Here is a 72,089-nt window from a genome sequence, read left to right on the forward strand (position 1 = left end):
CTCGGCCTCCCACAGTGCTGGCATTATAGGCTTGAGCCACTGGCCCATCCGAAGTGGTGGGTTTTACCTCTTCATTGGGGCTGGCCTTGAGATGCTGAGGAAAAGGATCCACAATCATCTAAGCTATCAGGCAGTAGTATAGGCTATCTTGGAAAGTAGTCATTGGAAATACTCTCTGGCCAGGCTTGGTGGCTCATGCCTGTAGTCCCACCACTTGGGGAGGCCAACGCAGAATGATAGGTTAAAGCCAGGAGTTCAAGACAAGCCTGGGCAACAAAGTGAGATCCTGTCACTACAAAAAATAAAATAAAATAAAAAGGCCAGGTATGGTGGCACCTGCCTGCCAAGTTATTCTGGACACTGAGGCAGGTGGATTGATTGAGTCCAGGAGTTCGGGCTGCAGTGAGCTACGATCATGCCACTATACTGATAGAGTGCAGTGACAGAGTGAGACATCGTCTCTAAAACAATAAATAAATAAAATAAAAATAAAGTAAAACAAAATAATTAAAATTAAAATATTCTTAAAGTTTAAATATTACATTTATTTTTAAATAAACATTTACTTCAAAAATTTTTTAATAGAAGAGAGTAAGACTAAAAAAAAAACACTATAGAAAAACAGGCTTTGGAATAGGAATCTAAAGCTCTGAGACTAACTCTGTTTTGTCAACTCATTCTGAAATATTGGAAAGCTACTTGCATTTCCATGACATCTTTTTTCTTTCTTTTTTTTTCTTTCTGAGACAGAGTCTTGCTGTCACCCAGCCTGGAACGCAGTGGTGTGATTATAGATCACTGTAGCCCCGAACTCCTGGCCTCAAGTGATCCTCTCCTTAGCTGCCAGGGTGGCTGGAACTACCAGTGAGAGCCACCATGCCCAGCTATTTTTAATTTTTTTTTTTTTATAGAGATGAAATCTTGCTATGTTACACAACTTGGTCTCAAACTCCTGGCCTCAAGAGATCCTCCTGCTTTGGCCTCCTAAAATGCTGGGATTACAAGTGTGAGCCACCTGACCTGGTCGCTACAATATCTTATCTGTAAAATTAACAAAAGGAGGCATCTACAAATCTCTGACTTTCTTAGCTCTACCTATCTGCCTAACATGGTTATTTAAAGAAAGAGTGACACATTCTAGCTCAAAAATATTTTCCCAAAACAAAGCAGTGATGGATATAATATTTTAAAAGAGGGAGGAAAAGAAAACTTTATAAATATAGTTGGCTTGAATAAAGCAAATATTTTCTCAAACAAGAAATGGATCATAATGTTTGACTTGAGCCTCAAACAGTGCTTGCTGGGCTCAGGGTGCAGCAGGAGGAAGCGGTGGTCAGGCAATTGTTCCCTATGGAACAAAAGAAGTAAAAGTGCTCACCTTTCACAGGCATCTGGAATCAAACTCACTGTGTGTGGTCAAGAACTCAGCACAGCCCTTTTGATTTTAAAGAAGGCTGAAAATTTCTTCTACCAACTATCACTTGCTGTCTAGGGTTTTCGTTTAGGGGAAACAGTAGGCCTAAAGATGTGGAGGAAACAGGCATAGCCTCCAATCTGGAGCTGAAGCAAACTGTTTGTTGAATAAGAGGCTGGATCTGCAAACCCTTAATGTCATTGTGCACTCTGAGTGGCCTTTAAAAACCTGGTTCTAGACTGGGGGCCCAGTGGGCTGAGTAGTGTAAAACTTACAAGGGCAAAACTTACAAGCAAGTGTAAAACTTACAAGGGCAGGGAAGGGTAGGCAAAAATGAGAATTAATGGAGAGAAACAAATATAAAAGTCTTTACAAATTAAAATTAATCTGTCTGCATGACTAGGTATGAAATATACATACATAAATAAATTAAATTAATCTGCAACTATAAATTCCAAAGCACACGCAAAATATTGAATGCTAAGAAGGACAAATCAAAATAAACTTTTAGAAGAAAAATTTATTTCAGAGAAGTTCAGATCCTGTAGAATAGTCTGACAAAAACTTTAAATATGCTATTGATTTCAAAAGAAATGTAAAAATGTATTGCTTTCCTTAAAAAGAAAGATAATTTATAAAACAAAAAAACTTAAAAAGAATACAAAAAATGAAGATGAGAAAAAATAAGTATAAAATCTTGAAAATAAAAAGTATGATCATTAAAATGAAAAATAATATATGGGATAAATGTAAGACTGGATATGATCAGAAAGAAAATGAGTCAATTAGAATATGGTACCATAATATATGTAATATATATTAAATATAGTATTTTAAATATATACTATATTACATATTAAATATATATATATTTCTTTTTTTTTGGGACGGAGTCAGAGTCTCGCTCTGTCACCCAGAATGGAGTGCAGTGGCACTATCTCAGCTCACTGCAACGTCTGCCTCCCAGGTTCAAGTGATTCTCCTGCCTCAGCCTCCTGAGTAGCTGGGATTACAGGTGCTGGCTAATTTTCGTATTTTTAGTAGAGACGGGGTTTCACCATGTTGGTCAACTTGGTCTCGAACTCCTGACCTCGTGATCCACCTGCCTCGGCCTCCCAAATTGCTGGGATTACAGGCGTGAGCCACCATGTCCAGCCACCATAATATATTAAAGATACAAAGATGTGAAGACCAGTTAAGAAACATCACAGATTAAACTGAAATGCTCTGATATTGATTTAATAAGAGCACCAGAAGAACAGACTGGAAGGAATGGCAGAAAAGTCCATATTTGGAGAGGTAATTGTTGACAACATTTCAGAATTAAAATTAGGCTTCACATATGAGCAGAATTGAAAAATAATAATTATTATTTGGATTCATTACAATTGTATCTCAGATCATCAACTATAAACAAATCATCTAAAAAACAGTCAGATGAAAAAATATGTGTTGCCTACAAAGGAATGACATTTAAACTAATAGCAACAATTTTTGGCCAGAATTGCTTGGTATCAACTTATGCCAGAAATTAGTAAAATTGTGTCTTAAATAATAGAACACAAAAATCTGTCAAAATAGAATTTTATTCTCAGCCACATTCTCCTTTAAAAATAAAGAAAAATTGATATTTGCAAACTTACAAAAATATATAAAGAAGCTCATCTGAAAATTGCCTTTGCAAAATTATTGCAGTAAGAGAAATCTGACATAATTGACTCCATCTTGCTTCTGACCTCCAATCTGTCCTTACCCTTTCCTGGATATATACCAAGCTAACTTTAGGAGGAATTTAGATTATAGTTTAACCTTAAAGCAAAGATGATAATAGCCCTTCCTCAAACTAAATGACCTTTGTAAACCTGATGAAAAGCCACAAGGTTAGGATTATGAGAAGGGCCTGAATTCTGATAACATCGGCATAGTTTCTATAATCCCTTATTCCTCAGGGGTCATGTGGCCAAAGGTTGCAAGATTTGTGACTTTCCTGATTGCTCCTATAGATAACATCACTATGTAAAACCTAAGAATTTTTTTAAAGATATCTTTCAGATTGACCCCACCTGGACTCATGACCCATGGCTCAACTGATCCTGTGGCCCACCTAGAGGCTGACTCAGTGCATGAGGACCATTTCCCACACCCCTGTGATTTCATCCCCAACCCATCAGCAGCACCCATTCCCTAGCCCCTGCCCAACAAATTGTTTATGACAACCTTAACCTCCAAGACTTCAGGGAGACTGACTTGAGTGATAACTCCAGTTTTCTTGCATGGGCTGGCCTCATACCAATTAAAGTCTTTCTCTACTACAGTGCTGAGGTCTCAGTGAACTGATTTTGTCAGTAGCAGACAGGAAGAACCTGTCAGGTGATTACATATCCGTAGGCTGCCACTCAAAGGATGTTAAAAAATGTATTTCTGAAAAAATAAAAGTAAACACAGATAAAAAGTATTAAACATGAGATTATGGTATATTATCATTGATAAAATATGCCTCAAGCTTATTAGGTACTAACTTCTAAAACTAACTTTAAAGCATTGTTTGTTTGATTAAAAGAAAGTAAAACTGGAATTATACACAACAATAATATATGATGGGGAGGTAGGTACAAGTTGCTTAATGGGAATTGTTAAGGCACACTAAATGTCTTATTATAGTTGGAAGAATAGAAAAATATTGAATATAGATCTGTATGTATTTTAAAATCCAAAAGTAAGGAGGCAGGTGGATCACAAGGTCAGGAGATTGAGACCATCCTGGCTAACACAGTGAAACCCCATCTCTACTAAAAATACAGAAATTTAGCCAGGCGTGGTGGTGGGCACCTGTAGTCTCAGCTACTTGGGAGGCTGAGGCAGGAGAATGGCATGAATCTGGGAGATGGAGCTTTCAGTGAGCCAAGATTGCGCCACTACACTCCAGCCTGGGCAACAGAGCAAGACTCCACCTCAAAAAAAAAAAAAAAAAAGATATATATATATATATATGCCAATTTCATCTATTTTGACTAATTATGCTCTAAGTTAAAGTTCATCCAGCTTTTCCTGTTAGATGTGAAATTATCTTATTTCCCTGACTGTCAGTCTTTCATTCATCATCATTAATTCAATAATTCAAGAAACACTGATTTTGGACCTAATTCACACTTGGAGGCCTGAGATGCCAAGAAAAATAAAATGTAATTTCAATCCCCAAAAGATTTATAAACTAAAATACAGTAAGTAGAAAGAAGAAATAAATAAACTCAAAAAGTAAGAAAATATGAGAAAAATATAATCAAGAAAGAGGGAAGAAGGAAAATAAAAAGAAACCACAGGTTGCATGTTATGGACCCAAATGTAACTCCCATATTCTTTTCACATCTGCATCAATGCAACATAATTTATAATTCATTAAGAGCTATGTAAATAAATTTAAATATAAAAATAATTCTATTAGCAAACACATACCTAAAAATACTGTGACAAACAGGGAAAGAACAAATTCTAAGCATCATTTTTAAACTAAAGATACTATCATGTCTTAGATATTATTTTACATACTTGAATTGTTTTAGTTTAATATAGTTAATTATTGATCGTTTTGTGGTCAATTCACTGGCTGGCCTTTTAGTATTTAAATATGTGGCAGGCATCTGATTTATTGAAAGGCTTATAATCCACCCCAAAATGAAACTATTTGTTCACAATTTAAAATGATTTATTGGTAAAATGCTGCCAAGGACTTTTAAAATCAAATCCTGCAAAGAGCAGCTTGAAGTAGGTGAACACAAATAATTTACATTACTCCAAAAGACATTTTTCATTTAATACCTAGGGTAAACTAATTGAAAATCTAAAATTATGCCGCTTTCCTGTAGAGTACAAAAAGGGATTATAACATGAAAAAAAAAACTTTAAATCTGAATATGCCATACCTTTCTGACTCACACTTCCATTGTCATCCCTTCCTATCAGGTAATATTTAAGTCTGTGTTAATGGATTAGGGTCCATTGATCTCAGTTGGAAAATATGAGTCACTCTTGCTGATCACTGTGTGCTACTGCCAAAATTGCCTTCCTTGCTAGCAACGTATGATTCTATTGAAGTCTGTCCCAAATAATCATCTGTATAAACAATGATACGTGGTTTTAAACTTGAAGTATATTTTCTAACCAGCTGAACTATTTTATTTAACTTTTACTTAAGAGTAGTGCTACATGCTGTGACTTCTTTTTCATGAAAAAGATACAATTTTGTTTTAAAATGGAATATAGTGATGGTTTATTTGGTCAGATTCTGGCTGTTCATCACAGGAACAGCAATTTATGCTCGAGATTCACCACTAGATTCAAAAAATCTATATTAATAGGGTCCTTTTGACATGTTTTAGATGAGACGTTAAGTCTAAATAGTAATAATTCACTCCCTCACTTAATAATACTGAATTGAACAAGTAGGAGAAGAGAATATGCCACCCGAAAATATGACTTGTAGTAGACCAGAATATGTCCATCCCAAAATGTGTCTCTTTGGATTAAGGATTATTTCGAACTGTCTATTTTGAGAAACTACAAACACGGGAGAAGCTCTGAAAACAGTAAAAATTACCCTTTTATAAGGGAAATGTACATCTATAAAGAAAATCTCTGTTTGTGTGGGTGTCTTCCTCTGTGTAGCAGGAAGAGAAGAAACAGTAGCTCACTGGAGATTCTCATCAATGGAGAGCACTGACCTATTACTGTTGAACAAAACTCATTCTCATTCACTGTGCTTTACCTGGGCATCTCCTCTTAACCGACTCTCCTCAGCACCCTTCTTTATTTGTTTCAGCAAATAATGGTATTTAAGCCTGAACTCAAAGCCACCTCTTGAAGATTTACCTGTTTTTCTTTGGGTAACTCCCATTTATGTGTTGGAGTGAGAGAATCCTCTCTCTCCTTTGTTGAGATTTGATATTTGAGGATGACTATAATGCCTCACACCTATAATCCCAGCACTTTGGGAGACTGAGGCAGAAGGATTGCTAGAGACCAGGAGTTTGAGAGCAGACTGTGTAACATAGTGAGACCTCATCTCTACAAAAACAAAACAAAACAAAAAAGAAATAAAAAATTAGCCAGGTGTGGTGGTGCACGCCTGTAGTCCCAGCTACTTGGGAGACTGTGGTGGGAAGATTGCTTGAGCTCAGAGGGTCAGGGATGATGATTGTGCCACTGTACTCTAGCTTGGGACAACAGAGTAAGACCCTGTCTTAAAAAAAAAAGAGAGAGAGAGAGAGATTCGGTAACAAAAGAGAGAATCTAAGAAATGAACAACTGGCTAATTAACAGGAGAAGAGGCATATACATTTATTACATGCAGGGAGCATTAAAGGAAAGTGAGTAACGAACAGCCCAATGAGATGTAGAGGCTTATACAGTCTCCTTCACAAGGAAGAGGGAAGTGGGGGATATAGGCATATTTAGAGGAAGAACAGATAATTTTAGAGGAGAAGAATGGGGTAGAACAGAAAATGGCCTGGGACATAGTTCTCCTGAGGCTCTAGGTATGCTGTCAACTCTAGTCTTCTTTTCTTGGAGTTTAATCTTCCCTGTTTGGTGAGATTACAGGGAGGAGGCTCAACACGATTAAATTCTTTCTGTGGGAGCTTCCCTTAGTCAGAGAAGTGAACTTCAGAGAACGCCCCTCCCTGTGCTTCAGGAAAGACAGAGAGGCAAGATTGGCAAGGGGAGGAGAAGGGTCAGAGAGATCTTGGTTCTGCGGCTGCTTCTTTAGTTCAAAACACTCAGCATGTCAAAGCACCACACTTTGGTGTATCATTTTCTGAGCCCCCAACATATACATGAACCATATATATGTTAATAAACTAATTTTTGTTCTTCTCTTGTTAATCTGTAATAGCCATCTGTCCCAACTGAAAACTATAAAGGGTAGAGAGAAAATGATTTTTTTCTCCTCTATGTAAACAAAAAATAAAATCCTAAGCCTCCACTGACTGAACAGACCTCCTTGTGGCCAAAGGAACCCCAGAAAAACCTTAAAACTCAGTTCCCGGTAATGCTAGGACAGGAGGTCAGACACACCTCATTTTACCCACTCCCTTTTGGGGTTTAGGCACAATAACTGGTCAGCATTAATGCTGAAATGCAGACCATAAGACTGACAGAACAGACTCCGTGGCAATAAGAAACCAAATTATAAACAGGACCTAAGGCCATGCTGGGCAAGTGTTATGTCACGCACCCCTGCACTTAAGAATAAACTATGTTTTAACTGCCACAGGGTTTTTCTTTTTCTCTAGCAACTAAACAAGCACAGGCCTTAAATAAGCAATATTAAAACAATTACAACTCATCCAGCTCATAAATGCTGACTAACTGAATGCCTGTTCCACAAGCAATAATTACAAATTTGACTGGACAAGAGACTAATTTCAGTAACTTTCTCCCAATAAAAAGACCACTGACCATGGACTGGCTCTGTCTGGTTTACAGAGACTCTGCACTCATGTGCCTTCGGTCCTGACACATGCCTATTGAACAAACATGCATATTATAAAATTGCAGAGTCACACATTTAGCAAAATAGTGCATTTTTGACAAGTTGTAAGGCATACTGATTTGATTTATTTTATGACCTATACATCTGCTTAGAGAAGAACTGATGACTTCACACAATCTAAAGAACATGTTAAGCAATTCTTAAACAAGAGTCTTATGATTCCAATGTCAGAAATTCTATCTATAAAAACAATGGGTATGCAAACATTCAGCATCTATAGCAACATGACTTTTGGATACAAAGAAGTGGGCCAAAATGTAGCCTGTTTAATGCTTAATTATAACTATGTTTCTTCCCAGAGCCCAGCAGGTAATTTTTGTTAACCCTGTGAGGACCGTTACAATTACAATTCAGAAAGGTGAGGCATGAGAAGTCCACCCAGGAATGACTGAGATCAACAATTCCTCAAGGTCACTGTGAATTGGAGGCAAGGAGCCACTGGCAACTCTGCCACAACTACTTCTTAACTTCTATGAAATGATGAGTGGAATCCAGGTCCCACCTCTGCTGCACCTGCTTCTGGATACCCACAAGGCTGGAGACTGGACATTGCTGCAGAAAGACCCATGTCTCCATTACCTTGCTTGAGAGCAGAAAATTGTCTAAAGCAGCAGAAAGATGAACTCCATCTCATTTTAAAATTTCACAAGGTGTATTCATAGGCAGAGCATAATTCACATACAAAAGTCTACATGTAAATAAGCCTGTTAACTTTCTACCACTGCAAGTCAGGGCGGCAACTAGAGGGTGCAGGAATAGATGTGGATTGCTATCTGCCCGTAGTCAGCAAGCTCCCTTCACAAGAGGTTACATTGTAGTGGATAATCCAAACACATATATACATGTAAAATTACAAATACTAGTTAACTACTGTAAAGGTAAACAGAGTTCCTTGACAGAGAATGCTAGCTAGGGCAGACCTAATTTACTTGGGAAGAAGGGATGCTTTTAAAAATGCTCTTTGAGCTTTGGTCATTGTGACTGAGATCTGAAAGTGCGTGAGGATTTGTCAGGGTGAGAGTGGGGAGTTACAGGCAGAGAGAACAGCAAGTTCAAAGGCTCTGAGACATGTGAATGGGTGAGGCATTCAAGAAAATAAGTGAAGTCCAGTGCACCTGGAGGAGAACAAACGTACAGGTGAGTTGAAGAGAAGGCAAAGGCCAGGTCCTGCAGGCCATGTAGGCTCTTTTAGGAATTTGTCATGTCTAAGTTCAATGAGAATTCTTCTAAAGACGTTTAAACAGGGTAGTGACATGATCCAATTCACATTTTAAAAACGATCTTTCTCATTGCTGTGTAAAGAATAAATTGAAGGGAGTAAGAGTCAAAGTGGAAAGACCAGTTAGGAGCTATCGCTAAGAATTGGGCAAGAGACAATAATTTAAGGCCCTTGTGAGATATCTCACTGGAAATATCACATATGCAGTAGGAGTTAAAAGTTTAAAGCTTAGTTGAGGTCTGGAGAGAAGAATAAATTTGATACAAATGGGCAAATAGATAGTATCGAAAGCTATGAAAATGAATGACAGCAGGAGATCAGGTAGGAAGATAAAAGAAAAGAGGACCTGGAACTAAGTACTGAGGAATTCCTGCATTCTGAAATTGTCAGGGTCATGGTTTTCGAGAGCCAAATTTTTTCAAAACTAAATAGGCTTTTACCTGTTTATTCCAAGAAGTTCTATGTGCCAATAATGATATGCTCAAAAGTAACCATGTTTTCTGAAAGAATAAAAGAAAAAATCACAAGCAATTTTTTTGAGTTAATTTATATTTCTCTGTGTTTTGACTAACCTATATAACTTTTATTTTTCCCTCTGGGCTTCTATGAAGACCTCCAGATTGGATATTTGCCCATTCATTTTAACTAAATTATTTTTCCAGATAATTTTTACCAAAGTCAAGGTGCATTTGTGTTCTCTAAATCTGTGAGGCCTTTAATTTACAGATTCTCTCAAAATGAGATTCCTTCACTTTTATTTGATATTCAGCCAACTCTTCCTTGAGCTCATTTCTTTCTTGTAACACTTGATAAACACAGCCCCAGAACCATCAACATTCACTGTTAATGTTCTGTTTTCCTACCTCTTTCCCTAGAGCTACAACTTCATTATGTATATAAGTCTCTTCTAAGGTAACCACAAATGACACTCTTTCTTCCACTGACATAATGTCAGAGAGATACCACTTCTACAGTCATTTCATTGGCTAGAGTAAGTCATAGCTTGCCTAACTTCAGGGAAGCTGAGAAAGCTTCCTTTCTCAGCTTCCTTTCTATAAGCTCCTGTTGAGGAGCTTATAGAAGGTTTGCAGAGTCATCCATACTTCTCACATCTTTCATTTATTCAAACTAAGAAAATAAAATGCAATGGGCATAATTAGATCCCCCTCAATATTAATTTCAGTTTCTTATGTTCTGATTATTATTAGTTATGATTGTATGCTACCACCCTCCTTTAACCTTTTGGAGAACAAAGATAACAAATACATGTCAACTAGAATCCCAGGTCTACTCTCTGAACTTCTTTTTATAATAGACCTTGCAGTGGAAAAGGATTTAAATTAATAATTAGTTAATCACAATTAACTTATTATAAAATCAATGACCATTTCAAAGGAAAGAAAGAAAAAGGAGGCATATACATTCCCTTAATAGACAAAATTTATTCCCTTAAAAGGAAAGAAAAAACAGTTACATATCTTCTCCATCGTCCTCTTTGGCTGATTGCTGTTCAAAATGGTCATCATCTTTTCCCTCACTTCTATGGGCACTGGTTCCCCCTTCTTTAGATTCTTGGTTTGGCTCATTCTCGCTTTGGCCAATGGGATATTAGCAAACCAGACTCAAGCCAAGGCTTAAGAAACACCTGTGAGATTGGGTTTGAATTCTCATGTCAAATATTTATTAGTTCATGCACTGATATTTTGTTATATTTAGTTATGCATTACTTTTTGAATCATATTGATCTGTATACTCCAAAACCCTATCCAAATAAATGAAGTGTGACTTTTCCGTTACTGATCAAAACAGGGCATGAAATGTGACTTTTGGTGAATTAATTCCCTCTAAATATAATGTTCCTCATTAGTTAAGGTCTCAAATAAGAGATATAAGCATCAGGAAAACATGAACCCAACTTTTGAGCTTATTCAAAGATGAATCACTTATATCAATGTACGCAACTTTTTTTTCACTTTCATAAAAAATAATTCTCTACCACCTAACAAGTGTAAGCTTAAATTTTGCTTTCTGTGTGGCTTAAAACCCTAGATAGAAGGAGAGCTTAATGCAAAATAAACTTCTAAACACAAATTGAATTTCATTCTTAGTTCCTAATTGTTACAAACTCTAGTTAGCTAATCATTTGCCTCATAACTTGGCTCTTTTAAAAATCTTGCTAACTCTGACCTCACAGGTACTTTTCAAAGGCTACAGTCCATTTTACACTGTTCTTTAAAGAGGTAAAAAGCTTTCTCAGTTCATCCTAGCTACTCTGAGCACTGTAAGACCTCTTTTCCCAGGGGACAAACTTCCAAATTTCTACCAATCTAGGTCAAGCCAGGCCCATTATTCTTTGTCCGCCGACTGGGCATTTATTTTTCTCTACAGAGAAGGGTCAGATGTTCTCTGACTGCGGCATATTTGTGGTTCATTTTCATTGTTAAACTAAATCTGTTGAAACAACGTAGAACAAATAATGGTCTCTTCTCACCGTAGAATGGAATCTAAGAAAATGTTGGCAGCAGTCACTGTAGGTGTTCCCCCCAGATTGCCTGGACACTTGCCTCTCCTGATGGCTTCTTACTGCAAATACTTGCAATTCTCTCCCTGGGGCTTTCTCTGGTGTCAGGAGCATGTGCAGCTGGTATGGGTCAGGCAGCATTGGGGAAGGGGTAAGAGCCTCTGGGAGGAGTTGTCAGCAAGGATGTTTAGGAGGTGACAGATGAATAGCACAGCTCTCTCCCACTTTGGATGGGACAACTCTGAGACAAGTTCTATTCTGTCTTTTCACCAGGGACTCACAGTCGAAACTTGTTCATTAATGCACCTGGTATTACCTCCTTCTCTTACCTATGTTATATCGCTACGACCTCACAAATGCTTTCTGCAATCACTTTCCAAAAAAATTACTTATACTCAAATCCTTGTTGCAAGGTCCGAATCTGGAGGAACCCGGTACCAGATAGTGCATACGTTTTTAAAAAAGAAAAAAGTAAAAGGAAGAAAGGACGGGAGGGAGGGAAGGAAGGTGAGAGAGAATGAATTAACTTGAGTAAATTAATTACTTCGGAAAAAATTTCAGGTCGGTAAAATCAATAACTTAATTCTTACACACACATACACACACACACATTATATAAAACATCATTAAAATAGATGTTGCTTCCAAAAATATCACATCTGAAAATAAATACTGTAATCTTTTGGCCTTTGCATCTCTGAAGGATGAAGCACAGTAAAAACACACACACATGCAGGCTTTGGAATCCTGGATTCATGACCCTGCCTCCTTTAATAGTTGTGTGGCCTGGGATGTGTAGGCAGCCTCCTCACCTGTTAAGTGAAGATGGTAGTGACAAGCTCATCAGGGTTGTTTTGAGGATTAACTGAGATAATTTATGTAAAGAAAAACAAGTGCTGAGAGTTGGCTATGGCTACACTGATGTGATATGATAGTCATTGGTTCCCTTCCTGTTAGTTTAATTTCTTATACTCTATTTGTGTCCTGCTTTGGACTCCTTTTTGGATGTTGATGAGTCTAACACAAAAACTGTATCAACGACTAGACTATCAGGACTTCAGAGATGACATTTGACTGTAGGTATTTTCAGAAATATTAGGATTGCATCTTTATTTCTTAGAAATTTTTCTTAATAGGCTGGGCGCGGTGGCTCAAGCCTGTAATCCCAGCACTTTGGGAGGCCGAGACGGGTGGATCACGAGGTCAGGAGATTGAGACCATCCTGGCGAACATGGTGAAACCCCATCTCTACTAAAAAAAAAAAAATACAAAAAAACTAGCCGGGCGAGGTGGCGGGCGCCTGTAATCCCAGCTACTCGGGAGGCTAAGGCAGGAGAATGGCGTGAACCTAGGAGGCAGAGCTTGCAGTGAGCTGAGATCAGGCCACTGCACTCCAGCCCGGGCCACAGAGCCAGACTCCGTCTCAAAAAAAAAAAAAAAAAAGAAAGAAAGAAATTTTTCTTAATATTTGGGAGTCACAGAAATTTATCACATTAGTAGAATTTTTAATTTGCTTAATGGCTAAATTATATTTAGTAATGAAGAAAAATATTATAAAATATTATATAAAGACACTGTACTTCTATATCCTTAGAGTGTGTGACATTATTGTCAAAATTAATAATTTTAAAGGTGCAGATCAAAAACTTAATTTGAAAGAGTACATGATCAATATGAATCTATTTAACAGCATGATTTACTGGGAGAGTGTTTTAGCCACAAGTATTTTGGTTGTAAAGGGAAATCTTACATCTGTTTCAAAGTTTTATATATATTTAAAAGTCCAAAATGCTACATCAGCTTCTTTAGAACTAACCATACTAAAATTGTATACTTTTTAAAATTAACAATGAAATAAAAATGGATTGACTGCTTCTTAGGATTGGTAGGTGTGTGTTAAACACTATAGAGCACTACATAAAATATTTTTTACTGTTACACTTTGTAGATTACTCTATAGGTGACTGTGAGTGGGTCATGAGGGACAGAAAGATTTTATTGCCCCTGTTTTCCAGATAAGGAAATTCAAGCTTAGAGACAGTAAGTAAGTAACTTGCTGAAGATCTCAAAGCTAAACAATGGCAGATCCAGGAATTTGAGGCTTACAATCTTAAATCTTTTCATCGTTAGCATGACATTTTGTTACTTTTTCAACTCAGCATAAGTCATCTCCTCTGAAGTACACTTACAAAGAAGACATTCGCTTCAAAGCCAAACATTTCCTTACGGAGTGTTTTTATTGAAATGAAGTTAGAAATCGAAATATGGAGAGCTGAGTTTCAGTATCTGATGAAAACAGCCAGTTTTGTTTCGTGGTTATTAAAAATGCTTGCTTTAAGACCAAAATGGTGAAAAGGTCAAAGGACTTGGGAGCTGAGTGGTGCTGTTTGCTTGCTGGCAGCTTTAGCTCCACCATCCCTGATTTTGCACTCACAGCATCTGGAATCTGATTAGCTTTTGCCCACAATAAGATTTATCTCACTAGTTTTGTCTGTGAAAACTGTGCAGTGTGAAAATGCATGGAACTTTTGAAATTACCATAAATGACTCAAAAATTTTAGATGTTTTCTACTTGGTCACAGAGGCCTCCTCTCATATCTCCAGAAACCTTAATGCTGATCTTTTTAAAAAAATGTATTGTACATTGATTTCAATTCATGATCTAAGTTTCAGCACAGAAATCACGTTGAACCATTTGCAGATTCATTCCTAATGCTTTACCTAAAAGTAAAGTGTACAAAACAGTATCACTGAGAAAGAGAACAAGAAACAGACTCTTTTCAGGGGCTCCAGATTAGGGCTGCATCTTGTGCAAACTGAGGGCACAGTGAAGACTTTCTTATCCAGAGATCTGTCTGGCACTCGTCAGGTGGTGTTACTTGATCACAGCGGGATAAAAATGCACTCCCAGGGCAAATCTGTAAACACCAGCTTAATCTGCATGGGAAGAGTAACTGTCATCTCCTCTGACAGAAAGAGCCTCCAGGACACATTCCAGCAGTGACAGTCACCTCAGTGTCTTAAAAAATCTTGCCAGATTTATTACGGAACGATTAGAAATGTTGGAAAGTTGTATTGGGAGAAAATAAATGAGTATTTTCTGTGAATTTTGCTTCTTTAAAGGTAATATAGATCCTCATTTTACAATGTGATTAAAATAAAATTTGTATTGCTTCAGGAGCTGCAGCGTCTTCGACATTGTTAAGCAATGGCATCATTTTTTGTACCATTGCCTCTTCAAGCAATCTATGTAGTCAGCACCATCCTTTCTAACAGAATAGGTTAAAGATGCTCATCCCAATATTTAACTTAAGTTCTTATTGTGTGTTAGCATAAAAATCACAAAATTATTGGGGGTAATATTTAAAGAAAGATAAATATGAGCAGACTTGTAGATACCTAAGGGGAAAAACTCAAAGATAATGGTAAAAATTAAACAGTAATAAATGTAATGATATATAATTAACACACAAAGTACAATTTTTTCCAAGTCTTGAAAGGTTTGCATGTGAATTTTTATAATACTGTATTTTATGAGGGACAGATAAACAGTCATTCCCCACTCCATCCCTCTGACACACACATGAACAGGGAAATCTAGAGAATCCTGGCTGCCGAAGGTCTTTTCTGTGTGAAATAAGAATTCTTGCCATTTAGAAGTAGTGGCAGTGGTGGAGTAGTCAAGAACACCTCCGAGAAGCTGATGAATGTCATAAACTTTATTTTCAGAAGAAAAATAATACACAGAAAATTTGATATTCCATTCCAAAGGATTCATCAACTCCCTAAAATCCTACTAAACTGGGCTAAGAACCTTAATGCAACACATTCAAGTGAATGATTGGTTCTGACTATGGCCAAAGTACTATAGAGGGATGGGCTATTCCCACAGTAATACTGAACTGTCATCACAGCTGGAAACTGTGGCCTTTAAATTTCCTCTTAATGTCCTGCCCAAGTTCACCTGAGAATTCCTTAACTTTCTGCTTTACTTTCCTTTAATTCAACCTCCTGGCTAATTCCTGTGTAAACATATGTTTGACTATACATACATGGAGAGAAACATATTGAAAACATTAAGTGTTAAAAAATGGTTTACATTAGTTACTTCCATATATGTTCATTTGAATAAGGTGAAGCATCAAGAAAACTAGTTACCAGGAGCCTTATTTATCCAAGATGAATACCTAGAGAAATTCTTTGGTATTAGTGTCAGCGTTTGCAAGAAAAAATTATCCTATTAAAATAGCCTTCATGAATAATTCAGAGAGTTCAATTTAATGGAGGAAGGGGGAGACAGAAACAGGTTATCAAATTTGTTGGAAACCCATGTTGCTGCGTGGCATTTTTTATGAGCAGTTATAATGTAGGTTATTCTTTGTTCTGTATCTACATGAAAAAGTAGATCTCAACATTTAAACACCATTGCCTTTAATTTTTTGCTTTGTAGCCATTAATGCATTTTTTCAAATATTTTTTCTCAAAAAATATGTGTTGAACTGTGGAGTCCCATTTTTTTGTTTGTTTTTATAGTTGATAAGAAATGTTTGCCAATGTTGAAATAGTAGCAGACTTAAAAGGAAACAACTGGGATTATGAACTTTCTGTGTGGTAAAGATGATCATGAAGGCGAGTGTTGTGTACACTGGTTATTTATCTTCTGCATTAGTCAGGATTCAGTAAAAACAAACTCAGAAGCCACTTTAGAAATGCCAATTATGAACGATTTAGAATAGAGAATTAGAGTTTACACAACCTCAAGAAAGACTGGAAGAGCAAATTTTCAGGATTGGAGAGAGACAGATTAAGGACAAAGAAGAATAGCAATGGGATTCAGTAGTTCACCAAGCTCAGAGAGTTTATCTTCTTGATCAAGTTTAGTGATTACTGTCCCACATGCAGAGAAGCCTGATGAAAGCAAGATGTTTCAGATTCGAAACTCAATAGCCAATGGTTTTTTAGTTTCCCTATTAATCAGCAAGTGCTTTTTCCTACAATGTAGATAGCATAGTATTTTTTTCTTTGAAAAAAAAAAAGAAACAATATTATATTCCCTGATATGGTTTCACTACCTACTATGTACTATATTAACCATCTACATGTATTTTATAGAGATAAAACCATAAATGTTAATAATAATGGACCAAATAGCCGCTAAGTTATATAATACTAATAATTGCAATTACCTCCTCTTTTCCCTGATTATCATCATCATCATTAGGAAAAATACACTAAAACTTCAGTTTTGGAGGAAATTGTGCTCACCTGAAGTAGCAGGTAGGGCTTTGTGTGAGAAACGGTGTTTCGTCCAGTCTTGATAGGAGTTTCTCAGAGGATAGGCATAAGAGAAGTGAAGGTGGCAGGGTTTTTTGTTCGTTTGTTTTTGTTTCTGTTTTTGAGACAGGGTCTCACTCTGTCATCCAGGCTGCAGTGCAATGGTGTGATGTTGGCTCACTGCAGCCTCAAACTCTCAGGCTCAAACGATCCTCCCACTTCACCCTCCTGAGTAGCTAAGACCACAGGCACTTGCCACCATACCTGGCTAATTTTTGTATTTTTTGTAGAGATGGGATTTTGTCATGTTGCCCAGTTTGGTTTCAAACTTCTGACCTTAAGCAATTTGCCAGCCTCAGCCTCCCAACGTGCTGGTAATAGCAAAAGGATGCAGACAAATTCCTAGGTAGACAGGGATAGGTTCCTGTTGAAACCTGACCTTCAAGCCAGACAGACTGAAGTCTGAAAACAGAGCTGCCAGTTCCAGGTGCAGCCCACGACCAGAGTGAGAACTTCATCGATACCTTTTAGCCAACCTAATGGTGCTTTTTCCAGACCCACCCATGGACCAATCATCATGCACTCCCCCATTCTGGGCCCATGTTAACCCCAGACTCATCCTCACAGATGGCTACATGCTTTTGGGTCCCCTGTCCTCACACGGAGGGCTACCCACTTCGGGTCCACTCTCATGTCAAGAGCTTTTGTGTGGCTCAATAAAATTCTTCACTGCCTTGCTCACTCTGGTGTCTGCGTGCCTTATTCCTCTTGGTTGTGGGACAAGAACCTGGAACCTGCTGAAACGTGGGTACAGAAAGAACTGTAACATGTGCTCCTACTCACAGCGCTATGGCGGGGGGGAAACACTGGGTGCCACATGCCCCCATTTGTTGAGCTGTGGGCAGCTGGAATGAATGAGCTATAACACACTCCTGTACACCAAGCTTCAGTTGGCAGGGAGAGCTATAACATGCCCCCATCCACTGAGCTACAGGCCAGGGGGAGAGCTATAACACACCTCCATCCCTGAGTTGTATGCAGTGAGTAGAGCTGTAACACGTTCCATATGTTGAGCTGTGAGCACAAAGAAGTGAAGCAGTCTGGTGCCATTCCCTCCTGACTGACTCACCAAACTACAAAAGCCACAACATTTCTTAAGGGCTCAGACCTCAGGATTCTCCAAGCAAGAGCTATAACACCTCTTGGGGCTTCATGGCTGCTGGCATCTCTGACTTTTTGGGTGTCACCATGTTCCTCTCACCTAGACTCTGGTGCCCAAGACAAAAACCATGCACGGCACACCCAGTTTAGCCACAGGTGGGGGAGAGTCCCTGTTCAGGCATAGTTTCTGGGCTGGAGAGTGAGCCTAGTACAGCCTACTGGGCCAAGTGGGCAGAGTGAGTCTGGCAGGCCTGAGGGAGGCCCCAACCAGAGGTCACAGCAGCTGCAGACATTTCTGGCTGGTAAAGTGGCACTAAAGGAATCCTGTAACATTTCTGGGGGCTTGACTGGGATCATCAGAATGGTGAGTAAGTGTGGACCTACTACTCAGATAGCACGGCTGCAAAGGACAGGCTTGCTGGGGAGGACTTTGTCAACTCCTCCATCACCCTCGGGTGTTGGGAATGTTAACTTTGTACCAATCTAGTTTCCTTTTATGGAGGTCTAGCTGTTGTGTGGGACTGGAAGGTTCTTGGGCAAATGAGGGTATCTGTCTGAGGCTACATCTTGTTGTTGATCAAAGGCCCCTGGACTGACTCTAGTCCCCCACAGTCCACTAGGGTGTTGGCACTAGGACCTCCAGTTTTTCCTATGGTACTTTCTTTCTTTCTTTCACAGCTGTCATGGCTTCTATCTCTTCTTTGTATACAATGTTAAGGGTGCTGTTGTAAACCACAAGGTAATATAACTGGATAGAATGAGCACTTGGCTCAGTCATCAGGAGGGTAATTTGGAACAATGTGGTTTCTGTCTAAGAAGCAAGTAGGATGTAATGATTAAGAAAACGTTCTTTCCCCTGTTGAAGGAACCTATTAGCATAGGGCAAGAGGCATTTCCCCTAGGCACCTTCTCTCCCCTGCATTTAAGTTTGCTTTTTTCCCACCATGGCAGGAGTCAACACAGTCCTGAGAATACAGGGAGATTTTCCATGCAAAGGAGTAATTTTTTCCCTATGGGAGGCATCTTATTAGGACAGGTCTCCCGTTCCCAGGACTCCCTTTCTTTTTTTGTTTGAAGAGGATTTGGTTCCACAGCTTCACCTTAGCATTATTCTAATGTATTTTCCAAGCTTCATTTTGGAACCCTAAAAAGAAAACTATGTCTGAGGGACCCAGAGTCAGTCAATAGTAGAAGGCTAGGGTACAACACAGGTAAACATGACTATCCCTGATGACTAGGCCTTCCTGCTTCATGGGTGAAGAACTTGTTTGCATTCGTGGCATAGAAGAGGTCTGTGGAACACAAAGGTTGCTGACAGCAGAAGGCTAGGATACAGCATAGCTAAGTGCGACTTACCCTACTAACTAGGCCTTCCCAATTCATGGGTGGAGGCTGCACACACATCCATGAGTGGCTTCCTACTGGCTGCCAGGACTTGAGGAAGGAAAGAGGATAAGAAAAAAATGACACCTTTTTTTCTCCCCCTCAGATACTCCAGGTTTTTGCTGAAAGAGAGACAGGAACTAAGGGATGCTTTTTCCCCTCTCTTTCAGATGGGTAACAAACTATCTTCAGCCTGCACTCCTCAAGTGAATCTTGAATTGCTGGGACTCCTTTGACCCTCACACTCTGCAGAAAAAAAAAAAAAATGCCTTAAATTTCTTTGCATGAGGATTTGGCCAGATTGTGATTTGCAGTAAGTACAAGCCTGGCCCCTAGAGGGAAGCATTAGTTTCAATACTATCCTGTAGTTGGACCTTTTCTTTAAATGCCAGGGCAAATGGTCTGGGGTCCCATATGTGCAGGCTTTCCTTGCCTTGCCGGGTAATCCAAATCTTTGCTGACACCGCAGGATTGATTCAGGCCTCCTAGTGGCCATCTCAGGAGAGGCTGAAAAAGGCAATTCCAAGGGAATAGGAAAGCGAACCCCCCAGGTGCCTTCACCAGGTGAGTCAGCTCCCTCTGGTCCTACTCCTCCTAGTGCACCCCATTCTCCCTATCAAAGTTCTCTCTCAAGCTTGTCCTATCCTAGAAGTCTTTGTTTTAGGCAACTCCCAGTCTCACTCCTATCCCTACAAGAGATGCCTGGTGAATATGGATCCATTAAGGTCCAGGTCCCCTTTTCTCTACCAGACTTAAGGCAAATTAAGGAGAAGTTTTTTCAAAGATGACCCAGGCATGAATATTGACTCTTTCTAGAATTGTCTGCAAGGACATCATGTTACTTTTGAATCAAACTGCAACAGCCCTTTTAATACTCAAATATTGGAGGTACAGAAACTCAAAAGGGAATGGAGACTCATCCAGGATCTGTACCTCATTAATGAGGCTGTGGTTCCAATTCATCCAGTGTTTCTGAATCCCTATGTCCTGCTAAATCAAATACCTGAGGGAACTAAATGGTTAGCAGTCCTGGACTTAAAGAATGTCTTTTTTCTGCATACCACTACACCCCAACTCCCAATATTTGTTTGCATTTGAAGATCCCTCCAACCAAACCACTTAGCTAACCTGGACAGTGTTAACCTCAGGGATTCCAAGATAGTCCCAACCTGTTTGGGCAGACGCTGTCAAAAGATCTGAGTTCCTTTATCCTCAGGTTAAAGTTTTACACTATGTAGATGACATTCTCCTTTGTGATCCAACTGAGTCTCTCAGGAGGGCAGTCAGAATCTTCTTAATTTTCTGGCTAACAGAGGATATAAGGTCTCAAAATCTAAGGCTCAGCTCTGTCAGGCTTCAGTCAAGTATCTAGGTCCAGTCTTGTTAGAGAGGACCACGACACTAGGCGAAGAAAAAATTAAGCCCAGCTCCTCCTTTCCCATCCCCCAAACCCTCAAGCAACTGAAGGGATTCTTAAGCATTACAGGATTCTGCAGATTATGGATACCTTGGTACAGTGAGATGGCTCATCCCTTATATCACCTAATAAAGGAAATTCAGGCAGATAAGACTCACTCCCTAATTTGGGAACCAGAGGCTAAAAGGCCATTTGACCAATTGAAACAAGCCTTGCTTGAGGCACCAGCCTTTAGTCTTCCCACAGGGAAGATGTTCAATCTTTATGTAGCATAAAGGAAGAAAATGACCCTGGGAGTTCTAACCCAGGTCCAAGGTCCAGCCCAGAAGCCTGTCGGCTACCTGAGCAAGGAGCTTGATTTGGTAGCTAAAGAATGGCTGGCCCGCCTCTAGGCAGTTGCAGCAGTAGCCCTGGTGGTATCAGAGGCTACTAAGTTAACCATGGGTAATAACTTAACTGTTTATGCCCCACCTAATGTGGCAGGACTGTTGTCTTCTAAGGGGAGTCTCTGACTATTGTAAAACCATATCCTGGAATATCAAGCTCTGCTATTAGAGGAATCTGCAGTCCAGTTAAGAACCTATCCCTCCCTAAACCCAGCCACCTTCCTCCCAGAGGAAGCTGTGGAATTTGAACATGACTGCAACTACATAGTAGTGCAAACCTATGTGGTCAGAGAGGACTTCAAACTAACCCCCTTAGAGAACCCAGCCTGGACTCTCTTTATGGATGGAAGTTCTTCTGTAGAACAAGAGTTTCATAAAGCAGGGTATGCAATAATCACCCTGAATGACATTATTGAGAGCATGCCTCTCTTCTCAGGCACAAGTGCTCTAGCTGAGCTAATTGCCATCACAAGGGTGCGTGAATTAAGCAAAGGGAAAGCAGTCAACATTCATACTGATTCTAAGTATGTTTTCCTGTCCTCCATGCCCATCCTACTGTCTAGAAACAGACTTTCTCACAGTTAATGAGCTGCCCATTAAATGTCATCAGGAAATTAATAGACTATTATCCTCAGTTTTCGTTCCATGGGAAGTGACAGTAATACCTTTTAAACGCCATCCAAAGGGGACAGATGAAATAGCCAAGGGATATTATTTGGCAGACCAAGCAGCTAAATCAGCAGTGAGAAGGCTGCAGATTTCTGATCCACTTGAGGACCTCTAATCTGGGAGGGCTTCATAAGAGAAATAAAACCTCAATATTTTTCTGTGGAAATAGAATGGGCCACCTCTCAGGGATATACCTTTCAGCCCTCAAGATGGCTACAATTGGAGGATGGCGAGTTTCATCTACCAGCTTCCAGTCCATGGAAAGTTCTTAAAATCTTTCACCAAGGCTTCCATCTAGGTAAGGATAAAACCTATCAAATGTCCCAAAAGTTGTTCTCAGGTAAAAATTTGCTAAAAGAGTGAAACAGGTCATTAATGCTTGTGAGACTTGACTTAAAAAGAATCCCCTCAATTAATGACTTCTCCCCACTAGAACTCAAAGAATGGGAAGCTACCTGGGGTAAGAGTGGCAGATATATTTCACCTATATGTCAAAGACAAGGGGCATCCAGTATCTTCTGGTATTACTCTGGTTTACCTTCACTAACTGGGTAGAAGTATTTCCATGTTGAACAGAGAAAGCCTCTGAGGTGATAAAAGTATTAATTAATAAGGTCATTCCTCGTTTTTGAACTTGCTAAGTACCTCCAGAGTGATATGATAATAGCCTTTCATTCAAGGCAGCTGTCACCCAGGGAGTCTCAAAGATACTAAGCATATAATACCATCTTCATTCTGTTTGGAGACCACAATCCTCGGGAAAGGTAGAAAAGACAAATGATATTATCAAAAGACAATGAAGAAAACTGTCTCAAGAGACTCATCTCTCCTGGATTATACTTCTTCTTATGGCCCTACTATGTGTTAGAAATACCCCTTCAAAGCTGGGTTTAAGTCCCTTCAAAATGATGTATGGATGGTATTTTCTCATCAATGATTACTTGCTAGACCAAGAAACCTCTGATGTGATTAAACATGTAATTTCTTTGGCTCATTTCCAACAGGAACTGGAATAACTGTGTGGCCCAACCCCATGAACTAGGGCTACCTCTATTCAAATCAGGGCACTTAGTATTTGTAAATGGTCTTCCTTCCCTTTTTCCCTCTCTAGGCCTGAACTGAAAGGAACCTTACACTGTACTTCTTTCTACTCCTTCAGCATTAAAGGTCACTAGAATTGATTCTTGATCTCATTAGAGTTACATAAAGGCCTGAGAAACTGATGGAATTAACTCTGTTGACCCAAAAGAGACCCCAAAGCACCAGTGTGAAGAAGTAGGAGACCTCAAGCTAAAAATAACAAAAGATAAGTGTCAATAATTAATCTTCCATGGATATTCTCTTTGTAGTCTTGCCTATGCTTGCTGCTCTTGCCTTCTTCTGTTCCTCACCATAAGGTGTGTTTGCCATGGACTCCTTGATCCTGAACACTCACGGGATTATCTACTCCCTAAATAATTATCTTTTTTCTAAAGTTTAACTGCTCTTCCCCATACAAGACTTAATTTCTTCCACCAAGGTGAAACAGCTCTGGCCACAACATTGTTTTCAGAATGATTAGTGTATGTTACTTTTTATTTCTGTTATCTTTGACACCAGGTTTTTTCATTTTACTTCCTTTCTGTATAAAAGTCATATTTGGTCCATGTATACTTAACTTCCTTGTAAGATTTGTTTCTTCTTGTCTAGAGACCATCAAACTCCAAATAGTCATGCAAATGGAGACTTGGAAAATGACTCCCTTTTACTGGGGACCCTTAGATAGGCCTCTGAGAGAAATCCGACTGCCATTTTCCCAAAACAAAATCTCTTGTCAGCATGAAGCAGTTAGAGCAGTCACCCTCCCTATCCTAACAACAGGCAGCTGTACCTCTTCAGAGGGGGGATTGATAGTGAAAGAAGACAAATTCCTAGGCAGACAGGGACAGGCCCCAGGTGAAACCTGACCTTCAAGCCAAAGACAGCCTGAAGTCTGAAAATAGAGCTGTCAGTTCTGGGTGGAGTCTACAACCAGAGTGAGAACTTTCTTGATGCCTTAAGTCAATCAAATGGTGCTTCCTCCAGGCCCACCCATGGATCAATTAGAACACAGCCCCCATTCTGGATCCATAAAAACCCCAGACTCAGCCTCACAGACAGCTACCTACTTTTGGGCCCCTTCTCACACAGAGGGCTACCCATTTTGGGTCCCCTCTAGTTTAGAGAGCTTTTCTGTCACTCAATAAAATTCTTTTCTGCCTTGCTCACTCTCCAGTATCCACATATCTCATGGAATAATATTGTTTATAATAAGAAAAGAGAAAGGAAGAAAAGTCTCTTATTTCATCGTTGAAACTGTGTTTTTTGCTTAGTGAGGTGTGGTGACACATGCCTGCACTCCCAGCTACTTGGGAGGCTGAAATCAGAGGATCACTTGAGCCCTGGAGGTCGAGGCTGCAGTGAGTGAGTCAAGAGTATGCCACTGCACTCCAGTCTGGGCAACGTAGTGAGATCCTATTTCAAAAAATAAAAAATTTAAAAAATTCAAAAAAAAACACCTGTTTTCTACTTCATGCGTTCATTCTTCTAGGTTTAATGGCCTTGTTCTTTCAGGATTCTCTCTGTATCTTTGCTTGTGCTGGCCACCTCAAAGCCACGAGGGTTGCTTGGGCTCACCACTGCACGAAGGTTCAGGATATTCAACATTGAGATGTGGGAACACGGAGGGCGGACATCTCCCAATATTCCCTAACCATCTGTGCCCATTTTCTAGTCACTCATCCTTTCTCAGTCTTGATTTACCCTTCTGAAAAATGTGGGTCCAAATTCATGCAGAATGTATCTCACTACCACAAAGTTCAGAGGAACAGATATATTTGCGTGCTTTACAAAGTTTAAAGCACTGTTCAAATGGACTTTGTTTTCATCACTAACATCTTCACCTCTATTGTCTACCCTTCACATACAGCAGAGTACACTTACAGCAAAATCACTTCCATTCTCACAGTTTATTTAACAAAGCCTACTGTGGTCAGGGATAGGAGGCAATGGGAAGTAGCAATATGTGTGCAGGAACGCCATCACTATCTGAATTCCCTGAGTGCACAGTCATCTGTTCTCTGACGAACTTCTTGATAGGCTGCGTCTGTCCTTCCACGTATGTTGTTTCTTCAGCATCGGAGGCCTTCTGTTAGAGTCAGACTTTCATGGAAACTTTCCATTTCTTTTTTGTTGTCATTATTTTTTAACTTTTATTTTGGGTTTGGGGTACATGTGAAGGTTTAGTACATAGAAAAACATGTGTCACAGAGGCTTCTTGTACACATTATTTCATCAACCAGGTGTTAAGCCCACTACCCAATAGTTACCTTTTCTGCTACTCTCCCCTTCAGGTAAACCCTAGTGTCTGTTGTTTCCTTCTTTGTGTTACATGAGTTCTCATCACTTAGCACTCACTTATAAGTGAGAACATATGGTATTTGGTTTTCTGTTTCCATTTCATTTTCAGAAAAATTAAATCTCTCCACCAAACACCTGGACAGAGGTTTCTCCAGTACCTTGTACCAGTGCTGCATTTTGGGCAAAAGATCAAAAGATATTTTCCAGATAAGGACACAGACTTCTGGCCTCACTTGGCCCCTGTAAATGCCTGAGGCCTTCTCACTGGCCAGGAATTTTGAGGACAGTTTTCTCATGGGGTCACTAATCCCCATCACACTTAGGCCTCAAGCTTCTCCAGTAAACTTTTGCTGACATTTTCTCAACCTCATGCTGGTGGATGTTCCCTGATGTGGTAGACCGTTTCTTTTGAGCTCTGTGAAATTCCAAATCTACTCTAAATAGCTCCTCTGCTTCCCAAAAAGCTCCCTCTACCTCCCAACTTTAACTCAACTTGCCTCCCTCCACAGGACACTACTGCCCCCTGAATGACAACTAAGTTTGGCTTATTTCTATCTATGAAGAGACTTTTATTGGTTTCGGCTGTGTCACACATTACAGGCTCACATGTCACTTTCTTTGCTTGTATGAAGGTGGTGGTGACTTTTTCTTTGATCTTTCTGCTACAAAGACCAATGATCAATTGTATCTCTAGACAAGATGGAAAAATGTAATAATAAGAATACAGGAAAGAGAATTATCATATCAACATTCAATCAGTACATAATAAAATATTTTACTGTGTAGCAACAGTACTTGATAAAGATTTTTTCCCACACATTTTCTCATTCATAAACTTAAAGCTGTGAGGAAGAAGGGCAGCTGTTAGTTATTACTTTTTTAAAAAGGAGATTGTAACTCAGAATGCTAATTGACATTCCTGTGGTTACTTGGTGAGAAATAAACCCTCTGTTAGGCGTCAATCATCTGACACTTGTTCAGTGCCTCTGTATACAGCTACAGGGTTTTAAAACATTAACTTTAATCATGTACATATCATATGAATATGGGATTTTAAAAAATGCATGTAGTTTTATCATGTTATTAATTCATTATTTGTACTTTAAGAAAATGATCTTGCACCAACTCTCTCTCATCTTACGCTTAAGTAAAATGACCTTCTAAGAATGGCTTTCTGCACAGCCGAGCCCTCTGAGCTGTCAAGCCTAGATGCTTGTTTCCCATTTAATGGAGAGGGCTTGCATGGGTGAAATGGTTTTATCCGAATGTAAACCCTTGCCATCAATAAGTAACTGGCCTGAAGGCACAAAGTGACAGAGTAACACTTTCAAAATTAATTTCCTTAACTGACATTGCTGCTCTTTGGAGACTGGTCTCCTCTATGGGACATTGCTCCAGAAGCAAAAGTGAACATTTTTCAATATACAATTGTAGCTAGATTTCTTTAATCTCATGGGGTGAAGTAAATCTGTGTAAATGTTGCAGTTCTGTGGCTGAATCAACACAGTTTCAGAGAGGCCTATATTTTTGCAAAGATAAAGAAAAAATAATTAACAGCAACAAAAAAAAATAGCAGACCAAATCACCTATCAGAAGATAAGCCTAGGGGAACTCATATTTTTTGAGGGTCCACAAAAATTATTTTGTCCTTATGTTCACAGTAACCTTTTGAAGCCGGCTATTATTCTTCCCATTTTTAAGATTAAAAACCTGAGGCTCAAGAATTAAGTGGCTTGAACCAGGCCACGGAAATTGGAAGTGACGGAATTATGTTCAACTCTGAATGCTGGGTTTTTCCCAATTTTCTGCATAGTTTCATGAAAAGTGTACATAGTGTCATCTTCTCCAGAGCCATCATGGGCATCAGAAGGCAAATATCTCATTTTCTCTGGGTAGCATACAACCAACTCTAATTCCTAATTTTAAACAGCTTTACAATTTTAATTATAATATTTTGGGCCAGTCATTGTTTTTTGTGTGTCTTAAAAGGCTGACCTATCTTGTCAATGAGCCACATGTACTTTCTTTATTTTTTGCTTATATTTTTTAGGATACATTCTATAAACAACATGCTAATTTAGCAAAGAAAGTCTACTTTGAATTTATACTTGGTGCCAATTTATGTTGTAATATTACTGACAGTGTCACTTAATTTGCCTAGTTGCCTATGGTCTAAATGTAGGTAATTTACAAACCTTTAACAATTTTCAGCTTTGCTAAATGGTACAGAGAACTGCAATTACACTTAAAATGCACTGGTGCTCTATATGTCAGTAAAAAGCACCTACAAAGACATAATTATAATGTAATTGCCCACAAGTTCATGAAGTAAACATACATTATTAGAAGGCACTCATCTGTTCAATTTAAGTAACATTACAGCTAACATATTGCATAAATAGGGAACCATTTTGTGACTAGTTACTGTAATAAAAGGAGTTTAAATTAAAATGTGGTGCCTAAGTATATGTATTCTTAAGATCATTTTGGATATGTTATTGAATATCCAGTGACTTGCTTTTAACCTTTAAAAATGCATTTTAAATATTAAATTCATTTTACAGAAATATTTACAATAAATATATGTGTCAGATCTGATTGAAAATAAGTGTTACAGGAAAGCTTTTTAAAAAAGTTTTAGTCCTGGGAGGAGATGCAGATTCATATTTTACATACATCTAGAAATATGATGCACATAAAGGGAGATGGCCAATTACGATCTTATGCTATGCAGAACACATAAATCAGTAACTTGAAACCACAAAAACGTTTTTACACTTTGACTGTCTTATGATACGTATATCACTCCCAGACTTCAAAATTTCATCTATCACGTAAAATATGCATTACTTATACCGAAGAATTCAAGCCATAAATTTTCAGAGGAAACAGGGTGTACAGCAGAGGTCCTATAAGTCAATTTGCTTTAATACATTTTCCCATCACTCTTTGACTGGGTGCTCTTGATTTGAAATACTATAGAGGAAATGGGTGGTGGAGGTGACGGATGGGGAAGGAGAGGACCACAGATTTGAAGCTTGATATTTTAGTAATATCTGTATTTGTAATGTAATATTTTTTATCCTGAAGCTTCTCAAAGACTTAGCAAACTCTTTCTCAATAGTATCTTTGGCACACTTCTATCCCTGAGTTGAGCATAAGAACAGGTGAGGAAATAAGATGCTTTGTCCAGGTACATAGGATAGTTAGTTTTTAGTCAGAACAAAAGAAAACAAACAACATAAACTTTGGCAAAGTGTTAAAGGCTTTCTCAGTAAGTGAGGCCTACAGTGTTGCAAGATAAAGGCCCTATTTCCAAATTTTTCTCCTCCATCTTCATTTTTCCAAAAGATTAAGTCAATTCCTGTGAAATAGCACCAGTCAGAACAAGAACTATTCCACTTAGGTTAATTAGAGAAAAATAAGCAGATACTTCTATGTAGACACAATTTTTCTGCAATTTCTCTACTCACTTGTTTTTATTCATAAATAGATGACTCGGGCACAATAGTTGAGTATTATTAAAATATGTAGGAATTTGAATATCAGTACTGTCTTACATACTAGAGTTCGGACCTGCAGATTTGTGCCAATATTTTGTCAGCTTTGCATGGGCCAAAAGTCATTCTCATCTTCAACAAGATATAATAAAAATAAATGTAATCCAGGAGAATTTAAAGGGATATTTAAAAAATCATTCTGACTAAGAATACAAGAAAATAATCTTTCTTGAATTTGTTGTGAATAAACTGATAAACTTACCCCTTGGTCCAAAGTAGAGACGGAAATTTTGAGAGCTTTCTCTCTACCAGTAGAAATGTAGACAAAAGCTATCATGAGAAGTATCACCCTAAATATGCATTTTTATTAGTTTCTCAATGTTGCATGGTTTAAATAGGAAATTTGAACTTTGAGTAACTTCTAAAAACTTCCATTCCCTCTCATATTTCTCCAGCACCCTCTTTCCTAGATGTCTGCCTTCACCTGGATCCAACCCTTTTGATGATCCACTTCCAGCCGTTGCATTCTGTATTTACATATGGAGAGGTAAGAATGCCATAATATTCTACCTAGATCAAACTACTCATCATTTTTCTGATTTTTGCAGCCACCAGGATCCTACCCAGAGTTATGACTAATGCCCACTAGATGGCTCTGAACATGGCTTATCTCTTGATCTAGGCTACTCGGCTAGTTCAAGTCACAGGCAAATTAGTGTATGCTTGGCATTATGATAGTCTCACTATGCAAACAGTCTATCTTCTGGTTGGGCATTTGAGTTTTGTTTCTACTTGTGATGCATCTGCCTTACAACCATCTTTTCCATGAAGAAGACAGAATGGTAACTCTCAGAATTTGCCACCATTTTGTGTAATTCCTATAGGCCGAGTATGCACTGGGGAAAGGGAAAGAAGGAAACAGGTTTTTCACTTCTGTAATGCAATTGCAACTTTTTTTTTTTTCTAGTTAACATTTAGGATAAACATTACAGTGAAAGCTTACAGCAGCTGCCTTTGTGGAATAATTTCTAGACTTCTAGGAGGAATTTTTGTTTCTATAAATACCTTGTATGTGTGAGCATATAGAATGCAAAGTCTCAGTAAGACCTGAAAATCTACAGATAAAGATTCCTTTGATTGTCTTAAGGAGTGATTGTTTTTAAGGTACAAATGGTCATAAGAGATGTAAGACTTTAAGTCTAATTAAAGGAATGGGGGCAAAATTGAAGTTTCAACTCAAAAGTCAATATGACATATATTGGATTCCAAATTGGGTTTTAAAAGAAAGCCTATATAAAGATTTTACAGGGAAGATTTGCCTTGTAGATGCAAGGAATACATGAGAATTTTGCATACTCCAAATGGAACAAAGAATGCATATACTACTACTTTGGATCATTTTCAAAAGGAGGACCTAAAGGTTGCAATATGAAGCTGAAGGTGAATTTGGATCCTAGGGTTTGCAGAATGATTTGCAGTGGGCCACTGAGTATAGAACAGTCCCCATCTGGAGTCAGAGAAATTTAATGAGAGTGACCCTATTGTTAGGAACCTCAAAAGAACCCTTAAATACCCACTGAGGGTTGACTTTTAACCATCTGTCAGACCCATAGAGTGGAAAACCACCCAGTCTTATAAGAAAAGCTCTGTCTCTCACCTTTTCTGCCTCTCCTATACATGAACCTAAAATCGTCTGACATAACAGTGATCAAATGAAGAAGTTGTTATAAAAAAGGAAATAAATTGGATCATAATTCTTGTATGATGGTGCAGGCAAACACTAACTACAGGTTTTAGCTTATGTAAAGAAAATGAAAGGTTTAACTTTGGAAGAAAATTGAAGTATTGAGTAATACCTTCTACTAGACACTAATTATTAGACTAAGTTTGTATATGATAGTGAGAACAAAATTCATGAAATCTTACTGTTTCTATCTGGGGAGAGATATATTAATCTCAATGAAAAATATTTATAAAATATGAAAATAAACTTGTACTTCAATATGTGAGAAATTGTGTTTGTTCAATATATGTATATAACAACTAGTTATCTCTCTGTGTGAATAGGTTTTTCCCAAATATTCCCAAGTTGGTTAGTTCTAAGGTTGGTGGAGAATAAGGAGGCAGCATGGGAATGAGTTAGAGAAAGTTAGGGAGGCAGATTACGAAGGGAGAGGAAATAGCAAAGAACATCTTATGGGCCAAAACAGAAGGAGCAGCAAGGATAAAAGTAGCAAAGGAAGATGGGATGATTGGAACAACAATCTTTCCTTTGAGATTACTGATGGTATAAATGTGTGAATGGAAAAAAAGAAGTGAAATGAACTAGCAGCTTGAAATTCTTTATGGGGTTAAATTTGAGCTTCCTACATAGCATATAAAAGCCACAACACTCAGATAAAAATTATCTTTCACTGGAAAGACTTATCAAGTTGAAAACTAAACTACTTCTTGATTTAAGCACACTATGATGTCACATTTGATTCTGCAGTAAATTCCCAAGTGGCTAATTCTTATACTGGCTGTGAAATTCATAGAAGATGAGCCATATAGAATTTTATCTACTAGAGAAAGGTTAGAATCTGCCTCAGGGCATTATTTCATAGACATCATGTTTATACATGTTGTGATTCTTAGAAGGCCAACAACATTTTCATTGGGAACACTAAATACAAAAGAGTCTGGCAGATTGTGTACATAAGCAAAGAAAAATGAATTTCTACTTGTTATTTTGACAAATGCTTTTATTTACCCTATAAAAATGCAATAGTATGTAAATTAGAATATCTTTGCTAAAAATCTATTGCAGAACCATGTAACCCTCCCAAAAGAGTCAACAGTGAAAGCTCCTTGAGGCTGTAGGTAGTGACTGTTATTCCAGTGCTTTGGGAGGCCAAGGTGTGAGGACTGCTTGAAGCCAGGAAGTCAAGACTAGGCTGGGCAACATTGCAAGACTCCATCTTTACAAAAAATGAAATTATTAACTAGGTGTGGGGATGTGTTTTTGCAGCTGCAGCTACTCAGGAGGCTGAAGTGGGAAGTATCCCTTGAGTCCAGGAGCTTGAGGGTGCAGTAAGCTAGGATCTTGCATTGCTTTCCCACCTGGGCAACAGAGCAGTTGTTGTCTCTGGGGGAAAAAAAAAGAAAGCTCATTGAGAGCAAGGATTATCTTTCTTTTTTCTTTTAATTGCTTTCTAAAGATATACCAGACATATGGTAAAATGTGCATATTTAAATAATAGTCTTTGACAAGTTTTGTCATATGTATACACCCATAAAACCAATACCACTATCAAAATAATTAACTTATCTCTCATCCCCCCAAAATTTTCTCTTGTCCTTTGGTAATTTCTCCCATCCACCCTTCCATGCCCCCATGACACACAGGCAGCAACTGATTGGCTTCCTGTTACTATAAATTAGTTTGCATTTTTAAGATTTTTATATAAGTGGAACTGCTGTGGGTGCAACTCGCTGGGGCTGGTGTCATGGTTAATAAAGGAACTTACCAAGACAGTTGTAGACCAGGGGTCTCTCAACCTCTGCTCATCATTTAGATAACCTGGAAGTGAAACTTGGTGAAAAAGTGTTTGAATTAAATTAGACACAGAATGTGGAACCAGTTTTAGAGAAAATATTATACCTTAGTTATGTACAATACTCCTTTTATAAATTTCCTTCCATGAATTTTCTCATTACTTACACAGACCATCTATGACATGCTTGGATTTTCTGACTTGCCTAAACATCTCTCTTTCTTAAACGACTAGTCATTTTACTTTAGGGCAAGAACTTACCATACAAGGATCCTTTCTCATGTAAAATATCTTTGTTATAACCTTCCTTTCTAAAAATAGCTCTTTACCTTTATAATCTTCTTTATGTCTCTCTTATTTCCTGGTTTCTTTTACCTTGTTTTTATATATAACTTTAAAATAACCTTTGAATTAGACAAAAATTATCTTCCTTTTGTTAGGAAGTTAAAGTTTGTATTGCATGTTGCTATGTGATTCTTGTGAAGGGGAAGCAAATAAAATTATATACATACTGTAGAAGTTATCCCCCATCAAAACATTGCTCAGATTTATTGCTAGGCTTGTCTGAATAAGTGCAGGCTATTTTAATCCCTTGAGGTAGGACTATCTAGGTTGAAGTTATTCATTAAAGATTTAGGTAGCTTTCCCAGGAGAAACAGGGCTATTAGAAGGAAAGATGAATTCAGATGTTGGTAAATATTAAGCAGGCACCCATCTTGGAAGGCATATTTTTGCTCCAAACATGTGTGGGGTACTTAGACATTCTTCCACCAGGAACTGGTGGGAGAATGGTATTTGGTTCTTTAAGTAATATAAAGGGGTATGAATTTTTTCTTTTAGAGGAAGAGTGCCATTTGCCTCCATTATTAGACAGAGTTTGGAGGATAGTTACTCAGAGAAAGTAATTAGTACAGAGTAGGCATCTCTTGAGACCAAAGGAAAATTTATAATCTTACTTGTTGCCTCTCGTATTACTCTTGGCTTTCTCACGTTGATGACAATGTTTGATTTGGAAGCCAGTAGAGCAGAAAGCCCCGTCAGCTCAAGGCCATCAGGGATTGGGATTCTGTCTCAGGGAGACTTTTGTTCTCAGGGCAGTTCCATTTCCAGTGGCTGAGCTTGTGTCAGATAAGGCTAGCTGTGCAGGGCTTTTTCCCATTTGTCCCATTGGTACAGTTTGCCTTCCAGTGTCTTTCTGAACCTGTAGCAGTTACCTGGATGAGTGCCCTTAGGGAAAGCTGGAGTGAGCTGGACATTTGTAAAGCAGCCAGCAATTGAGCCTGCCTCTGGCCCTTTCATTTTTCTTTCTCCTTAGCCTTGTCAATTTTTCTCAAGACTTCTAACTGAAGGAAAAGTCCACTGAGCAACTTTGAGATGCACTTTCCAAACAGACATCTCACATGTTGGAAAGGACCTTACTCTAGATGAGCAGAGGCTGAGAGACCCCTGGTCAGTCCAAGTACAAAATATGCTGGGTGCTCAATCCAGGTATGAGGGGAAAAGTCTGAGGGAAGGCTCATCATCCTCATGCTGTTTGGAATCACCTGGTTTAAGACACCCAGAGCAGGATGGCTGGCTGTCTTTACGGGAGAGTTAGAGTGAGAAAGGGGCATTCTGAGTCCCCCAAAACATGTGTAGGTTTGCCCAGATTAAGCTTTCACTGCCAGTTGCACTACACCTAGGGACTGGGGACTTTTGACCAGAAAGAATAGGAGAGAGCTTTTCTCCCTTCCAGGCAAGGCAGCCAAACTTTTTCAGCCCCTGGCCTTCAGGTTACACTAGCAAGTGGCCCTGGCCAGTTGCCAACAATTGCTAAAGGGGTACTAGAGTTTGTCTACTGGAAAACTAAAAATGAAAGCAAATTCTGAACTCTCACTCAATGCAGCAGTGGTTGTCAGACATCTTTCCACCGGGGCCTTCTGGTCCACCAAGGAGTGGCCTGTACCTTTATTTGTCTTCAGGTTTGGATGCTGTCCACTTAAAGGCTGGAGTTGGAAGAGACCAAAGTGGGGAAGAGGTCCCCCAGCAGGCCACGAAAATGTTACCAATGCTACTAGCTGGGCCTGGTCTCATCAGTGGTAAAAAATTCATGAGGTCAGTTTTAGGTAAAGAAAGACAGATCTATTAGAGAAAGTATGAAAATATGTTGCAAGGGTGATATGGTTAGGCTTTGTGTCCTTCCGTAAATCTCATCTTGAATTATAATCTCCGGGTGTTAAGGAAGACACCCAAATCCCCTGACTAAATCATGGGGGTAATTTGCCCATGCTGTTCTTGTGATAGTGAGTGAGTTCTCACAAGATCTGATGGTTTCCTAAGCATCTGGCATTCCCCCTGCTCACTATTCTCTCCCCTGCCACCATGTGAAGAAGGTGCTTGCTTTCCCTTCATCTTCTGCCATGACTGTAAGTTTCCTGATGCCTCCCCAGCCACGTGGAACTGTGAATCAATTAAACCTCTTTCCTTTATACGTTACCCAGTCTCAGTTATTTCTTTATAGCAATGTGAGAACAGACTAATACGCAGAGTGCAATAGACAGCACAGCAGAGAAGGACCCGTCTGCCAAGAGGTGGGGGCTGGAGGAAAGTTTTATAGGGTTGTGCTGGAGGAGGCTAATGTGAAATAAGTTTATGCTGCTGGGGCTATGTGCAGAGCAAAGTGGTTGTGCCAGTTGTTTGTGTTTAGCCATTTCTCAGAACAAATGTTCATTGTTCTTCCCCATTTGGGGCTTTCCCCAACCTGGGACCCTCCTCCACCTGGGACCCTCTCCTCACTGTTGCTTACTTATCAGGATTCCACAGGAACCGAACAGTATTTCCTGTTTTTAATTATTTTGAAACTCATCCATGTTGATGATATCAACAGTTCATTCCTTTTTATTACTATAAAATATTTCACTGCATGGATAAGCCCCAACTTGTTTATCCTTTCACCTGTACTTTTGTTGTTATTGTTGCTGTTTTCCTTTTAGAGACAAAATCCCTCTCTGTCATGCAAGCTGGAGTGCAATGGTGTGATCATAGCTCATTATTGCCTCAAACTCCTAAGTTCCAGTGATTTCCCACCTCAGCCTTCCAAATAGCCTCACACCACATTGTCACCTACCAAGCTCTTTTACCTGTTGGTGGACACTTCTTTTTTCCCAGTGTGTGGTTACTCCAGAAAAAGCTGATACGAATATTCATGTACAAGTCTTTGTATTTACACATGTTTTCATTGGGTAGGAGGTAAATACATGTGAATGGAATGGTTGGGTCATATAGCAGACGTATGTTTAAACTTTTAAGAAATTTCCAAGATGTGGTTGGCACATAGTGGTTGTGCCATTTTATATGCCTGTTAGCAGTGAATGAGAGTTCCAGTTTCTCCACACTTACACCAATACATGGTGTGATTATACCTTTAATTTTAAACATGCTGGTGAATGTATATGTAATGTTATTTTATTGAGGTGCTAACATAGTGACACAAGTGGAAAATTCCATATGTGACCTCATGCACACAAACTTTGTTTTATGCAAAAATATTGTATAAAATTTCACTCTAGCTATGTGTATAAGATGTATATGAAACAAATGTGTTTTGTCAGGTGCAGTGGCTCATGCCTCTAATGCCAGCATTTTGAGAGGCCAAGAGGAAAAGGTTGCTTGAGGGCAGGAGTTTGAGACCAGCCTCGTCAACATAGTGAGACTCTGTCTCTACAAATAATGATGATGATGATGATGATAATAATAATAATAATAATAATAAGTTGTCTAGGCATGATAGCAGATGCCTGTAATCCTGGATACCAGGAGGCTGAGGTTGTACCATTGAACTCCAGCCTAGGTAACAGAGTAAAGCTCTATCTCTAAGAAAAATAAATAAGTAAATAATAAAAATAAATGTATTTCACATTTAGACTTGGGTCTCATCTAAGGCACCTTATTATGCATACGCAAATATCCAAAATCTGAAAACACTTTAAATGCAAAACACTTTTGGTCCCAAGTATTTCAGATAAGAGATACTCAACTTGTATTCTGTTTTCTTCTCCTAGATGTTTTACAATTTTAGATTATACATTTAGGTCACGTCTGTTAGTAATTTTGAGTTAAACTTTCCATATTATATAAAACATGAATTTGAGTTCTATTTTTATTTATGGAAATTCGATTGTTTCAGCTTAGTTAAAAGATAATCCTTTCTCTACTGAATTGTTTTTGCACCACCAATTGACCTTGCATGCGTGGGGATACTTTTGGACTCTCTCTTTTGTTCCATTTATATATTCGTCTCCTTTAATGTTGACATAAAAGTTTAATTTCTGTAGCTTTATAACAAGCCTCAAAATCAGTGAGTGTTAATACTTCAACTTTACTTTTTTTTAAACAGTTGCTTTGCCTATTCTAATTTTTTTCCACTCATATATGAATTTTAGTGTCAACTTGTCAAGTTCTTCAAGATATTCATGCTGGGATTTTTCATTGATATTGTATTAAATCTAGATATGGAAAAATTAACTTGTTAACTACTGAGTATTCTTCTTCATAAACATAACTTTTCATTTATTTAAGCTATCTTTAATTACAATTAGCAATAATTTGTCGCTTTCAGTAAACATAGGTTTGTTGAGGTTTTTGTTAGATTTATTCCTGAGTATTTTGTTTGTTTGTTTGTTTGTTTGTTTGAGATGGAGTCTCACTCTGTCACCCAGGGTGGAGTGCAGTGGGGCGATCTCGGCTCACTGCAAGCGCCACCTCCTGGGTTCACGCCATTCTCCTGCCTCGGCCTCCCAAGTAGCTGAAACTACAGGCGCCCACCACTATGCATGGCTAATTATTTGTATTTTTTTTTTTTTTTTGAGGCGCAGTCTCACTCTGTCACCCGGACTGGAGTGCAGTGGCCAGATCTCAGCTCACTGCAAGCTCCGCCTCCTGGGTTTACGCCATTCTCCTGCCTCAGCCTCCCGAGTAGCCGGGACTACAGGCGCCCGCCACCTCGCCCGGCTAGTTTTTGTATTTTTAGTAGAGACGGGGGTTTCACCGTGTTAGCCAGGATGGTCTCGATCTCCTGACCTCGTGATCCGCCCGTCTCGGCCTCCCAAAGTGCTGGGATTACAGGCTTGAGCCACCGCGCCCGGCTAATTATTTGTATTTTTAGTAGAGATGGGGTTTCACCGAGTCAGCCAGGATGGTCTTGATCTCCTGACCTGATGATCCACCCACTTCGGCCTCCCAAAGTGCTAAGATTACAGGCGTGAGCCCTGTGCCTGGCCATATTCCTGAGTATTTTTTGATGCTATTGTAAATGACATATTCTTTCTATCTCAACATTTGTTGGTAGTATGCGGAAGTTAAATTAATTTGTATATCTGTCTTGTATCTTTTAACCTTGCTATACTAACTTATTACTTCCAGTAACTTTTATTACAGATTCGATTAGAGTTTCTACACAGATGATCATACAATATATGAATAATGACAGTTTTGTTCTTTGTATTCCAACCTGGGTGCTTTTTATTTTTTTCTTGACTTATTGCCATGGGTCAAGTACAATTGTAAAGAAAATTAGTAAAATTGGACATACTTGACTTGTTCTTTATTTTAGGTAAAAAGCATTTGATCTTTCACCATTAAGTATAATGTTAAATGTAGGTTTTTGTGTAGATTTTCTTTATCAGGTTGAGGAATTTTCTTTCTGATATAGTTTGGATGTTTGTCCTCTCAAAATCTCATGTTGAAATGTGATCCCCAATGTTGGAGGTGAGGCCTACTGGAAATGGTGTGGGCCATGGGGACAGATTCCAAATAGATGACTTGGTGCCATCCCCTGGGTGATGGGTGAATAATCACTCTATTAGTTCACACAAGAACTAGTTGTTGAAAAGAGGCTGGCACCTCCTTTTCTCTCTCATGCCCTCTCTCTTTCTGTGTGATACTCCTGCTCTCTCTTCACTTTCCACCATGTATGATAGCTTCCTGAGGCCTCGCCAGACACTGAGAAGATGCTGGTTTCATGCTTGTACAGCCTGCAGAACCATGAGCCAACAAACAAACAAAGAAACAAACAAAAAATAACACTTTACTTTATAAGTTACTCAGTCTCAGATATTCCTTTACAGCAATGGAAATTGGACTAATATAGAAAATTGGTACCAGGAGTTTGGTATGGCTATAAAGATACTTGAAAATATGGAAGCAACTTCAGAACTAGGTAACAGGCAGAGGTTGGAAGAGTTTGAATGGCTCAGAAGAAAATAGGAAGATGAGAGAAAGTTTGGAACTTCTTAGAGGCTGGTTAAATGGTTATGTCCAAAATGCTGATAGAAATATGGACAATGAAGGCTAGGCTTATATAGTCTCAGATGGAAATGAGGAAGTTATTGGAAAATGAAGTAAAAGTTACCTTGTTATGCCTTAGCAAAAAGCTTGGCTACATTGTATTCATGCCCTAGAGATTTGCGGAAAGTTGAACTTAAGATTGACGACCTAGAGTATCTGGTGGAATAAATTTCTAAGCAACAAAGTGTTCAAGAGATAATGTGGTTGTTTCTAACAACCCTCAACAGATATGAGACCAAAGGAATGACTTAAGTTGGAACATATAATTAAAAGAGAAGCAGTGCATAGCAATTTAAAACAATTGCAGCCATCCTGTGTGCAGAGAAGGACAAAGGCATCATCAGCAGAGGAATACAAATGGGCTGCGGAACCAAGACCTTCCAGAGAAACTTGCATGACTGAAAGGAAGCCAGGTGCTAATATCCAAGCCAAAGGAGAAAAGTCTTCAAAGACATTTCAGAAGACTCTGGGACAATCCCTGCCATCATGGGCCCAGAGACTTAGGAAGAAAGAATAGGCCGGCCTTAGGATGCCACTGGCGTGTACTACTTCAAGAATCTGCTCCCTGCATCTGGACTGCCCCAGCTCCAGCTGTGGCTCAAAGGGCTTAAAGTGCAGCTTGGACTGCCACTTTGGAGAGCTCAAGCCACCATAAGCCTTGGTGGCTTCCACGTAGTATTAAGCCTGCAGGTGCACAGAATGCAAGAGTAAAGGCTTGACAGTTTCCACATCGATTTCAGAAGATGTTTGGGAAAGCCTAGGTGCCTAAGGAGAAGCTTGCCATAGGAGTGGAGACCTAACAAAGAGCTTGTACTAGAACCGTGCTGAGGGGAAATGTGAGGCTGGAGCCTCCTCACAGAGACCTCAGTAGGGCACTGCCTAGTGGAGCTGTGGGAATGGGGCTGTCGCCTTCCAGACCCTAGAATGATAGAGACACCTACAACTTGCAACCTTAGCCTAGAAACAATGTGATTCCAATCCTTGAGAGTAGCCACATGAGTTGCACCCAGAAGAGAAATGGAAGTGAAGCCGCTCAAAGTCTTGGGAGCCCAGCTCTGGCACCAGTGTGCCCAGGATGCAGAGCATGGAGATAAGGATTATGCCAAAGCTTTACGGTTTAATGCCTTCCCTGCTGGGTTTTGGACTTGTGTGGGGCTTATTTCCCCTTTCTTTTGGCTGATTTCTTCCTTTTGGAATGGGAATGTTTACCCCATGCCTGTACTACCATTGTATCTCAGAAGTAAATAACTTAGGTTTGATTTTACATGTTCATAGTTGAGGACTCATAGTTCCTTGAGTCTCAAATGAGGCTTTGGACTTTGGCCTTCTGAGTTGATACCAGAATGAGTTTAGACTTTTGGGAACTATGAGGAAGGAATAATTACATTTTGCAATGTGAGAACATGAGATTTGAGGGGCCAGGGACAGAATGGTATAGTTTGGATGTTTGTCTCTTCTAAATCTCAGGTTGAAATGTGATTCCCCAATGTTGGAGATGGGGGCTAGTGGAAGGGGTTTGAGTCATGAGAGTGGATTCCTCATGAATGGCTTGGTGCCATCCCTGTGAATTCTCCCTCTGTTACTTCACAGAAGAACCAATTGTTTAAAAGAGCCTGGTACCTCAACCTCTCTCTCTTGCCCCCTCTCTTGCTGTGTGAAATTCCTCCTTCCCCTTCACCTCCCACCGTGAGAAATAGCTTCCTGAGGCTTCATTAGACACCATGTAGATTCAGGTTTCATGCTTGACAACCTGCAGAATCATGAGCCAAATAAACCTCTTTTCTCTGTAAATTGCCCAGTCTCAGGTATTCCTTTATAGCAATGCAAAATGAACTACTACATCTTTAAGTTTTGCTTTGCTGGAAGTCTTTATTTTATGTCAAATAATTTCTGTGTGCCTATTAAGATGATTATATGGTTTTCTTATGGTTTTGTCTGTTAATATAGTGAAATATATTGATTGAATTTTTAATCTTCAACCATTTCTTGAATAAATCCCAATTGGTGTGGTATAGTAAATCTTTTTATACATTGTTGAATTCCATTTCCTTGTATTAAGATTTTTAAAAATCTCTATCAATAAAGGATATTTGTAAGTACTTTTTTCCATATAAATGCTTTTCTAGTTCTAGTGTCAGAGAAATGTCAGTCTCATAAAATGAGTAGGGAAATGTTCCTTCCTCTTCAATTTTCTAGAAGAATTGTGCATAATTGATATTATTTCTTCCTTAAATGTTTGGAAAACTTTCCAGTGAATCCATCTGGTCCTGGAGTTTTCTTTGTAAACAGGTTTAACTGTAATCAATTTCTAAAATTTTAAAAACTGATATAAGGCTATCAAGTTATTTACTTTTTGAGTGATCCTTGATGGTTTTATAGCTTCTCTTTCAAGGAAGGCATTTATTTAATCTAAATTGTCAAACTTATTGGCTAAGGTTGTTCATAATATTCTCTTATTATCATTTTAATATCTTTAGAATCTTTGATAATGTCTCCACTTTCATTCTTGATATTGTTAATTTGCATCTTCTCTCTTTTTTGGGGATGCAGACTAGTTGGAGGATTGATAAATTTTATTATCTAAGAAAAGCAGTTTTTTGTTTTATTTATTATCTCCATTGATTGTCTGTTATCAATTTCATTGATTTCCTCTTTGATCTACATTTTTCATGTCTTGTGCTTTTTTTTTGTTTCGTCTGATCTTTTTCTATTTTGCAAGGTAGAAGTCGAGGTTATTGATTTGAGAGATTTCTTATTTTTGATAATAGGTGTTTAGTACTATAAATCTACATTTAGCTTCACTGCAATATTTTGATATACTGTGTTTTCATTTTAATTCAGTTCAACATTTTTCTAATTTTTTGGTTGTGTAATTTATTTTAAAGTATGCTCTTTAGTTTCTACATATTTGGGAGTTTTTCCAGATATCTTCCTATTACTGATGTATAATTTAGTTCCATTCAGAAGGAGAGCATACTTCGTACAACTTAAATCTACCTTGGGAAATGTTTCATATGTATTTAAAAGATATATTAGTGTTTTGCGGGTAGGAGGGGAGTGTTGTATTAGTGTCAATTAAGTTAAGCTGATCGATAGTGTTTTTCATGTTTTCTGTATCCTACATAATTTTCTGTCTACTTACTTCATGTATCTGGAGCTCCACTATTAGATGCATTAACGTTTTGGATTGTTATGTCCTGGTGAAGAATTGATCCTTTTGTCATTATGAAAGTTTCTCTTTATCCCTGGTAATATTATTTGCTCTAAAATGTACTTGTTTGATCTTAATACAATTACTCTAGTTTTATTTTCATTACTTTTAGCAGGGTATATCTTTTAGCATCTTTTTAATTTATAATTTATTTGTGTTTAGTGTTTAGAGTAACTTTCTTATAGGCAATACATAGCTGTATCTTGCTCTTTTAACATAATCTGTAATGTGGAGATTATTGATAAAATTACTATTTTCTTTTCATGCTATGTGTTCTTTAATTTTTCTACCTTTGTTGAGGGAGCTTCCTTTTTATTATTTGTATGATTCCTATATATGTCTTTCATTGGTTCATTAGCTATAACTTTGTTATTTAGTAGCAATTTTAGGGTTTTTAGTATACATCTTTAAATTATTATGGTACATTTTCTAGTGATATGATACCATTTTATGTATTATATGAGAACTTTGCAACAGTATTTCTCCATTTCTTCCCTTGTAGATTTTGCACTACTGTAATAAGTACTGCTTCTACATATAAGTCTGGAAAAACTTTATTATGTTTTCCTTAAAGTTACCCTTTAAAATATATATATATATTTTTGAGACAGGGCCTTGCTCTATTGCCCAGGATGGAGTGCAATGATGCCATCACAGCTCACTGCAGCCTCAACCTCCCAGGATTCTCCTACCTCAGCCTCCCAAGTAGCTAGGACTACATGCAAAAGTCACCAAACCAGGTAACTTTTGTAGTTTTTATATAGACAGATTTCACTGTGTTGCCCTGGCTGGTCTCCAACTCCCAGGCTCAAGTGATCTGAGAGCCTTGGGCTCCCAAAGTGCTGGGATTACAGACATAAGCCACTGAGCCCAGCCACTTGCCACTTAAAGTTATCTTTAAAATAATTTAAATAATGATAAAAAGTATTTATATTTACCCATGTAGTTACCACTTTGGCACTCTCAGTTTCTGTTTTTTTGTTTGTTTTCATTTGTTTGTTTTGAGACATGGTCTCACTCTGTCACTCTCTGATACCCAGGCTAAAGTGCAGAGGTGTAATCATAGCTTACTGCCTCAGCCTCTGGAATATCTGGGATTACAGGAGTGTGCCACCATGCCTGGCTTATTTATTTATTTATATATTTTTGTAGAGACAGAGTGTCACTATGTTGCCAAGGCTGGTCTTGAACGTCTGGGCTCAAGCGATCCTCCCACCTCAGCCTCTCATAGTGCTGGGATTTACAAAGTTGAGCTACCATGCCCAGCCAGATTCATGTTTCTATCTGGTATGATTTTCCTTGTGCCTAACATACTTCCTTTAACATTTCTTGTAGTGCAGGTTTTCTGGAGAGGGTCTCTTTCAGCGTTAGTATCTCTTATAGAATCTTTATCTCAGCTTAGTGTAGTTTGCTTCATTTTTTGATACGCAATGTTTACCAAACGGTGTTTTAAACAACTTTGGGCATTTAACAATGACATTTTAAAATATTCAAAATAGGGAGGCCGAGACGGGCGGATCACGAGGTCAGGAGATCGAGACCATCCTGGCTAACATGGTGAAACCCCGTCTCTACTAAAAAATACAAAAACTAGCCGGGCGAGATGGCGGGCGCCTGTAGTCCCAGCTACTCGGGAGGCTGAGGCAGGAGAATGGCGTAAACCCGGGAGGCGGAGCTTGCAGTGAGCCGAGATTGCGCCACTGCACTCCAGCCCGGGCGACAGAGTGAGACTCCGTCTCAAAAAAAATAAAAATAAAATAAAAATATAAAAATAAAATATTCAAAATATTTTTTTATTGGGGTAATAAATATAACATAAAATTTCCTATCTTAGCTATTTTTAAGTTAAATTTGAATTAATTGAATTAACAATGTTATACAACTGTCACCACTGTTTATTTCCAATTTTTTTTTTTTTTTTTTTTTTTTTTTACCACAGCAAATGGAAACCTTTTATCCATTAAGCAGTAACTCTCCAAGCCTCCTCTTCTCAGCTTCTGGTAATCTTCAATCTACTTCTAACTGTATGAATTTTCCTATTCTAGATATTTCATATAAATGGAACTAAATAATATTTGTTCTTTTGTGTCTGACTTATTTCACTCATCAGAATGTTTTCAAGTTTCATCCATGTTATATAGCATGTACCAGAATTCTACTCATTTTTATGACTGAATAATATTCCACTGCATGTATATTACACATTTTGTTGAGCCATTCATTTGTTCAAGGAGACTTGGGTTGTTTTCACATTTTGGCTGTGTTGAATAATGCTGCTATTAACATTGCTGCACAAGTATCTGTTTGAGTCCCCGTTTCCAATTATATTACAATTATAATATTTTCCAATTATTTGGATTGTATACCCACGAGTGGAATATCTGGGTCTTGGTAAATATGTTTAACTTTTTGAGAAATCACTAAACTCAACTTTATTTTTGAAATATAGTTTAACTAGGCAAAGATTCTAAATCCACAATTTTGTTTTCTTTGTGTTTTTCCTTTCAGCAGGTTAAAGATGTTTCTCCAATTGTTTTCTGCCTTACATTGTTGCAAGTTAAAACAATGTAAGACAGAAAACAATGGAAAAGCATCTACTGTCATATCTGTCTTTGTTCCTTTGTATATCATGTGTCTTTTTACTCTCTGCTTTTAAAATTTTCTTGTTATTGTTAGTTTTAAGCAATTTGGTTTTAATGTAGTTTCTTATAGTTTTCTTCTTGTTTCTTGTATTTAAGGTTCATTGTTCTTTTTGGACTTCTGTGTTTATAGTTTTCATCAAATTTGGAAAAATTTCTGCCATTAATGTCTCTGTTTTTTTTCTGCTTTTCTTTCCCTCTCCTTTTCTTCACTCACTTAATTTACATGTATATTAGGACTCTTGAAGTTACTTCTCACCAACTTTTTAAAATGTTTTATTGTTCTGTTTTTTCTTTCTGTGCTTCATTTTTGAGTCGTTTCTGTGGTTATGTCTTCAAGTTCAATATTTTCCTCTGTAATGTCTAATCTTATTCAATGTAGATTTCATCTCTGACATTATGATTTTTATCCCTAGGAGATCAATTAAGATCTTTTTTATTTCTTCAATCTCTCCACATAACCCTTTAAATCTTTCCACTAATTTGAATATATAGAATTCAGTTATAATAATTGACTTAATGTTTTTATCTACGAATTCTACTCTCTGTGTCAGTTCTGCATTAATTTTAATGTATTGATTTTTCTCCTGAGTATAGGTCATATCTGCTTCTTCCACACCTGGTAATTTTTATTATTTGTCAGACATCGTAAAATATTACCCTTTTGTTAATATTGATTCTGAGAAGTGGTCAAGTTAGTTTCATTCTTGCAGGTTTTCTTTGAATTTTATTTGGCAGGACCAGAACAGTGTTAAGTTTAGGGCTAAGTTTAGGCTCACAATTGAAGCGAAACTCTTCTCAATTCTCTGCCTATTACCCTGTGAGTTTTGAGTTTTCCACCCATAATTCTGATAGGCATGGACATCATTTCCATTTCTCTGTCATCTCTGTGAATTGTTTCCTCCAATTCTTTGGGGTAATTCTTTCCTCATCTCAGGTCATTTCTTTACACACAAGTACTGATCAGTATTCAGTCAAATCCTCAGGAAGGGCCTCAGTAGATATCTGGAGCTCCCTCTATGTACAGCTCTCTTCTCACCTAAGGTAGCTGTGAAATTCCTGGACTCCCAGCACGCTCTTGTGAAGTCAAGGAGAGTCCCAACTCTCTCTGTGTTCCTCATTTCCACACTGCAATCTGGAAGAATTTTCCAGATAGCAAGTCGTGATGCTCGACTTACTTGTTTTTCATTTCTCAGAGACAAATTACTGTTCCCTGTTGTCCAATATCCAATGTTTTGAAAACATTTTTATGTATAAATTGTCCAGTTTTTGGTTATTTTGGGTGGAATGGTAAATCCAATTCCTGCTATCCTATCCTCATTAGAAACAGAAATCAGACACATTTTTTTTTTCCTGTTTCAAACTTTACAAAAATTACCTCTTGAGTGATTGTGTATGGAAGAAAAACACACGCAATTAGAACATTTTAATAAATCCCACTATATAAATGATGACTAGCATTTTAATTAAAAATGCAAAAAAAGTTTAGAAAATGCACGTGTGTCAAGTAATCAGAGTTAGATTTGAATTAAGAAACCACCAACTCTAATGCAACTGGACTTTTAAAAATAATTCAGTTTAAAGTGTAAATAACTTTACTGAAGTTTAACGTGTACTCTAACATTTCTTTTCCATGTGGTTGGTCTTCAGATTTCTGTCTCAATTTTTACTTAAGTAGATGATTTACTACTTTCAGAGTTAATCCATTCATTGTTGGATGAGCTTCAATTGCTCAACTATTTCTCAACAACCATTTTTTGAGCATCTAGGATTGATCAAGCGCTATCCTAGGCACTATCTATACAAAAATAAATATAATGTCCTTTATTCCCTTAAGGGGCTCACACTATAATTCAGGAGCCTGACATGAACAAATAATAACAATGCAACTGTTAAGTCTTATGGTCAAGGCTTCCTCAGAGAATGCAGGTCTTTTAAGGCACAGAGGCCTGAAGAACATGGCACATTGAAAAGATTACAAACAGCTTGATTGATTCAATAAAGGGCATGTGGAAGAACAGGAAAAGATGAGATTGAAAAGGGAGAGATGATTCAAATAAAAAAGGATCTTGAATATCATACAAAAGAATTTAGGCCTTATAATGGGCAAAATAAAGGACTCTTGAAGGTTTTTAAGTAAAGGTGTGCTATGCTCTCTACATTAATCACTCTGGAGTAAGTATGATATGGATTAGCAGGAGTCAGCAAATTATAGTTTCTAGGCCAAATCCAACCCACTACTTGTTTTTGTGTAAATAAATTGTTGTCCAAGTACAGCCACACTTATTGTTTACATATTGTTTATTGCTGCTTTCCTCCTACAAAGACAGAGTTGAGTAGTTGCAACAGAGACCATATGTCCTGTAAAGCTAAAAGTGTTTACTATTGAATCCTTTACAGAGTAGGTTTGCCAACCCTTAGATCAGAGTGACACAAGAATGGTTTCAAAAAGTAATTAGAAAGGTTCTGACAATGATTCTAGTAAGCCAGTATAAGAGCCTGACATTTAACACAGTTTCTCAAATGTTTAGCATCATTCGACCACAATTTTCACCATTTCCTTCAGCACTAAATCAAAGTCAGAAGGCATTATGTTAACCACCAACTGGTCTGTGTGAATAAAGCAGTATGTGGGCAAAGCAGTGTGTGGATTGGCAGTACCATTTTAATTCATTCAGCAATACCTTTCCCAGTGCACACATTGCTTGTGTTCACTCAGAAATGAGCCTGGAGCATTTTCTCCAATCTACAACATGGCTCATAAAATAAGTATGCTTCTCCTGTAATTTAGGTCTTCAAAGATTAATATGATAGTAACTCATTGAGTGTATAATTTCTTGAACATGTATTGAGTAGATTCTCACTTTTTAACTAGAGAGTTCATCCAAATATAAGTCAAAAATCTCTTTTCTTGCCTACACAATGTATTTCTCTTCTTATTGTGTGCTACTGATAAACAAAACCAAGGGAAAAAAGTCATTCGATAAAAGAGTTTGCCAACAGCTTGCCTTGTTAGCTTCTGAGCATAGTATTTGTCTCTTTGCAGATGGTTTTATATGCTTCTGACAATGTGTGACTTGCAAATGGTTTTGCTCTGCAGAAAATAGTAAATTTTGGTCATCTTCTATTTTAGCAGAACAGTTCATCAATGTCATACTGAAAATCATAATTTTCTGATTGTTCTGACAAAAATCTGATTATTTTACAAGTGAGGTTATTATGATTTTTGAAACTGGCATTAAAGTCTTCATAGCTTTGTGTTGCTATTAGATCATACTTTATAACAGACAATATCCTGGAGATTAGGATGGCCCCTAGTTGGTCAAATAAAACCAAGTTTTCTGATATTACATGTCACAATTTGCAGTCCCAGTTTTCTTCAAAAACATCATGATGTTGTCTCTTATTCGAACACATATAAATTTACATTTTATAATTTCTTTGGATAATTGTTCAATATCTAAAACTATGGCATTATTTTGAATAAAATCATTTAATTCTCAAGACTTTGGATCTTCAATGGACCATTTTGAGTCATTAGAAATTAAAAATTTTTTAAAGGGAACTAACAACCTAATAATTATATAAAACATACAGATTTAATGCATGTAAAATATAATATACAGTGGTATAAAAAAATACCTAACATAAGCTGTCATGCAGCTGAGATAAACTGCTAAGAACATTCTTCAAGTGTAACCCAACCTATAATAAAGATTATAAGCAAGTCCCAAGATTTTTATAATAATAATTAGTTTTTTTAAAATCCAAATTTCTAAAACTTGCACGAAAAAAAAGTATAAATTCTTCTTTCCAAACTGACAAAGTCTCTGTTTATTACTTGATTAACTGATCATTCTTTGAGAGTCACAGTCATAAATATATAAAATATTTACAGTAATATATAAAAGCTATATAAAATCTTATTCAACTCTGGCTAAACTACCATATATTTCAAAATTAAGTGAGAAAATGTATGCATACAAATTGCACTATGTGAACTATAATAAAAACTTTAATGTAAGAATTAAGATTAATTAATCAAGTTATTAATCATCCATAGCATTGTTTATATGTCTATTTTCTGTTCTATTCTACAGAGAATTTAAAGAAACCTATGCAAATACCTTTGATACTAAATAATGATCTAAATAAATAAATGAATCTGATTTAAGGGAAAATGCTATTAAGAAAAAATAATCTATGAGGAGAATTTTCATGCAAAAAATGCATGCTAAGCACTCCTGTAGAGGTAAGAGAATCAGACCATGCATTTGGCTCAAATTTTCTCAGAGCTAAAGCAAAATCATGACATTGTTTATCTGTAAAAATAATTACCAACTCATTCACTATCCAACTGAGGATGTCGGACACCCATCTCTTATTGAAGTCCCACAGATAGAAATTTCCTCACGTTTTCCTACAGTAGTTGAGCTATTTTTATATTCATTCATTGCATTATACAACATTACATTTGTAAATAATAAATGTTGAATGGTCATGCACCTTCTACTAGCTTAATGTGTTAATTTTTAAATTTATGACTCAAATTTAGGTCATTTTAAGTTAAATTCCACAAATACATATATAATAAAATATTATCTTGGTAAAAATTAGCTGTATTTGGTGATCTGGTGGGACAGATATTTGGAAGTATACAGACTTTTTTTCTCATTTGGAATCACACCCCATTACAGTGAAAGCAGGACTAGTTCTCTTCTAGTGTACAAATACGCAATATTTCCACGGAATGGTAGCTATGCCTTAATACTTCATTATTAGGAATAAATTATAGCAAAATAAAATTCTGCAAAAGATATGGTTCTTATTTTTGAGAACTAGGTTGTATTAAAATAGGCCATCAATCAAAAATTGATTATTGTAAATAATGATTTTTATAGCCAGGCCTCAAGAATTACCTGTGTTTTTGATCATATCTACTTCATTATTACTTTTAAGTCCACATTAAAAGAAACACACATTAAAAAGCACACATTAAGCTTTTAACACATGGTGCTTCACTAAAAAAGCAGGTATAAGAAGTCTTCACTGGCTTCCAATAGATAATCATGTGGTTGATCACAGAATACATAGATACTGAACAAATTAATTTTAGTAAGGTAGAAATAAATGAGTGGAATGGACATGGTAATCATTTAATCTCTAAGTTAGAGCTGCCACTGATTGGTTCTATCACAAACTAAAAACAATAGATGCAATAAAAGTCTATTTATCTTACCCTTTGAATGACTTCTATGTTAAAACAGGAATGCTGGAACTAAAGATGTCACATACAAACAGATAGTGTCATTACAGCATTGTGCCTGCCAGTTCAAAGGTGAGGGAACATTCCTAACATAGGAGAAACTCTACCTCAGAGAGTAACACAGAGTTATGATATTTAGAAGTTCTAGTGCAAAACCTTACCATAATGCATAAAGCATCTCTTGCTTCTGTAACTATCTGCTGTATATATAACTTGTAAGTTCGAGAAGATACAATAGGATGTTAATAATTAAACAAGTATATCATTAAATTCTGAACATATCTGAATAGACCTTTATAGGTGTGCTATGTTTTTATATTAAGAACAAGAAGCAGTATGTTAGTAATTAAGTAAATATTATAGTAAGTATAGCTTATTCTTGAAGCTTATCACTCCCCAGGGAACAGATATTTAATTTGTGGTCATGATAATAACAACCTAATGAACTTCACATCTTTCAGGAGAGCTTAATAAACTTCAAAGAAGACAAAACAAGAATATATGAGTAAAAGTACATCCTTAGCCTTTCATTAGGCAAAATGAGTATGAGTCCTGGCCCAGCATGGCTTCCAAAGTTAGCATTCCCAACTACAAAGCAAATGTATGCAGAGAAATGTACAACAAAAGACACAGCTTTTAAAGCTCCAGTTGAGTTTCCACAAATGTTTCTTACAAAAGCCACCATTCTCTATGTTAACAAAAAGTTGTGGATCCGTTCTTCACTAAATCCTCTTTTCTTGCATAATCCACCTTGTGCACTTTAGCTTGAGTGTGTTTTATCTGATCTAATCCTGGGCTCATTCACTCTCAGATAGAAGCAACAGGATTATTTCACACTTAAACGAAGTCCAATCTTTATGTGATCCCTAAGAGGACACCTGGCTGATACAGAATTTAAGCTAAAGATTAACCAGGTGCTTGAGGAACATAATTATTTCAAATATAATAACAGTTTATGATAGAAAGAATTACTGTCAGACTATAAAAAATTTGTTTTACAATGCACACATTAAGACATATATGTTATATATTTTTGCATGTAAAACTTATATACCTACACACATAAGAGTATTCATTTCAAGAAACGACTCCACATTGTATTCAGAATTTTATAACCCACAGAAAGTGTTCACATTTTCATTCATGTCTTTCTTTCATATTCAGCATATCCACAGCTTATAATGGGTTGAGGAGGGCCAGGCTTTGTGGCTTAGCAAATGAGTCCTTGATTTTTTTCTTTTAATGCAGTGGATAAGAAAGCCCAATAGAAAATTTTCTAAACCCCCATGAAGCTAGAAAACATGGATTAGTATGAGGTAAGTCTATCTTCTTCAGCTTGGCTCTGTAGGATCATTACATTTTTAAAAAGTGTGTGTGCACATGCATTTGTTGTGTGCATATATATTTTACATTTGTTGACTGTATACACACACACGTATTTCCTACGGGTCGTAGATGCTAGATTATCATTACTGATAAGAGAGCCTTACTTCACTCTAATGCACTTTAATACAGTCACAGGCTCAAATTCACTTTAATACAGCTTTCTGATTCCAGAGTTTGCTAATGTCTCGATAGTTTTTTAAAAAATAGTTAAAGCCAGATAAGGCTATAGAAAGGATCTTTTGGCTGTAAAGTGTGTATAAAAATCTATGGAATTGCTATTTCTTTTCCAATTGAAACTTGCATAGATATTTTAAGAAAAGGAAAGGTTCACAGCTATTTAAGAAATTGGAATGCCATTGTATATGTCTTGTGGTATACCTCCTGGTTTTTACATCTGGAATCAGAGAAATGTAATATGAATAATATGTGAGAGAGATTGAAGAGCACAATAGTATTCGTGTTTTGCTGGATATTTTAGCACATCAAAATTTGTTGAAAAAAATTTACCGTCTACAAAACAGAAAAGTCGAGCCATATAGAAATAATGTAGATCATAATACTATCTCCCTAAGTATTACTTAGCAAAGTCACATTTTTCATTGATAAAAATTTCTTCATGTACCTGAGACTCAGTTTCTTTAACTGCAGAATGGGGGAACTGGGCCAGTTATCAATTCGCCTTTCACTCTAAAATTACTCTCAAATAAAAAAAAAATCCCTATATGTTTTGAATTAAAAGTGCATTCCAGATATTTACACTTTTAGTTATTAGAGTGATATATCAATTAGTGAATCTCCTAGCAGCAAATACATTTTATACTAGTTAAAAGTGCTGTTAAAATAACTTGATAAATCTTTAGGAGCTGTATTTCTGTGAGCATTTAGCTCAGCAGCCTTGTTTCTGCAAAACTGTGTGTGAGTGGATATGGAAGATCATAAAAAATAGCAGTGGCATCTTCAAGAAAAAATGTTCAAGCTCAGGTAGTTTACCAGATTATTAAAAATTGCATTACATGATGTTAAGTACTATATTACTTACAATGAAATTATAAGTGTCACCTTAAAATTATAATTGAATATTTTATAAGAAAAAAATGAAAACTGAAGGCTACGTTTATGATACTAACACCTATTCAGCTTAATCTTTCCAGTTTTGAATCAAACCATTAATCTCATCCTTTGCAATACATTGGCAAAATCATAAAATTATTTTACCTTTCAAATAGTTGTGTCATGTTGAAACACCAAAGAGGAGAAATAAAAGGATAGAATAAAACGTGCAAAATAAATTTTCTATCATAAAGTGAGTTATAGTCAAATTCTCATCAAACATGGCCACTTATCACTTACCACTGAGTTTGGCCAGGCCTCTTCACTCTTTTTTTTTTTTTTTTTATTATACTTTAAGTTCTAGGGTACATGTGCATGACGTTTATATCATGTATAACTCCCCAATGCAATCCCTCCCTCCTCCCCCCTCCCCATGATAGGCCCCAGTGTGTGATGTTCCCCTTCCCGAGTCCAAGTGATCTCATTGTTCAGTTCCCACCTATGAGTGAGAACATGCGGTGTTGGTTTTCTCTTCTTGTGATAGTTTGCTAAGAATGATGGATTCCAGCTGCATCCATGTCTCTACAAAGGACGCAAACTCATCCTTTTTTATGGCTGCATAGTATTCCATGGTGTATATGTGCCACATTTTCTTAATCCAGTCTGTCACAGATGGACATTTGGGTTGATTCCAAGTCTTTGCTATTGTGAATAGTGCCGCAATAAACATACGTGTGCATGTGTCTTTGTAGTAGAGTAATTTATAATCCTTTGGGTATATACCCAGTAGTGGGATGGCTGGGTCATATGGTACATCTAGTTCTAGATCCTTGAGGAATCGCCATACTGTTTTCCATAATGGTTGAACTAGTTTACAATCCCACCAACAGTGTAAAAGTGTTCCTATTTCTCCACATCCTCTCCAACACCTGTTGTTTCCTGACTTCTTAATGATTGCCATTCTAACTGGTGTGAGATGGTATCTCATTGTGGTTTTAATTTGCATTTCTCTGATGGCGAGTGATGATGAGCATTTTTTCATGTGTCTGTTGGCTGTATGGATGTCTTCTTTTGAGAAATGTCTGTTCATATCCTTTCCCCACTTTTTGATGGGGTTGTTTGTTTTTTCTTGTATATTTGTTTGAGTTCTTTGTAGATTCTGGATATTAGCCCTTTGTCAGATGAGTAGGTTGCAAAAATTTTCTCCCATTCTGTAGGTTGCCTGTTCACTCTGATGGTAGCTTCTTTTGCTGTGCAAAAGCTCTTTAGTTTAATTAGATCCCATGTGTCAATTTTTGCTTTTGCTGCCGTTGCTTTTGGTGTTTTAGACATGAAGTCCTTGCCCATGCCTATGTCCTGAATGGTACTACCTAGATTTTCTTCTAGGGTTTTTATGGTATTAGGTCTAACATTTAAGTCTCTAATCCATCTTGAATTATTTTCGTATAAGGGGTAAGGAAAGGATCCAGTTTCAGCTTTCTACTTATGGCTAGCCAATTTTCCCAACACCATTTATTAAATAGGGAATCCTTTCCCCATTTCTTGTTTTTGTCAGGTTTGTCAAAGATCAGATGGCTGTAGATGTGTGGTATTATTTCTGAGGACTCTGTTCTGTTCCATTGGTCTATATCTCTGTTGTGGTACCAGTACCATGCTGTTTTGGTTACTGTAGCCTTGTAGTATAGTTTGAAGTCAGGTAGCGTGACGCCTCCAGCTTTGTCCTTTTGACTTAGGATTGTCTTGGCAATGCGGGCTCTTTTTTGGTTCCATATGAACTTTAAAGCCGTTTTTTCCAATTCTGTGAAGAAAGTCATTGGTAGCTTGATGGGGATGGCATTGAATCTATAAATAACCTTGGGCAGTATGGCCATTTTCACGATATTGATTCTTCCTATCCATGAGCATGGTATGTTCTTCCATTTGTTTGTGTCCTCTTTGATTTCACTGAGCAGTGGTTTGTAGTTCTCCTTGAAGAGGTCCTTTACATCCCTTGTAAGCTGGATTCCTAGGTATTTTATTCTCTTTGAAGCAATTGTGAATGGAAGTTCATTCCTGATTTGGCTCTCTGCTTGTCTGTTACTGGTGTATAAGAATGCTTGTGATTTTTGCACATTAATTTTGTATCCTGAGACTTTGCTGAAGTTGCTTATCAGCTTAAGGAGATTTTGGGCTGAGACAATGGGGTTTTCTAAATATACAATCATGTCATCTGCAAACAGGGACAATTTGACTTCTTCTTTTCCTAACTGGATACCCTTGATTTCTTTCTCTTGCCTGATTGCCCTAGCCAGAACTTCCAACACGATGTTGAATAGGAGTGGTGAGAGAGGGCATCCCTGTCTTGTGCCAGTTTTCAAAGGGAATTTTTCCAGTTTTTGCCCATTCAGTATGATATTAGCTGTGGGTTTGTCATAAATAGCTCTTATTATTTTGAGGTACGTTCCATCAATACCGAATTTATTGAGCGTTTTTAGCATAAAGGGCTGTTGAATTTTGTCAAAAGCCTTTTCTGCATCTATTGAGATAATCATGTGGTTCTTGTCTTTGGTTCTGTTTATATGCTGGATTACGTTTATTGATTTGCGAATGTTGAACCAGCCTTGCATCCCAGGGATGAAGCCCACTTGATCATGGTGGATAAGCTTTTTGATGTGCTGCTGAATCCGGTTTGCCAGTATTTTATTGAGAATTTTTGCATCGATGTTCATCAGGGATATTGGTCTAAAATTCTCTTTTTTTGTTGTGTCTCTGCCAGGCTTTGGTATCAGGATGATGTTGGCCTCATAAAAAGAGTTAGGGAGGATTCCCTCTTTTTCTATTGATTGAATAGTTTCAGAAGGAATGGTACCAGCTCCTCCTTGTACCTCTGGTAGAATTCAGCTGTGAATCCATCTGGTCCTGGACTTTTTTTGGTAGGTAGGCTATTAATTGTTGCCTCAATTTCAGAGCCTGCTATTGGTCTATTCAGGGATTCAACTTCTTCCTGGTTTAGTCTTGGGAGAGTGTAAGTGTCCAGGAAATTATCCATTTCTTCTAGATTTTCTAGTTGATTTGCGTAGAGGCATTATAGTATTCTCTGATGGTTGTTTGTATTTCTGTGGGGTCGGTGGTGATATCCCCTTTATCATTTTTTATTGCGTCTATTTGATTCCTCTCTCTTTTCTTCTTTATTAGTCTTGCTAGCGGTCTGTCAATTTTGTTGATCTTTTCAAAAAACCAACTCCTGGATTCATTGATTTTTGGAGGGTTTTTTGTGTCTCTATCTCCTTCAGTTCTGCTCTGATCTTAGTTATTTCTTGCCTTCTGCTAGCTTTTGAATGTGTTTGCTCTTGCCTCTCTAGTTTAATTGTGATGTTAGAGTGTCAATTTTAGATCTCTCCTGCTTTCTCTTGTGGGCATTTAGTGCTATAAATTTCCCTCTACACACTGCTTTAAATGTGTCCCAGAGATTCTGGTATGTTGTATCTTTGTTCTCATTGGTTTCAAAGAACATCTTTATTTCTGCTTTCATTTCGTTATGTACCCAGTAGTCATTCAGGAGCAGGTTGTTCAGTTTCCATGTAGTTGAGCGGTTTTGATTGAGTTTCTTAGTCCTGAGTTCTAGTTTGATTGCACTGTGGTCTGAGAGACAGTTTGTTATAATTTCTGTTCTTGTACATTTGCTGAGGAGTGCTTTACTTCCAATTATGTGGTCAATTTTGGAATAAGTGCGATGTGGTGCTGAGAAGAATGTATATTCTGTTGATTTGGGGTGGAGAGTTCTATAGATGTCTATTAGGTCCGCTTGGTGCAGAGATGAGTTCAATTCCTGGATATCCTTGTTAACTTTCTGTCTCGTTGATCTGTCTAATGTTGACAGTGGAGTGTTGAAGTCTCCCATTATTATTGTATGGGAGTCTAAGTCTCTTTGTAGGTCTCTAAGGACTTGCTTTATGAATCTGGGTGCTCCTGTATTGGGTGCATAGATATTTAGGAGAGTTAGCTCTTCCTGTTGAATTGATCCCTTTACCATTATGTAATGGCCTTCTTTGTCTCTTTTGATCTTTGATGGTTTAAAGTCTGTTTTATCAGAGACTAGGATTGCAACCCCTGCTTTTTTTTGTTCTCCATTTGCTTGGTAGATCTTCCTCCATCCCTTTATTTTGAGCCTATGTATGTCTCTGCATGTGAGATGGGTCTCCTGAATACAGCAGACTGATGGGTCTTGACTCTTATCCAGTTTGCCAGTCTGTGTCTTTTAATTGGAGCATTTAGTCCATTGACATTTAAGGTTAATATTGTTATGTGTGAACTTGATCCTGTCATTATGATATTAACTGGTTATTTTGCTCGTTAGTTGATGCAGTTTCTTCCTAGCCTCGATGTTCTTTACATTTTGGCATGTTTTTGCAATGGCTGGTACCGGTTGTTCCTTTCCATGTTTAGGGCTTCCTTCAGGGTCTCTTGTAAGGCAGGCCTGGTGGTGACAAAATCTCTAAGCATTTGCTTATCTGTAAAGGATTTTATTTCTCCTTCACTGATGAAGCTTAGTTTGGCTGGATATGAAATTCTGGGTTTAAAATTCTTTTCTTTAAGAACGTTGAATATTGGCCCCCACTCTCTTCTGGCTTGTAGAGTTTCTGCCGAGAGGTCTGCTGTTAGTCTGATGGGCTTCCCTTTGTGGGTAACCCGACCTTTCTCTCTGGCTGCCCTTAAGATTTTTTCCTTCATTTCAACTTTGTGAATCTGGCAATTATGTGTCTTGGAGTTGCTCTTCTGGAGGAGTATCTTTGTGGCGTTCTCTGTATTTCCTGAATTTGAATGTTGGCCTGCCCTACTAGGTTGGGGAAGTTCTCCTGGATGATATCCTGAAGAGTGTTTTCCAACTTGGTTCCATTTTCCCCCTCACTTTCAGGCACCCCAATCAGACGTAGATTTGGTCTTTTTACATAATCCCATACTTCTTGCAGGCTTTGTTCATTTCTTTTTCTTCTTTTTTCTTTTGGTTTCTCTTCTCGCTTCATTTCATTCATTTGATCCTCAATCGCTGATACTCTTTCTTCCAGTTGATCGAGTCGGTTACTGAAGCTTGTGCATTTGTCACGTATTTCTCGTGTCATGGTTTTCATCTCTGTCATTTCGTTTATGATCTTCTCTGCATTAATTAGTCTAGCTGTCAATTCTTCCACTTTTTTTTCAAGATTTTTAGTTTCTTTGCGCTGGGTACGTAATTCCTCCTTTAGCTCTGAGAAGTTTGATGGACTGAAGCCTTCTTTTCTCATCTCGTCAAAGTCATTCTCTGACCAGCTTTGATCCGTTGCTGGCGATGGGCTGCGCTCCTTTGCAGGGGGAGATGTGCTCTTATTTTTTGAATTTCCAGCTTTTCTGCCCTGCTTCTTCCCCATCTTTGTGGTTTTATCTGTCTCTGGTCTTTGATGATGGTGACGTACTGATGGGGTTTTGGTAGAGATGTCCTTCCTGTTTGATAGTTTTCCGTCTGACAGTCAGAAGGACTGTCTGTTGGTCTGTTGGAGATTGCTTGAGGTCCACTCCAGACCCTGTTTTCCTGGGTGTCAGCAGCAGAGGTTGCCGAAGATAGAATATTGCTGAACAGCGAGTGTACCTGTCTGATTCTTTCTTTGGTAGTTTCCTCTCAGGGGTGACTCCACCCTGTGAGGTGTGGGGTGTCAGACTGCCCCTAGTGGGGGATGTCTCCCAGCTAGGCTACTCAGGGGTCAGGGACCCACCTGAGCAGGCAGTCTGTCCGTTCTCAGATCTCAACCTCTGCGTTAGGAGATCCACGGCTCTCCCCAAAGCTGTCAGACAGAGTCATTCGCGTCTGCAACGCCCCGCTCTTTCCCCTAATGGACTGCAGCTGTGCGCTGTCCGCAGAGGTAGAGTCTACAGAGACAGGCAGGCTTCCTTGAGCTGCTGTGAGCTCCACCCAGTTCGAGCTTCCCAGCGGCTTTGTTTACCTACTTAAGCCTCTGCAATGGCGGGCGCCCCTCCCCCAGCCTCGCTGTTGCCTTGCGGATAGATCGCCGCAGAGGGCTGTGTTAGCAGTGAGGGAGGCTCCGTGGGCGTGGGACCCTCCCGGCCAGGTATGGGATATATTCTCCTGGTGTGCCTGTTTCCTTAAAGCGCAGTATTGGGGTGGGAGTTACCCGATTTTCCAGGTTTTGTGTGTCTCAGTTCCCCTGGCTAGGAAAAGGGATTTCCTTCCCCCTTGCGCTTCCAGGTGAGGCGATGCCTCGCCCTGCTTCAGCTCAGGCTGGTCAGGCTGCAGTAGCTGACCAGCACCGATTGTCCGGCACTGCCTAGAGAGATGACCCCAGTACCTCAGTTGAAAATGCAGAAATCACCGGTCTTCTGTGTCGCTCGCGCTGGGAGTTGGAGACTGGAGCTGTTCCTATTCGGCCATCTTGCTCCGCCCCCCGCCTCTTCACTCTTATTAGTCAATAAACTAGGAAACACACCTCTTAAATAAAATTAAAAATAAGATAAAGAGTTGTCTGCAATGCAGTACATCCTGGTCACAGGTAACTTAGATTTTCATTAATGAAATGGAGGAAAGAATGGAAATTAATATTAGATGTGTAAAAAGTACCATTAAAATACAAGATGACCTTAGAATGAATTTTTTTTAAATGTGGGAAGAACAGTGAGACTGAGGGAAAGTTTTCTATATCATCTAAACACATATCAATTAAACAATTGGTTAGAATATAGTTGAAAGAATCAGTGTCCCAAATAAAGAAGGTACTTTGTGTATATATACATAATGACACTGCCAACTGGTAGATGCCAGGATAATAATAGCCAAACATTTGTTTACTAATTATTATTTCCTTAATAGTAGTTCAAAAACTATACACACATTATTGCATTAATCCCCAGACCACCCCAATGAGGAATGAAAGCACTATTTGTCTCTCTATTTTACAGATGAGAAAACTAAGACTAAGAGAGGGTAGGTAATTTGCCTCATGTTAACTCTAAATCATTCTCACACTTCATTCATTAGATTGTGGATTATTTGAAATAATCCTTTTCTGCCTTTCTCTTCCAGGCAGGAATATCTCTTTTCTACACAAAGCCACCTGAGTCCATTTAAAATGTAACTTTTGCCATGGAAGAATTCTACCAACACTTTTGTCATCATTTAAACTAACCATTAAATACCTTTTCTATTTTTTATACTATGTTTGTACTATTTTTTGTTACTTTGTGTGTGTGTGTTTTATTTACTTATTTTCTTAATATCATAACAAAACAAAATGAAACAAAAAAAATGGGTTTTACCAGTGTTGCCATCCAAAACATAGAATACCCAGTTTAACTTGAATTTCATATAAGCAAAATTATTTAACTGGATATCCCATCTTTTGTTTGCCAATCTAGCAAACTTAGTTTTTGCAGTCAGCAATGTATTGATTCCTAATGCTGCTGTAATAAATTACTACAAACTTAGTGTCTTAAAACAATACAAATTTATTCTCTTTCAGTTCTGGAACTCAGAAATCTAAAATGAAGATGTTGGCAAGGCTGTATTCCTTCTGGGGACTTCAGGAGATAATTATCTCCTTGCCTTTTCTGGCTTCTAGTGGTTACCTGCTTTCCTAGGTTCATGGTTCCAATTTCAATCTTCAAAGCCAATGGCATAGCACCTTCCCTCCTCCATGACCTCTTCTGTCTCTTTTATAAAAGTCCTTGGGATATCATTGAGCTCACACAAATAGTTGAGGACAATCCCATCTTTAAGACCCTTAATTTAATCACATCTGCAAAGTTCCTTTTGAGTGTTAGGTAGCATAGTCACGGGTTCTGGGAATTAAGGCTTTCACATTTTGGGGGGGGCCAAGATTCTCTCTACCACGAGTAGTTTCTTAAACTTGCTGAAATACCTCATCCATTTTTATGCTGTTATTTCTTGTATTCCATCCTTCTTCCTGAGTTTACTTTCCTTCTCACAGAATTAGACACTTCTGTAGGTCTTTTCATAATGCCCTGTGAGTGATAAAGTTTCTTAGTCTATGTGACTCAGAAAATGTGTCATTGTTGATTATTGGCTCATAGTTGGTATATGGTAATACTATGATCTTACTCTCTGGACGTAAACTCTACCCTTACCCACTCTTGGGATGGGTTGGAATCAAACATGACCAATTAGAGCATTGCATTTTCCTGATTAGTCAGGTGTCCTGTCAGTGCCAAAAAAGATGTGGTGACAGTTTTCATGGAAATATTGAAAGAGACAAATTCTAGGAGGATTTATTTGTTCATTTATTTTTTAGAGACATGTTCTCACTCTGTTGCCCAGAGTGACTGGAGTACAGTGGTGTGATCATAGCTCACTGCAAACTTGAACTCCTGGGCTCAAGCGATTCTCTTGGCTCAGCATCCTGAGTGACTAAGACTAGAGGCAGTACCACTACACCTGGGTAAGTTTTTAATTTGTAGAGATGAGGTCTCACTATGTTGGGCAGGCTGGTCTTGAACTCCTTTCCTCAAGTGATCCTCCCTCCTTAGCCTCCCAAAGCTTTGGGGTTATAGGCCTGTGCCAGGCCCCTAGGGGGATTTAAACCAAAGATGACTGCCATCTTAAGGAGAGAAGCTAGCTGATAATTGAGCCAATAGTCCAGAAAGCAGGGTAGAAATGTGAAAAGAAACATTGCTTGTGACTCTTTTTGTGCCCCCAGATCAAGCTATGTGTGAAGCCAGGTCTTTCCCCCAGACTTTTAAATTATGTGATCCAATCCATTTCCTTCTTTGTTTAATCCTGGTAAACAAAGAAGCCATTCTTGGGATGGCACAATTTGCCGCTAAGTTTCTGATCACTTGAAATTAAAAGAAACCTATAAACATACTAAAATTATTTTTTATATCCTGATGATTTTTGTTACATTTTATAATAACCATATACTAATTTTAAGTGAAAGAAAAAAGTAAAGTCTATAGCTAACATACCTATTAATATTGATTCACAAGCCCCTAGCACTAATTTCACTCCTGCTGTGGTTACAGTTCTAGAAAGATTAAATTATAGACAAAAGAAATTTTTAAAATAGAAATGACCAAGATTCTGTTAGGCAATACCATAGAGGTCATCATGATGTTTGCCAATTTGGCCTCTATTTGCCCCTAGAAACGATTCTGCAACATACTCCTCGGGTTATTCAATCCCAGCCAAGAAATCTATGGAAGAGGAAAAACAAACAAATAAACAAAACAGCAAAAGAACTTTCTGATTATTGTGTGACTAGCTGCATAGGCTTGGAAGTCTATGAATTTCCTGGTCTTCCTTTTGCCCCATTCTTCACAGAGCTCATGTTAATGTCTAGGGACAGTCTATGAATGAATATAAAGAGAAAGACTAGATATTCATTGTCCATTGGCTCAGCCACTCATGGGATAAGAAATACTTCAAGATTTATATTTCACTGTTAAAAACCACTCCAAACTTTGTAAAAAAAATATTATCAGACTTGTACCATGTAAACCAAACACTTTAGGAGAAGGTTTGATATTTAGCGGGGATATAAGAGGGTTGGATGTTTGCTCTGATTGAATAGATGTCTCTTCTGATTGTTCAGTGGCCATGACACACTGAATGTTTAATGTTTGCAATGTCACACTTGAGTGGAGGCAAGCAACCACATAGACCATGGCTTCTGCGAGGTTCTATTCTCAGCCATTAACTAAATATTCTGACTGACATCATCGTGTCAATAGCCATTTCAGCATCCCTATCATATTTAATTAGGATTCAATGAGGTTCTGGAAAAACATGGTAGGAAAACACAGGGATGTTAAAGATTATATGAATACACACACAAACACATATACATGAATATAAACATGTAATCACATACATGTATACATAAAAGTTTATATATTTTATATATGGATGACATGTACTATATAGGCACATAAGTATACATCTATATTAGCATACAAATATACATTTATCTTACTTTTTCTTCTAAAGCACGATTGCTTTCACAGAAAAAAGAAACACAATTATAAAAAGATTGAAAATAAATTTACAAAGACACTGCAATGTACATATCTTAGCATTAACAACATGTAATACAGAAAAGGAGAATTCCATGTTTTGTTAACTTACAGAGCCCAGTACACCCAGGAGATACTTAATTAAGAAGTCTCTAAGCTGCAGGTTTATTAAACGAGCATACTAACGAGGGTAAATCCTTTACTTTTAAATACAATTTAGGAATCCCACCCTGCTGTTACTTACAGTTATGACTGTTTGCTCATCAGAAACCTACAATTTACAGTTCCCATTTGTCGACTGGATATTTTTTTCTGAACCAGAAATATTCCATTAACACATATATATTAAACATCAATATATAGATTTGTAAGCATAATTTTTCTTACTATAATTTATGAAAGTTCATCACAGGAAATTTTACAAATACAAAACTCTTAAAATCTACACATAATCACACCAGTCAGGGAGCATAACAATTATATTTGTGTATCCTCATTGTCTCATATACACATAGATATATATGTATATTCATATTATATAAACACATTCATTTGTATACATATGTATATATACACAAACACATACTATTTTGATAGATGTCAACATATTTGCTCTATTAAATTTGAAAGACAAAAAAAAATTTTGTCTTTGGAGACAGACAATTCTTTTGTTTGGTTCAACTCTCAATGAACCTCTATGTATGTACAGATAACAATCTTACTATGGGCCAGGCATGGTGGTTCATGCCTATAATCCTAGCATTTTAGGAGGCTGAGGCAGGAAACGAGTTTGAGCCCAGGAGTTTGTAACCAGCTTGGGCAATATTGCAAAATCCCATCTCTATGAATAATAATAATCATCATCATAAATTAGCCAAATGTGGTGGTGCATGCCAGTGGTCCCAGCTACTTGGGAGGTGAGGTGGGAGGATCACTTAAGTCCCAGCAGTTGAGGCTGCAGTGAGCTGTGCTTGTGCCACTGCACTACAGCCTGAGGGACAGAGTGAGATGCTACCTCAAAAAAGAAAAAAAGAAACAAAAAAATCTCACTATGAATGGAAGATTTGAGATTATGAGGAGCTATAATTTTCTGTATAATAATGGAGAAATCTTTTTTTCCTGGGGTCATCATTGTATCTCAGACTATAATAAGATTATAATAATGGAGAGGTGGGCCAGAGGCTTGAGACAAAATTAAAACATATTTTGATTTTATCCTACCTTTGAAAGGTACTTTTTATGGCCTACTAAACATTCTTCTTCCTTCTCTTCAGTAAAACAACTTGAAATTTATGTAGAAAGGCACATGGCCTGTAGTTAAAGGGGTAATTTCAAATAAGTTCTGACCAATGAGATGTAAGCAGGCAAGTTGCATAACTTTGGATGAAAATCTTCATCCAAAGGAATGAGTAGGCCTTTTTCTCCATCCTTCTGTGTGGACTAGGAAAGTGGCCACTGGAGTTTAAATATCCAACTTGGAACCATAAGGGAGCATATTTAAAATAGCAGAGGAGCAAAACACGACCTCTGAGTCCCTATTCCAGTTCTGAAAAGCTGCATCCTGAATATTTTTGCATGAGAGAAATGAACTATACCTTGATTAATTAATTAGTATTTGGGAGTTTACTGTTAGAGCAGAATTTATTTTATAACTGATGAATTCTCACCGGGATAGAGAAAATTGGAGAGAGGTTATTTACGGGCAGAGACAGTTTGGTTAGAGAGACGTAGTTTGACTGCTGACAAATGACAGATTAAGGAGAGAGCATATTTTGAGAAAGGTTTTAGTGTTAGTCTCTAAAAGTTGTGCTCAGTGCTGTGCTCTGAGTGTTTGCCTTCCCACTGCCCCACACCAATTCATGCTTTGAAACTGATCCTTAATGCCACAGTCTTAGGAAGTGGGGTCTTTGGGAAGTGATTAGGTCAAGGATGGAGCCATCATGAATAGAATTAGTGCCTTTATAAACAAGGCCTGAGGAGGCTTGTTTACCTGTTTCACCATGTGAAGACATAGCAGACAGCATGATCTGTGATGAGTGGGCCCTCATTAGAACTTGTCAGCTTCCAGAGTTACGAGAAATAAGTGTTTGCTGTTTACAAACCACCCAGTTTATGGTATTTTTGTTATAGCAGCCTAAACAGGCCAAGAAACCCAGTTCCTAATTTGAAGATTTTGTTTTTCACATTGTAATTTCCTTTTGTTATTGCCAAGATTTCACTGACGTTCAGGCAAATGGTATATTCCCGTGTTTTAGGAAATTAAGAAATATCCTGTTTATACCTATACCTGGAGAAGCTATTGTAAAGAAACAAGATTATTTATAGTAGCTGCTAGAGTGATCCAAAGTAAGCTGACTGGCTGACTTGACAAGCGATGACCAGGATGGATCTGTGGAACGTGAACCCTCTCCCCTGGTATTCCCAGAAACAATTATTTCAGTGGGAAATTCCATAAAATCCTGGGCTTCATAGCATAGAATGACTTGATTGCTAGTGGAAAATGACCCTTCTGATGGATAAGAATATTGAGGATGTTGGGTTATTAATACACACCCATATAGCCCATAAGATAATGTCTTAGTCTGTTTGTGCCACTGTAACAGAATACCACAGTTGGATAATTTATGAAGAACATACATTTATTTTCCCACAGTTCTTCAGGTCTGGAAGTCCAAGATTAAGGCACTAGCAGATTTTGTGTCTGGTGAAGGCCACTTTCTGCTTCCATGATGGTGCCTTGTACACTTTGCCCTCTGGAGGGGAGGAACACTGTGCCCTCACTTGGCAAAAGGCTGAAGTACAAAAAGAGATGAACTCACTCTATCGCACTTTCTTAGAAGTATGCCTAATCCCATTCATGAGGGTGGAGCCCTTATGCCTCAATTACCTCCCAAATGCCATACTTCCTAACACTGCTGTATTAAGGATTAAATTTCAACATGCGTTCTGAAGGCAACAAAAAAATTTTAACCACAGAAGATGGATTTGAAGCATTATCATTATTATTATTTTTATTATAGTATTGCATTTAAATACTTACATTTATTTTTAAAAGAGCTGATACTTTTCACTAAAGATTAATTTAATAAAATAAATATCTAGAACCAGAAATAGTATTTGACCCAGCAATCCCATTACTAGGTATATACCAGAAGGAATAGAAATGATTCTACTATAAAGATGCATGCACATGTATGTTTACCGCAACACTATTCACAATAATAAAGACATGAAACCAACTCGAATGTCCATCAATGATAGACTGGATTAAAAAAAAAATGTGGTACATATGCACTGTGGAATACTATACAGCCACAAAAAGGAATGAGATCATTTTTTTTTTTTTTGCAGGGACATAGATGAAGCTGGAAGCCATCATCCTTAGCAAACTAACACAGGAATAAAAAAAAACAAAACCACATGTTCTCACTCATAAGTGGGATTTGAGTGATGAGAACACACAGACACAGGGAAGGGAACAACACGCACCAGGGCCTATCGGGGAGTGGGGGGCATTGAGGGGAGGGAGAGCATCAGGACAAGTAGCTAATACACACAGGACTTAAAACCTAGGTGACAGGTTGATAGGTGCAGCAGACCACCATGACGCATGTGTAACTATGTAACAAACTTGCACGTTCTGCATATGTATCCCAGAATTTAAAGTAAAAAAACAAAAACAAACAAACAAAAAAAACTGTAAATTCTACATGTGTTATCAGGGAATACATCCGTTTCTTCAACAATACATAATGATACTGAAATTAAAAGAATTCAGAATTTTTGGAACAGCTGCAAATGAACCTAGGAGGGGTAAAAGCTAAGGACATATTCACTGACAAGTCTATGAAGGTTTTCTACTAAAGTAGGCAATGGTTAGTAGGCATATAATGCCTGAAAGTGGAAATCAGTTGATGGCTAAGAGAATCAAAAAAGAGGATTAGAAACTGTATTAAGAAAGAATAAAATGAAAATCTGACCTATGTTAAGAGGTGTGTGGTTTAAATGTATTGCCTTCCAAATTCAGGTGTTTCCAATGTGATATTATACTATTATACTAAGGAGGTAGACATTTTAAGAGCTTAGATTAGGCCAGAAGGGCTTCTCTTTCATGAACAGGATTAAGGACTTATAAAAGAGACTTTACTAAGCATTTGGCTTCTCTTGCCTTTCCAGATTCACCACGGTAGGATGCAGCAAGAAGGCCCTCAAAAGATAACAAATGTTGGTGCCTTGATTTTGCACTTCCCAACCTTCAAAACTGTGAGAAATATTCCTGTTCTTTTCAAGTTACTCAGCCTCAGATGTTCTGGTGTAGCAGCACAAATGGACGAAGACAAGAAATCACTTGAGAAGTCAAAACAAACAAACGAAAAAAAAATTTTATTCTTCAGAAAGTCTTAGAACAGATCAATAATATTTTCTTCAAAATAGCAAAACCAGCATTTGATAAAGCTAAAGAACTTCTGTGAATAATGTTTTGTATAGAATGTATTCCTCTAGGTAAGAGGGTTCAGGAAGCAGCTAGTGTGTGCTTCTCTCCCAGTAAGGAAATGGAAGTGGTGAGTAAATACTGAATTTTCAAGTGAATCATCTGAGAAATCATGTCAGCATCCTTTAAGTGAGTGGGGGGACACATGGAGAACAGAGAATAGTGAAGGTAAACAGCTGCCCACCTGGGACCAGTGCAAAGCCAGGAGAAACTCCCTGAGATGGGGAAAGGGGGAGAGAATAAGAGTCCCCAGGGGATCCACATTTCCCACAGGGACCTGTGCAATATTGGAAAAGGGAGAACCTCTCTGACTCCTTAGCCCCCAGGCCTCCAAATTGATAAAGGGAGTAAACCAGAGTTTTTGCAGAGGTACCACTCAAGACTGGAAGGAGCTCCACAGGCCTTGGATCCATGAGCAGCTCAGCATGAGCTGCCATGACACCAACAGAGGCTGCCATCAAGGTTCTGGGGAACAGTCAGACTGCTTCACTCCTTCTTGCCAGGCAAGAGTTGGCTCCTTTCTCTGGCACAGTGGTCCCACCACTGCCTGAACTATGCAGCCAGGCATAACTCTGTATTACCCCAGGAAACATATGGATGGTGATCAGTGCTACTCCTCCCACATTTGCTGCTTTTAGCTAGGCAAGACTCACTAGCATGGGTGGAGCACAAGCAGGGGAGAAACCTCCACTCTCTGAATACTGAGAGGGGTGAGATACCTGGGTTCATAAGCTGGCAGGGGAGCAGGGCATACCTCCTTCCACAGAGTTGGTCCAAGAAGGATGTGGCCTGTCTACCAGCTAGAGCCTTTGCCTAAGGGAACCCTGTGGGTATGAAATACCTAATAACAGAAAGACAGGTGCAGTGCCAGTGATTGGAGGAGTCTCTCCCAAGATGCAGGAGAACTGGCGAGAGGATCATCTCTCTCCACCTGAACACAGAGTACTACTGAGAACATGCTGAAATACAAAAGAGCCACACAATTAAGTAAAATCTATGTGCCAGTCATCACTCTTAATTTCCATCTAATGGATTCCAGCCAAAATTACAACACTAAAAATATTTTGCCAGCATACAGCACCTGTGAAACTTAAGGCAAAAAATCAGCCACAAATTAAAATCCTGTACAGAACTTAGCCATTTGAAAGCATCTGGAAATTAAGTCAACTGACTATACTCATCTTACATCACAGTTAAAAGAACACTAGCCCTCTCAGATGAGAAAGAATCAGTGCAATAATTCTGGCCATCCAAAAGGCCAGAGTGGCTCCTTACCTCCAAACAAACACACCAGCCCCCACAAGCAATGATTTTTAACCAGACTGGAATGACTGAAATGACACACATAGAATTCAGAATCTGGATGGTAAGAAGTGTTTCAAGATCCAGGAGAAAGTTGAAACCCAATTCAAGGAACCCGGTAAAATGATCCAAGAGTTGAAAGATAAAAGAGCCATTTTAAGAAAGAACCAAAATAAACTCCTAGAATGAAGAATTTGATACAAAAATATCATAATGCAATCAGAAACATTAACAGCAAAATAAACCAAGCCAAAGAGAGAGACTTAGAGCTCAAAGACCAGTTCTTCAAATCACCTCAGCAGTCAGACAGAATATTAAAAAAGAATTTAAAAAATGAACAAAATCTTCAAGAAATATGAAATCACATAAAGAGACCAAATCTATAACTTATTGGCATTCCTGAGAGGGAAAGAAAGAGAATAAGCAACTTGAAAACATATTTGAGGACATAATCCATGAAAAATTTCCCAATCTTGCTATAGAGGTGGACATGCAAACTCAAGAAATACAGAGAACCCCTGTGAGACACTCCACAAGATGACCATCCCCAAGGCACATAGCCATCAGATTCACTAAGGTCAACAGAAAGAAGAACTCTTAATTGCAGCTAGAGAAAAAGGTTAAGTCACTTACAAAGGGAACCTCATCAGGCTAGCAGGAGATTTCTCTGAAAAATCCTTACAAGCCCAAAGAGATTGGGGGTCTGTTTTCAGAATCCTCAAAGCAAAGAAATACGTCTAACCAAGGAAGTGAATAATCTCTCCAAAGAGAACTGCAAAACATTGCTGAAAGAAATCACAGATGATACAAGTAAATAGAAAAACATTTCATGCTTACAGATTGGAGGAATCGATATTGTTAAAATTGCCATACTTCTCAAAGCAATTTACAGATCCAATGTGATCCCCACTAAAACATCAATGCCATTTTCTTTTACATAAGAAGAAAAAACTATTCTAAAATTCATGTGGAACTGAAAAATAGTCCTAATAGCTAATGGAATCTTAAGCAAAAAGAACAAAGCGAGAGACATCACATTACTTGACTTCAAACAATAATAGTATAAGGCCACAGTAATCAAAACAGCCCAGTACTCATAGGAAAACAGGACACATGGCCCACTGGGATATAGTAGAGCAGCCAGAAATAAAGCAGCACACCTATGAAAAAAAAATCTGATTTTCAACAAAGTCAACAAAAATAAGCAATGGAGAAAGGATTCCCTGTTCAATAAATGGTGTTAGGATAAGTGGCTAGCCATAGACAGAAGAATAAAACTGTACCCCTACATTTCACTATATATAAAAAAGCAATTCAATATGGATTAAAAATGTAAGTGTAAGACCTCAAGCTATAAAAATCTTAGAAGAAAACTAAGAAATACCCTTCTTGACATTGACTTTGGCAAATAACTTATGGCTAATTTCCCAAAAGCAACTGCAAAAGAAACAAAAATTGATAAGTGGGACCTAGTAAAACTGAAGAGCCTCTGTACAGCAAAATAAATTACCAACAGAGTAAACAGACAGCCTACAGAATGGAAAAAAATTCATAAACTATGCACCTGACAAACATCGAATATCCAGAATCTACAAGGAACTCAATAAAATAAAGAAGTAAAAACCAAATAATCCAATTAAATAATGGGCAAGTGACATGAAAAGATACTTCTCAAAAGAAGGCATACAAATGGCCAACAAACATGACAAAATGGTCAGTATCACTACTTGTCAGAGAAATGCAAATCAAAGCCATGATGAGATACCATATCACACCAGTCAGAATGGTGATTATTAAAAAGTCAAAAAACAGCAGATACTGATGAGGCTGCAGACAAAAGGGAACACTTATGTTCTGTTAGTGGGAATACAAATCAGTTCAACCACTGTGGAAAGTAGTTTGGAGATGCCCAAAAGAACTTAAAACAGAACTATCATTCGACCCAGCAATCCCACTACTGGGTACACACCAAAGGAAAATAAATCATTCTACCAAAAAGATATAAGCACTTGTATGTTCTTGTATTTTCATTACAGTGCTATTCACAATAGCAGAGACATGAAATCAACCTGCCCATCAATGGTGGATTAGATAAAGAAAATGTGTTACATATACACCATGTAATACTGTGTAGCTATAAAAAAGAATGAAATCATATCCTCTGCAGCAACATGAATGCAGCTGGAGGCCATTATTCTAAGCAAATTAACACAAGAACAGGAAACAAAATACTGTATGTTCTCACTTATAAGTGGGAGTTAAACACTGAATACACATGGACACAAAAATGTGTAGACATTGGGAGCTACTAGAGGGGGAAGAAAGGGAGGGGGTATGGACTGAAAAACCATTGAATACTATGCTTACTACATGAGTGATGGGACCATTTGTATCCCAAACGTCAACATCACACAACATACCCATGTAACAAACCTGTACCCCCCTGAATACTAAATAAATAAATAGTGAATAAAATGTGGTCTATTTATGCAGTATTTAAAAATTCCTTTGAAGTAATATTTCTTAATTTTTAATTTTGTCAACATTATTTTAATTATTCCATAGACTTCCCTTTTACCAAATAATTTATTTCAAATGCCTATTTTGTGTTATATTTATTAAATTTAAACAAATAAATGTTATTTATTTCTAGCAATTGGGCAACAATGCAGGCAAAAATACTTATTTGTCAATTTTTGAAAGAATTTGTTTTTTAGACAGACATCTTTTCAAAATGATTGTCTAGAGGAAAGAAGAGAAAAACAATTTGTCTCTTCAGAATTCTAAGCTGTTTAAACTTTGTTAAACTTTCTCTAAGATGGAAAAAGAAAAAAGAGAGAGGAAGAGAGAAGGAGTGATAAGAGAAACCATGAGGGAGAGAAAAAGGAAGAGGAAGGAAGGAAGGAAGGAAGGAAGGAAGGAAGGAAGGAAGGAAGTTACGGAGGGACAAAGGAAAGGAGAGGTGAGGGGAGGGAAGGGAAAAGAAGGAAGGAAAGAGAGGAAGTTGCTTATAAATGTCAAGTCTTGTCATCAAGAAGAAAAACAAAAAATCCTAACAAGAAAAACGTTCCACTCTTTCAAGACCAATATCTGGAAATTATAGATGTTCATTACTACTGGGTTGGTCATCAGACATTGCTTCTAGGCCTTTGGTTGGGAGAACAAATATTTACATTACATATACATCTTTTTAAAACTAAGATACCTGGAAACTTGCAGTTCTAATTCAAGACTAGAGAGTTGTAGTTCATCTCTTCTATATAATAACAGTATCCCCTGTCTTCTCCACTAGGAATTCTGGTTGTCAAGGACACTGGATATAGTAGAATTAGAGTATTCTATGTCTATTGTTTTATACCAAGTACTTTATATCATTTTAGACATAGAATAGTATCAGAATCACAATACAAATCTACTACCACAAAATATGATTATTGAATAGTTAAAAGAATTTTGTGCATGCTCTCCCCATTCTCTCCCCATTTGTAAGATTTATAAATATATCTACATTACCAGATCATATTGTTACATATTATAATCTATTTCTTTTAATATTTCTATAATCCTAGTTTTATAAAAATGATGTATTTAATGTTCAACACTAGTTATTATGTAGAAGTCTCTCTAATAATTTTGTTTGTCTAAAGTTGATCCTTTAGTAGATTCTTTAGTAAAGATCAAGCGGAAAATATTCCCTGAAGTCTACCATTTGGATAATCTTTTGCCTTGCCCTCTATATTAGAGATATATTTTGCTACATCAAAAAGAAAAAAAGTCTTTAGTTTGCATTTTGTTTCCTTTGACTTTGTTAATATGTTACTGCTACTGTTTTCTTTGGGTTTACAAAGTTGTTATTAAAGGTTCTAAAGATAATCTAATTTTATTTTACTTATAAGTCTCAACTATTCAGCTTAAATACCCATGAAATTGTTTTCTTTTTTTAAGTCCAGTATCTTTAAAATAATTTGTTTTGTTTTTGGACTTCGTAGATTAATATTTTCAAGTACAAAGTTACCTTTTC

Source organism: Trachypithecus francoisi, unplaced genomic scaffold, assembly GCF_009764315.1.
Source record: "Trachypithecus francoisi isolate TF-2019V2 unplaced genomic scaffold, Tfra_2.0 Lachesis_group0, whole genome shotgun sequence".
In the NCBI taxonomy this organism is placed as follows: domain Eukaryota; kingdom Metazoa; phylum Chordata; class Mammalia; order Primates; family Cercopithecidae; genus Trachypithecus; species Trachypithecus francoisi.